This window comes from Arachis hypogaea, chromosome 13 (genome assembly GCF_003086295.3).
Source record: "Arachis hypogaea cultivar Tifrunner chromosome 13, arahy.Tifrunner.gnm2.J5K5, whole genome shotgun sequence".
Classification (NCBI taxonomy): domain Eukaryota; kingdom Viridiplantae; phylum Streptophyta; class Magnoliopsida; order Fabales; family Fabaceae; genus Arachis; species Arachis hypogaea.
Genome location: NC_092048.1, coordinates 131,240,775 through 131,298,977, shown reverse-complemented (window position 1 = coordinate 131,298,977; position 58,203 = coordinate 131,240,775). Strand labels below are relative to the sequence as shown.

At 34.6% G+C, this 58,203-nt stretch overlaps 7 protein-coding genes across 16 annotated transcripts; 5 read left to right on the top strand and 2 right to left on the bottom strand.

Moving 5' to 3' along the window:
- Nucleotides 1-2,430: 2,430 nt before the first annotated feature.
- LOC112733560 (WUSCHEL-related homeobox 9) lies at nucleotides 2,431-5,244 on the top strand. Of its 2 annotated transcripts, none has more exons than XM_025782564.3 (6): nucleotides 2,431-2,703; nucleotides 3,214-3,256; nucleotides 3,411-3,555; nucleotides 3,620-4,435; nucleotides 4,572-4,785; nucleotides 5,027-5,244. In XM_025782564.3, coding segments are annotated over exons 3-6 (1,158 nt in total). In that variant the 5' UTR covers nucleotides 2,431-2,703; nucleotides 3,214-3,256; nucleotides 3,411-3,428; the 3' UTR covers nucleotides 5,028-5,244. The 2 variants fall into 2 exon arrangements, with proteins under 2 accessions (XP_025638349.1, XP_025638348.1); XM_025782563.3 differs by having other exon boundaries at nucleotides 4,566-4,785.
- A 2,840-nt stretch (nucleotides 5,245-8,084) lies between these two features.
- Nucleotides 8,085-10,370, top strand: LOC112733562 (ras-related protein RABA1f). The gene is made up of 2 exons (XM_025782565.2): nucleotides 8,085-8,629; nucleotides 9,687-10,370. The coding sequence occupies exons 1-2, from the start codon at nucleotides 8,409-8,411 to the stop codon at nucleotides 10,117-10,119; spliced, it is 654 nt and encodes a 217-aa protein (XP_025638350.1). The 5' UTR covers nucleotides 8,085-8,408; the 3' UTR covers nucleotides 10,120-10,370.
- Nucleotides 10,371-12,277: 1,907 nt separating this feature from the next.
- On the bottom strand, nucleotides 12,278-14,780 carry LOC112733559 (uncharacterized). The gene is made up of 8 exons (XM_025782562.2): nucleotides 14,340-14,780; nucleotides 13,641-13,678; nucleotides 13,328-13,417; nucleotides 13,124-13,207; nucleotides 12,994-13,028; nucleotides 12,768-12,853; nucleotides 12,610-12,675; nucleotides 12,278-12,522 (listed from the first exon to the last, which is right to left on the bottom strand). The coding sequence occupies exons 1-8, from the start codon at nucleotides 14,404-14,406 to the stop codon at nucleotides 12,488-12,490; spliced, it is 501 nt and encodes a 166-aa protein (XP_025638347.1). The 5' UTR covers nucleotides 14,407-14,780; the 3' UTR covers nucleotides 12,278-12,487.
- Nucleotides 14,781-17,207: 2,427 nt separating this feature from the next.
- Nucleotides 17,208-19,222, top strand: LOC112733558 (transcription elongation factor 1 homolog). 6 transcript variants are annotated; one of them, XM_025782559.3, is made up of 5 exons: nucleotides 17,208-17,377; nucleotides 18,001-18,123; nucleotides 18,278-18,348; nucleotides 18,744-18,765; nucleotides 18,877-19,222. In XM_025782559.3, the coding sequence occupies exons 2-5, from the start codon at nucleotides 18,011-18,013 to the stop codon at nucleotides 18,935-18,937; spliced, it is 267 nt and encodes an 88-aa protein (XP_025638344.1). In that variant the 5' UTR covers nucleotides 17,208-17,377; nucleotides 18,001-18,010; the 3' UTR covers nucleotides 18,938-19,222. The 6 variants fall into 6 exon arrangements, with proteins under 6 accessions (XP_025638344.1, XP_025638341.1, XP_025638345.1 ...); XM_025782556.3 differs by having other exon boundaries at nucleotides 18,700-18,765; XM_025782560.3 differs by having other exon boundaries at nucleotides 17,212-17,377; nucleotides 17,996-18,123.
- A 3,806-nt stretch (nucleotides 19,223-23,028) lies between these two features.
- On the top strand, nucleotides 23,029-24,450 carry LOC112733557 (transcription elongation factor 1 homolog). Its single transcript, XM_025782552.3, has 5 exons — nucleotides 23,029-23,302; nucleotides 23,699-23,821; nucleotides 23,906-23,976; nucleotides 24,095-24,116; nucleotides 24,227-24,450. The coding sequence occupies exons 2-5, from the start codon at nucleotides 23,709-23,711 to the stop codon at nucleotides 24,285-24,287; spliced, it is 267 nt and encodes an 88-aa protein (XP_025638337.1). The 5' UTR covers nucleotides 23,029-23,302; nucleotides 23,699-23,708; the 3' UTR covers nucleotides 24,288-24,450.
- Nucleotides 24,451-25,225: 775 nt separating this feature from the next.
- On the bottom strand, nucleotides 25,226-28,950 carry LOC112733556 (transcription factor VOZ1). 4 transcript variants are annotated; one of them, XM_025782550.3, is made up of 5 exons: nucleotides 28,465-28,950; nucleotides 27,647-27,894; nucleotides 27,347-27,496; nucleotides 26,270-26,771; nucleotides 25,226-26,166 (listed from the first exon to the last, which is right to left on the bottom strand). In XM_025782550.3, the coding sequence occupies exons 2-5, from the start codon at nucleotides 27,872-27,874 to the stop codon at nucleotides 25,613-25,615; spliced, it is 1,434 nt and encodes a 477-aa protein (XP_025638335.1). In that variant the 5' UTR covers nucleotides 27,875-27,894; nucleotides 28,465-28,950; the 3' UTR covers nucleotides 25,226-25,612. The 4 variants fall into 4 exon arrangements, with proteins under 4 accessions (XP_025638335.1, XP_025638334.1, XP_025638336.1 ...); XM_025782549.3 differs by having other exon boundaries at nucleotides 26,270-26,774; nucleotides 27,647-27,890; nucleotides 28,465-28,801; XM_025782551.3 differs by having other exon boundaries at nucleotides 27,647-27,890; nucleotides 28,465-28,772.
- Nucleotides 28,951-53,873: 24,923 nt separating this feature from the next.
- On the top strand, nucleotides 53,874-55,249 carry LOC112733555 (histone H3.2). Its single transcript, XM_025782547.3, has one exon. The coding sequence runs from the start codon at nucleotides 54,705-54,707 to the stop codon at nucleotides 55,113-55,115; it is 411 nt and encodes a 136-aa protein (XP_025638332.1). The 5' UTR covers nucleotides 53,874-54,704; the 3' UTR covers nucleotides 55,116-55,249.
- The last annotated feature ends 2,954 nt before the right edge of the window (nucleotides 55,250-58,203 follow it).

The following is a 58,203-nucleotide window of genomic DNA, read 5'->3' as shown; positions in this document are numbered from 1 at the left end:
GAATCTAAACATTTTAGTTGACCGGTTAAAAATCAATACATAAATACAGTTCACACACGGTAAAAAAAATTTAACTCATCTATTAGATTTTATAATTTTATATGATTATAATGAGTTTGAAAATTAATTATTTTATTAAAGTGACCATACACAATTTAATACTTATATAATATGAATTTTCAGTGTAAATATATGAAAATTAAATTCTATGTATTTATGATATAAATTTAACATAATTACATATATAAATATATAATCTAAAACATGTAAAATAAACCTCAAATGATTTTATTAATATATAAAAATAATAATTAACTCAATATGACGAAAAAGTGAAATTAATTATCTTTTATTATTTCTATATTATAAAAATATTAAATAATCATTTTAATACTACTTATACAAAACCAACAAGAATATATTATTTGGAGCCACTTAAATAAAGATGTCAAAAATGTATTTTTTAAAGATATTTTTTAAAAATTAAAGTTTAACACATATAATTAATTAAACTGTGTTATTTTTATTAAAATTAGACCGGATAAATCAGTTTAACAAAAAAATAATAAATTAAATTTTGAATCAGTATAAATTAATATTTTTTTTTATAAAAAATGACTACAATATTCTTATTATAAAAAATAATTAAAATACCCCAATTATATATATATATATATATATATATATATATATATATATTAATTTTAAAAATTCTAAATCCTAACTTTACGACGACGAAGAAGAAAAGGGCTGGAATTTAGAATTCTCAAAATTAATATATATAATAAGAGTATTTTAGTCATTTTCTATAATAGGGGTATTGTAGTAATTTTTTTATAAAAAATAATATTAATTTAGACCGATTCAAAATTTAATTTACCATTTTTTGGTCAAATTAATTTGTCTGGCCTAATTTTGACAAAAATAACATAATTAAATCGATTATATATGTTAAATTTTAATTATTAAAAAACATCTTAAAAAATGTTTTAAGCATCTTTATAGGAGTGGCTTCCATATTATTTATTTCCTTTTATGTAATATTTAAAATAATTTTTTGCTGTTAAATCCATAACTTAGGTTAGTTAGGTCTCTTAGTATTTTATTTGAATTTAGGATAGTGAGCTCCTATTCTTTTAACCTTTAATTAAAAAAAATAAAAAGATCAAATATAAAATCATTTATTTTTTATTAAAACTAAATAGTTAAAAGACAAAATAAACCACTTAAAGAAACTTACCTAGGAAATTGCAAAATTTAATATGGGAGTACCTATTCCATATTAACATTAGGTTCAAATAATTAAAATAATAGAAGAATCTATGTATACCCTTATTTATACAAAAGTAAAACATCTCTATTATGCATGTAAATTTAAATTAGCGCAAAACATATATTTGTATTCTTCACTTATGGTACTCCAAACTACTTTAAAAAAATTAGTATATCAAAGATCATGTTAGTATTGATTGTTATATTATGAAATGGTTTAATTATTCTTTGGTCTCTATAATTTCGCAAAATTTTCAATTAGGTCCCTATACTTTTTTTTAATTGAGTCACTACACCAAATTTTTTTTTTTAATTAAGTCCCTCTTAGTAGTAATTGACTTAATTGTCTAGGGACTCAACTAAAAAAAAAACTTGTACAGGTACTCAAATAAAAAGAAAAAAAAGTATAAGGACTCAATTGAAAAAAAAAATTGGTGCAGGGACCTAATTAAAAGGAAAAAAAGTATAGAGACCTAATTAAAAATTTCACAAAACTATAGTAACCAACATAGTAATTAAACCTTATGAAATAATTATTAAATGATAATATATTGGCTTACTAATAGAACTAGAAGTTCTTCTCTACTTATTCCTTCTAATACAAATGAAATTTCTCTTCAACCTAAGTTAGAAAGGGTACTTAAAAAAGAAAATATTAACTTTTCCACTAAATTTAAACTTAGTCTCTTAAACAGTTAAACTAGAATTTTAGTTCACCATGTACTATATATTCTAACTTTTTCATCCTAAAATTTAAGAGAATTTTTAAGTGAAATTTTTATAAGTAATAACCATATCTACATCCTTATCTGATTAACGTAACAATTGATGACTAATAATACTGATATTAATGGGCAGTAAAATAAACTTATGTGGACATAATTCATATTAATAGTCCACTATCTCCAAATAAAAGGCAGTTCATTTTTCAAAAAACCATATAAGTTCCAACTTTTCTTCTTCCATTAAAAGTGTGGCTGGATATATGGATGCATGAATTTGAGTCAAAAAGAGTAGTAATATTAGTCCATAATATTAGTGGCTTATGTAATGGGGATAATAAATAAGGTTCCCTCGAGTCAATCCAAAAAGTTTTGGCCTTCTCTCTATACTTGTTGCCCAAAATAAATCTACAGGAAAAGTTGCAATTACTAACCCACCACCGCTTTTCCAATCAAACGCTTCTCCTTGACCCTTTTTCTTCCTTTGAAACCCCCTCCCTATTTATTCTTGCAACAACCCTTTCCCATTAGAATAATCCCATCCCATCACATAAATTATTAGTAGTGTTATTCTTAGTGTTACTTTTCCTTTCCTCCTTTCATTCCATAAATACCACCACCACATACACTTGTAAAAGAAAGAGATTTTAGAGACATGATGATCAGAACTCATCCATCACTCTGCTGCTCCCTCTGCTGAAAGCCCTAGGTAACATTAAGACCCTTTTCTGTCATCTTTATTTTGCAGCTCTCAGATTCTGAATTAACTACTCCCTACTCTTTCACTTCAGTTCCCCTGTACCTTTCATTCTAGAGTACCTCCACTCCAAACAATATTACTATTAATGCAAAAAAGTAGATATATAACCGCCCAGGGTTTATTTCTTTTGTTTTTTATTTAATTTCGTTAGTAATTAATTATCAATATTTAAAAATATAAATTAAAAACATAATAAATTCTTATGAACCTCTTGCATTTCTTTTTAATTTATTGATAGTTCATTTTCCATTCTTTCTCGTACTAAAATCTAATATATGGGTACTGCCTATGATGAATCATCGTTAATTATTCTACTTTCTACATGCATGATCATGCTATACTAATTTATAAGATGTTTTCGTATATATATGTGTGTGTGTGTGTCGTTTTATGTGCCTGACTGAAAAATACATATAATAATATAAATATAAGACTAATATATTTTATTATAATTGGCAGACTCATCACAAACATCAGAGACTATATAGAAAAGAAGCGAAAGGTATGTATGTTAATTCTATTATATTGGCCCAGCCATCTACCTAGTATTGATCTGATTCAGTTGAGTATATATATGTAGTCCAATTACCAAAAGCATGATGAAGAAAAGAGTGAATTTAATTAATTTGTAAGGTATATATATGTGTATATTGCAGGGCCTTGAAATTTTGGTGATGGCATCCTCGAACAGACATTGGCCAAGCATGTTTAAATCGAAGCCTTGCAACCAGTTTCAGCATGACATGGTCTCAACTACTAATGCATCTTGCCACAGATCAGCCCCTTATAATCCTATTTCAGGTAATAATTTAAAAACCAATTAAGTAGTTAAAATGAATTACTAGTTAATAATATTTGTATATAGGATTAGGATGTGATGAGAAGAGTCCAGAACCGAAGCCAAGATGGAACCCAAAACCAGAACAAATCCGGATTCTGGAGGCGATATTCAATTCTGGAATGGTGAATCCTCCAAGGGATGAGATAAGGAAGATAAGGATGCAGTTACAGGAGTACGGTCAAGTGGGTGACGCCAACGTCTTCTACTGGTTCCAGAACCGCAAATCAAGGAGCAAGCACAAGCTTCGCCACCTCACTAATAATAATAATAGGAATAACAACACTCCATCACCGTCACCGCCGCCGCAGCCACAATTCATCTCAGCCACTACCAACTCATCCTCCTCCTCTTCCTCTGACAAATCATCTCCAAAGTTCGTTCCCGCTTTCACCGATGTGGTGATGCTGCTGCCTAATTCTCCAACAGCCTCTGTGAACCAGAACTACTTTCATCACAACGAAACCAATAATAACAACACTATCAATCATCTTTTGGTTCCTCCACCACTACCGATCGAACCATTCTTCCCTGTGTTCCATAATAGTAGTGGCGTGGTTGCAACTACTGAGATCTCTAATAGTGTGATGAATAATCATCAACCTCCTCATCTTGTTTATCAAGAAAACGTTGATCCTTGCACTGATCTGCTCCTTAGCGAAATCATGAGCCATGGAGGAGTAGAACCGTCCTCTAAGAGATACCATGAACAAGACAAGGCAGCGGCCACCGTCAAGATTAGGCAGCCACAACAATACATCAGCTTCTGTCCGGTTTCAACTCCTCCTCCTTCCTTCACTAACACAACCGCTACACCTATTACTGTTCCATCCCCATTTCAAGGTAACAAATAAATTTATCAAAGAATGAATTGGTGTAGATGGACGTGTGCATGGCTTAGGGTAGCTAGCTAGGTTTAATTTGTATGCGTTTTATGTGCACATGAGACTTGATTCGGTGTGGTGTGTGTCAGGTGCAGGTGGTGGTTGTGGTAGTGGTGATGCGTCAGCGGCGAAATGTACGGTGTACATAAATGACATGGCATGCGAAGTCGATGTGGGTCCCTTTAACGTGCGTCACGCTTTTGGTGATGAGGCGGTGCTTATCGATTCCTCCGGCCACACCGTTCTCACCGATGACTGGGGCGTCACCCTCCACCCTCTCCAGCATGGCTTCTCTTACTATCTCATCTGGTTTCTTTCCTTCTTTCTCTCGCCACCATAAATTATTTTCATTTCAATAAAATAAAAATTCAATTACAGTTAATTTTATGTGAAGATAATAATCTAAATCGTTGAATAATAATTTAACTAAAAATTTTAAATAAAATTTACTTTACCTGAATTTTTACCTTTCAATTATATTATTTTTCTTAATAATATTTATCCCTTTCTTATTACTTGTACTTATTGTGTTATTAAATTAATTTTGCAGATTTAGGGAAAGATGGAAACGGGATTTGGATATATGCTGTTGTGTGTCATGAATTGTGTTTACCGTTCTTTTCGTTTATTCTGAATGTCTCCCTATATCTAAGCTAATTATTGCTGTTAGGGTTAGGAATAGGGTTCGTTCCTGAAACTGACAATGAAAGTCTCTACTTAAGTTCAAAATCATGAATATTATTATATTATATTATATACTATTATGTATTTTCCGTCTATTTTCTTTTGACTCAGTTTAATGTCAAGTTATATATATTGGCATCATCATCATATTGCTCTTATTGGAATCACCTGCAAGAAATAAATAATAATGATCCAAAAACTAAGTTAAGTACATGTGTGCATTAAATACTAAAATAAATGTGGATGGAGTTATTGAGGATTTGAAGTGCCAGTTTAGGTGAGATCATAACGCTCTCATTTTATGCCAGCTTTTGGGATTCATTTGTTTATATTTGAAGTTAACATTAATTGCCGAAAATAAAAAAAGTTTTCCATTCATAATTCATCATGTTTCTTTTGCTGCCACGATAGTTCTACTGCATACTGATGTTACCTTTCTGAGATAGATAAGGAGAGTTTATAAAGGGTAATGATGATATAGGAAGATTTTAATTTTTAAGTGTACCAGATATTCGATATTCTAATAATTTTAATTATAAAAAATATATATAAAATATATTAATTAAAATCACCGGATAAGATTAATGAAATATTAATATTTTGGATATATTTAAAATCTTTTCAATAATATATCTGTGGTTTTGGCTTAGAAGGTAATGATATTTAATTTTAAAAAAGTTTAAATTTTGGTTAAAATAAATAAATTTTTTATTCATATATTTCTCCTTTTTTACATTTTAAAAATTTGTTTAGATATCATTGAAAGAACATTAATTTAAACTTTTAACATATATGTGATGAGAAAAAGTATGTGAAAAGAAATAATAGAGAAATATGTGATAGATGAGAAATGTTTATTCCTTTCACAAAAACAAAATATTTGATAACTTAATTTTGTTAGGGAGCTATATATTTGGAAGATTTTCTACTGATAACTTTTTACTCTAGAATCTTTGTTTATATATATAATTGAAGCTATTTATTTTAAAGATAATAGATTAATAGATGGCATATAGATCGCTCTTTTGCTATTTAAAATGGCATCTGGTTTGTAGGGAGCAGAAAAGTCTGGCCTGAAAGGGTATGGTACTAATATTATTAATTTTTACAAAAATTGGAACTTTTTGTCTTCAATTTGGAGTGTGCTACATATATACTTACATACATGAGAAAGATTATTAGAGAGAACAACACCCAGCACAGTTGCGAATTTGGATTGCGTTATGTTACTTGTGGTTTCATAAGAACAGTGCTTATGATATCATCATCTATGCATATATTTCAAAGTTTCAATTGATGCATAAATACATATGATATGATATGATTTGACTAGGCGATGAGATGGACTTGTTAATGCCATGTCACACTCATCATCATCACTTATACCAAAACATATCGATTTTCATGTATATGCATGAACCATCACGTATGCTATAATGATGCCCACAAACTTGAATCATCATAACCAGTTAACCACCCACCACTTCTTTTATTCTCTTCCAACTAGCTATCTAGAACCTATAGCTTGATTTACGCACTTTTGATAAGCTAATTTTATATATCCATAGAGAAATGTTTAGGGTATTAATATATTTTTTAGTGAAAAATAAAAAAAAATAGTTAGTATTTATTTCATGTATATAAATATATATGATGCCAATGTTTTGTGAAGAGGATCGGAAGATATGTAATTATATGGTTTGCTCACCACTCATCAAATTAAAAATGAAGAAAGTTTAAGCTTAGTATTTTTATTAAAATTTGGTCAGTATTTAATTAATAAAAAAATGAATAATCTCATATTATTGGATAAAATCTCATAACATTAAAAATAATAATGATAACTAATTAATAATTATAAATCACAAAATTTAGCGTGTCTAACACTTCTCTTAAAAATGGGCGTCATACACTCATACTTAGTTTCCAACGTAAGGGAGTAGCAGTACTGTGGTGCTCGTAAGAAAATGTTAGAATTAGATAGGATGCTTTTTGGCTATTGAAGGTTGTAATAAGGAGATGGGAATTATAGAATATATTACTTCAAATTCTAATGAGGGAAAATGATATTATCATTCATAGTTTTTGATAACTTTACTTCATATATGATTGTACATGATTTTTTTTTATATTACATATTTGCATGAATTTATAAAAAGAAAAAAAAAAGTGATATTATCAAAATAAAAATATTAATATTCATTTCTTTAGAAAGTGTAGAGAGTCAACTATAATATAAACCAACTTTTTTTTATCTTTGATTTTGAAATTCAAAAAATTATAGTAGTGAGAGTTGGATTTTTTTTTTGTAATAAATATATTTTTCAATTAATTGGCTAGAGTTGGTTTCGTTCCTAGTTGGGCTTTTAGTGAAACCGATTTTATAGAAACATTATATGGTGTGCTATTTAAATTTTCTTTTTCCAAAAATTACATATATAATAGTATATATTTAAATATTGATAAAGACTCACATATAGCTATCTTCATAAAAAATTAATAGTTGAGAATGGTGAGATAATAGACTAAATGTATTTAACAATTTTCAACTATCAACTTTTTATAAAGACATGTAAATTTTCTCTTTAAATATTAGATTACATAAATATTTTTTAACAAAAAATAATTAAAACTAGTCAAAATTTATATTATTTAATATTTATTAATTATTGTTAAAATTAATATATACTAAATAAAATAAATTTAATTTTTTTTCTCTCTAATATAACCGATTAAATTAAAACTTTCTTTTATATTGACAACATAAAAAAAAAGATCTTAACAAAAACTGTTAGTTCATTGCATACTGTACATGATCATACTTTGTCTTTCAGTTTAATTTGTAAATTTGATGTTAGAAATGAAGCATTATAGTAAGCAAAAAAAATGACGTTAATGAAGGGTTAAAGTAGTTAATTGTTTTTGGTGGAAGTGTTATTTTTGGTGAAAGCCCAGTTAAGATTTGAGCGGCGTGACTGATTCCCACATTGTGCCAACGAAGAATCCCACATTTCCAGCGCCTACCTCTTTCTCTTTCTCTTTCTCTTTCACTTTGCTTCTCAATTCCAATTCACTCTTTAACAAACTAACAAAGTTTCGTTTTTTTAAACCTCCCTTCCAATTTCCAAATCTCGTTCCATCTTCAACTATGACCCTTATCTTCCACTTCCATTTTCAACTACCCATTTGAGCCTCCTTAAAATTCACCCAATCAAAATCCTTTCTTTCTTTTGTTTTCTTTCTGGGAAATGGGGGCCTACAGAGCGGATGACGATTACGATTACCTCTTCAAGGTGGTGCTGATCGGTGACTCTGGCGTCGGAAAATCGAACCTTCTCTCTCGCTTCACAAGGAATGAGTTCAGCCTTGAATCCAAGTCCACCATTGGTGTTGAGTTCGCCACCAGAAGCATTAAGGTTGATGATAAGGTTGTCAAGGCTCAGATTTGGGACACTGCTGGTCAAGAGAGGTTCTACATTCATTCCTCCCTTCTCTCTGGTTCCATTCATGCTTCATTTCAATTTTATTTATTTTTAAACATATGAGTGGCTTTGATTTTATTTTTGATGTGGTGGTGGTTTAAAGTGCTGTTGTTTGTTTGTGTTTTTTTCATGCGCCATGTTGCTTGTAGTAGCTAGATAGGAAGTACATTGGAGCTTTCTGTTTCCTTGCAAGGAACATTGTTAGCAAGCAAAATGTTGCTTCTTGCTAAAGCTATTGTATTCTTATGCTTTATTACCGGTCCTGCCATTTATGGTATTGAATAGCCGTTTGAATAATCTGAGCTGTTTCCTTAGCCTTCATCTGGGGCAATAAGTAGGCATTTCAATGTTGGTTCCAAGCTCCTGGCCTGTCCGTAGCATCTTGAAAAGAATTTAAAAATGTGAAGATCTCAGATGGTTAAGGAAAATATCATTGTGGCAATTTTTCTTACAATTTAGGTATAGATACTAGTGTTATATGTGGGAAATGCTTAAGTTGGTTCTGAATTCATGTAAAAGGATTTTTGAGGAACAGCATTACTTTTATGTTTGGACATTTTCAATTTTCTTCAAGATTTAATGTCTGTACAACTTTTAACTAAATAATGCAATGAAATTTTCTCTTTGAAATCTCCTAGAGAAACCTCTTCTCCCCTGTTGTTGGGAAGTGGGAACTAATAACATTGATCGAAGCCCCGGATCTTCCTTTTTTAGATCTCAAGAATTTTGGATTGCAATGTCAACATGCTAAGTTGCATGACATTAATATTCCTTTTTAAGGTGAATTACATTGGTTATTCATTATCATTTAGCTTCTCAATCATGCTTCTTGATAAATGGTAATAAAAGCCAGAATAAAGTGGACATCCTTTGATGAAACTATCTTCGTGACCATGTATCATATTGGTCTGTGGTTTCTTGAATCCTAACAAGAATCTTAGAAGTAACGCTGGGTAGATTCCGTGTGATTGATGATCTTCCATGCTGTATATATTTAAATTTTCATGTAAGATATCTATCTTAGCTTGTTTTTCTTCACTGAAGGTACCGGGCAATTACAAGTGCTTATTATCGAGGAGCTGTTGGTGCTCTACTAGTTTATGATGTTACTCGCCATGTTACGTTTGAAAATGTGGCGAGATGGCTAAAGGAGCTGAGAGATCACACAGATGCCAACATTGTGGTAATGCTTGTAGGAAACAAGGCAGATCTGCGCCATCTGCGAGCAGTTTCCGTCGAAGACGCCACTGCCTTTGCTGAAAGAGAGAGCACATTTTTCATGGAAACATCTGCCCTTGAGTCGATGAACGTTGAGAATGCCTTCACAGAAGTCCTGACCCAGATCCACAGCGTCGTAAGCAAGAAGGCCCTTGAAGTTGGTAATGATCCAGCAGCATTGCCGAAAGGGCAGACTATCAATGTTGGTTCCCGGGACGACGTCTCAGCCGTGAAAAAAGGTGGATGTTGTTCTAATTGAGTATGTAGTACAAGTGTCTGTAATTTTAAATTCAGAATCTGCCTTGTTTATAACCAACCATGTAGAGATTGCCCAGACAACAGCATCAGAATGATATTCTAGAAAGCAGCATCAAACCATAATTTATGTTTATGTTTTGGTCGGAAGAGGGAATCTGTTGGATATTAGCTAGAGCCTAGGTGTTTTTCACTTTCATTTAACCTTTTAAGATATTCATAATTATCCAATTTATCTAATTTCATATTTTCTTATGTGCTGTTTCCTTTTGGTTTTGATGCGCTTCTGTTTCTTATCATCTACTTCCAAGGAAATATGTGAAATGACAGTATTTATATTTTATATACAAATATATAGATACTGATTTAGGAATTGATTTTTAATATACACAATTTTTTAAATTTCGATGTAACATTATTCATTAGTCATTAGTAATAGAAAATAGGTAGAAAATAATAGCTGGAATGTAACTCACAGGAAAAGATGGGTAAACATGAGGCACAAAAATAAAATATCGATATTCAATTGTTTATAAATCACAAGAATTAGGAGTAATTTAGGAAGGCTTTGATGAAATGAAAAGGTGATCTTATTATTAAGAAAATGATATGATTTACAGATTTACTTCCCCCACTAAAAATAATTATTAAAATAATATAAACTTATAAAAAATAAAATAATACATGATTCCATAAAATACATTAAACAATAAGTTACGTTAACTTATTAATAACTTACAAGTATCACGTTATTTATCTAAATGGTGATCAATTATTAAATTCTAATACGTACAAAAATAAATATTTACTAATTGATTTTAGAGTTAACATTATTAAATTTTTGAAGTCAAACTTTTAGCTAAATGCTAATCTAGTTGAAATTATTAACCTTTTTAGCAAATACTGTGAAGTTGTTAAAATCTTTTGTTCCTTTGCTATTTTGTGGACTGTTTGGAATTGCAGGAATAGTAAAATCTTTGAGAATAAAGTTGTTTTATGGAAAAGTGAGTGGGAAAAAGTAAAAACATTAGTTAACCAATGGTATGAGGTGAAAAAAGTGAGAAGTTGTGTACATAGGAGAGAAGTGCAATTTGAAGAAGACAGGAAATGGATATGGTGGAACTGTATTGGGTATAAATCAGATAGAAATATATTTTGTGTGGGTGGATATTTGCAGGAACCAAATGAAGAAATACACTGTTATATGGGCGAATTTGTGAGTCATGAGTCAATGGGAGATGCATTACTGGTTGGACAACAAATGTCCTTACAATTTGTTCTCGAAGAAGTAGGAGTAAAAGAAGAAGATGTAAAAATGATGGTTGATAATAAAAACATTGTAAAGTGGTTACATGAAAATATGGATACAAATTGGGAGTTGAGATTTTTAAGAAACAAGACAAGCAACATAAAACATATATTCCAGAATACAACTGTGGAATTTAAAGGAGAAAGTGAATACAAGGCAAAAAAAGAATGGGAATCAAAGTCAATAATTGAGGAGCATAGATGGATAAAGTGGGGAAAGTGAGTACATTGACTTCTTATGCAGCACAGGTGGTGGAAGTACATAACAAAAAATTCATTTCAACGTATTGCATTTGAGTAATGTTTTGATTATGTATGTTTGTTTACTTGACTATTAGTTTATGTTTATTGGCTTATCTGTTTCTTGTGGTTGATTTGGTCCTTGATGGCAATGCCAAAGGGGATTAAATTTAATCACTTGACATTAGTACTCTGTACTCCCTAAAAAGGTCGAGTTATTTATTACTGATCTAAAAAAAATGTTGTGTTTCGAGCTAAATATAAAGTCACCACCTTTTATTCTTTGATCTAATATGTGTGTGTAAGTTTGGATTTTAGAAAAAAGTAAAGAGGAACAAAAGGAAAATTTTGGAGTATAAAATAAACTAAACATTACACCTAGAACCCTTTTCCCTTTCAAAATCAAAATTCCAAACTCGTAAACACTGTAAAAGAATTATTATGTTAGAGCTTGTTTAACATGAACCTTGAAGGAGCAACAAGCCAACAAACACTTGATCCAATGTGCTTATCGCAAAACTATCGATCTTAACCAAGTAGATGACCCAACACTTGTTTAAAAATGAGGTTGATTATAAAACAAGAAACGAAAATCATCTTGACAGAAAAAGAAGTGGAGGAATATAATGATATATATAAAATTAGTCTGATTTCAAGATACGTGAATGAGGAAATATTTGCATTAAAATGTTACCAAAGCGGATTGGTAAATCTAAAACCCAATATAACATTAAATTAACAAAAGTTTAAAATGCGTTGAGAACACATACTGCACCTACAGAATTTGACTAAAACTAAGGACATATGAAATCTCCCATAGAATTTTACTTGCGAGCTTCAGCCTTCTTCTGTTCTTTGGCTGAAACAAATTGATTAATTATCAGTTTCAATTCGGGGGGTACAAGAAAATGAGGGTTAGACAAACCAAACAGTTTTAAAATCTTACCAGCTTTCTCTTCTTCACGCTTCTTCGCAGCTTCTGCCCTCTGCTGACGTATAAGAGCTAAACGTTCTGCGCACAAGAGAAATAGAAAGTTAGTCATTTAGAGAATATATATTTCTGTTGACAAACAAGTAGATGCATTATTCAGGAGCTACTGGTACCTAAATCCTTCCTTGCTTGTTCTGTTTTTCCTTGCTCTTGCAACCTCATGTAGCGCTCATGAGCTCTCTGTTTCTCTAGCTCTTCTCTGTAAACAAGTGGTAAATTGTAAGTACATTAGAAAAATCTGTTAATACAGAAGTTGCAGTCCCAATATTTTGCCAATTTATAACTGAAAGAAAAAGTTGTGTGATTATCTTTTCAAAAAACAAGTATAACAATGTATACCTTTCCCGCCTTGAAAGCTCGGTTGTTTTCCCAATCTGCATTTGGAAGAAAACGTGCTTATTATTCCCATATAACGTAATTACTACAAATATGTCAATGGAAGATCCAAAAAGCAGAAAGATGAACTCACATCAATGTCTCTAGCCTTCACGTTCTTTTGCTTCACCAAGTTAGGGTTTTCAATCTCAATAATCCCTTGAGTACCTTTTGTTTTCTGCAGGCATTATATGGCAACAATGAAGTCAATTTCGTATTTGGCAATAATACAGGCAGAAATAGAGACACAAAAAGTCAAAAACACTCAACAATCAAGAATTGGAAGTAGAATACTGACTTTAGTTTCTCCTTCAGATTCTTCTCCAGATTCATTCTCGGATACTTCCTCTGATTCCTGTTCTGACTCCTCTTCATGCTCAGCTTCTTTCTATTAAATTCACAAATACAAAGGCCATACTTAAAGAAGAGAAAATTCTATGAAGGAATGGAAAACTTAATAGTGTAAGGATTAAAACATGAATCATCCCCATAGAAACTCCATGCATACAACAAAGAATATCCTGTGTTTAAGTGATCATAAGTATGTGTAAGTGTGCACACATGAATAACACAGAATATAAAGAGCTGCGGAATAAGAGGCAGAAGAAAACCTGTCTGAAAGTCTTGGGACGAGAAGACGTACCGGCAGCTGCACCAATCAGTGGAAATATCAGGTTTTTAACGATAATTCAGCAACGCTTGACTTCCAATAGGAAGAAGCTCGAAAATTACATGACCCTTAGAACAAAGGCAAAAATGCCTGCAACAAAAACAACAGAGACACCCAAATAGACGCAAAGGACTAAAACACTAAAATAAAACTACAACATAACTTAAAATCCTTAGCTTCTCATATCTCATTCAAGTATAGAATCTAGAACCGATCAAACAGAAGCACATAACTCTATTTCACATCGCATGAAGGTAGACACAGTAAATTTGAATTCAAATAAACAACATATTCGAGAATCTCCCAATCTCGTTGTTAATCTGGATCAACCAAAAAGACAGTAACCACAGAATTTTCCGAAATTCGAATAATAAGCATAAACCTCCATACGAAAAGTTTGGAACATACTCACAAGCCAAAAATCAATAGTAAATGTTCTTTCAAGCTTAAAAATCAGAATTTGCTAAAGAAATATGGAATTAGAAGTTAAGTAGGGTTAGAAATCAAAGCATACCCAATACAAGTTAAACCTCCCAAATCTTAAAGCTAATTTAGAACAAGCTACACTGAAAAACAGAATTTTCTCGGGGATCAAGGAGATAAAAAAAATTGAAAAGGGGATTAATTGAATTGTGCTTACCCATGTCCTCCGGGGTGGAAAACTGGCGGCGACCGGTGGGCTTGCTCTTGAATTTTCCCCTTCCCATGGCAGAAAATAGTAACACGCGAAAGTAGCAGTGAAGCCGAGTGGGACTTTATGTGGATAACAGCAATGATGCCGTGTGGAGATTTTTTTCTTCTTCTTTTTGCTGGGACTGATCTTCACAATCGAGAGGAAAATTGGATGCACCCTCTGTCACAATCGATTCGTTTGTCAAAAACCCTAGTTGTCAATTTTACGATTATTCAACTACTGATTTAGTTTTTAAAGTATCGTCGTAAGCTAGATTTTAAACAAATTGCTTATCTTATCTTTTTTTTTTTTTTTTTTTTTAAGATTATCTTATTTAAATAGCGTCAGATTTAGGCTTGGATCGCTTGCTTTTTTTTTTTTGTGACAGATCGCTTGCTTTAATATCACACTTCATATATTTGCTTTTTTGTTTAAATAAAAAAATTATTAATTTTTAATTTGTATAAAAATAAAAAAATTGCATGTGATGATGATGATTCTCTTTAATTTTGATCTTTTTATATTTTCACTTTCATATTTTTATCTTTATCATCTAAATTTAACATTAGATTATGATATTTAATAAATTTTTATTTAAAATATTCGAATATAAAATAATTATTTGATAATATTTTATTGAGATAAATAACAAATTGGTATCTAAACAGTTTTGGTACTAATAAAATAGTATTTAATTTTTGTTATTGACAAAATAATTTTTAAAAAATTTTAAACTTCGACAAAATCACTCAATCATAAAAAGGATGACATCATAGTGAACGAAAACGCTGATGCGACCGTTAAAAAAGAGTTCCAATGATGACAGAGAGCTCCGACGACATTTCTGACAACCTCCTTCTTTTTCGTGTTCGCTTCTTCTTCTTCTTCAACATGTCGTTGCGTCTCCTTTTACCATGGCAATTGAAGAAGAAGACCGCTATGGTACGACACTGCGTTCTTCATGTTCGCCGCTTCTTGTTCTTTAACACGCAGCTGCGTCCCCTTTCATGTTCCCTTCCGCCACACGTTACTGTGTCTCCTTCCGCCATGGCAGTACCTTGCCGTGTTCTTGTATTTGCTGCTTCTTCTTCTTCAACACGTCGTTGCGTTCTTTCTGCGTCTCCTCCGCCATGACCGGCATTCGTCGTTGCATCCCCTTCCGCTATGGCAAATATTTATTTGAATAATTTTTAATTGTATAATTGTCAGCGCTAGAATTTTTCAAGTACCGATTTAGTATTTACCTCTATATTATTTTAAAAAATGATTCAAATAATTATAATTTTTAAATATTTCAGACACACTTTAATAAAGTAGGTTTAGGTTCACTAAACAATAATGTGGTGTTTGATTATCAGAATGGATAAGACAAGACACTCACAACAAGACATAAAGGACATAAACATAAAATTTAATATTTTGTATTTTATTTAGTGATAAATTAGAACAAATTATAAAAATTTAATTTATTTTCATTTTTTTTATTCAAAAAATTTGCGAAGAAAAATAGAATAATAAAAAATATATTTATAAAAAATTAATAAAAATAATGAAAGAAAAATAAAAAATAAATTGTATTTCTTGTTAGTGTCTCCTATCATTCTTGTTAGGATTAAATCAGTATCTCTAAATATAATGTACTTGTTTGAGCGTCATTAAATCGATAAACAAAAAAATTTTTTTTTTAGTGTGTTTGGCAAATTTCTAATAGTAAAAGTAAAAGTATTAGAAAAAAAAAATCTTTTTTGAGAAGCTACAATTTACATCTTTTTTTAAAAGATTTTTTCTTAAAAAATATATTTTTTACATAATAAATAAACAAAAAAATATTTTTATCTTATTTAACTCAAACATAATTAATAAATAAAAAAAATTTTTAATATAAAATATTCAAAAATAAAATCACTTTTATTTTTGTAAAAAATTTATTTTAAAAATATAATTAAAAAAACATTTTTGAGAATGGCGCTCAAACAAACCTACTATATCTTTATCTATATCTTATCTAGTCGATTTTGTATCTTTATATCCTTGTATCTTATCTGCAAAAGGGGTGTGCATGGCCCGACCCGGTCCGGTCCGACCCGACCCTAAACATTTTAGGGGCTATTTTGGTGTGATTTTATCGAGTCCAGGACCGGATAAGGGTCTAAAAATAAACCTGGTCATTATTTTGGGTCGGGTCCGCGTCATGGCTCGGGTCACCTGAAGTCGGCCTGGTGGCCCGGTCATCATACACAATTAATATTTTGTGTTATTAGTGATGAATGATGGCTATTCTTATGTGGAATTTAAGTATTGTAAACCTTAATATTTTGTGTTATTAGTTATTATAAGACTTTAAGTTAATGTTTATGTTTAAAATGTATAAGATTTTAGACTAATGCATAATATTGTGTTATTTATATTGATTTAAATATTTGGTGTTATTAGACAATATTAGTATTGATTATGGTTATGCTTTAATTTTAGAGAAGAGTTGGTTCTTGTTATATTTTTCTAAGTGAATTTTACCATATCAAATAATAGTTGGAGTCTTAGAAATTTGGATATTTTCACATGTTAACTTATAAGAAGGTATCAAGGTAATATAATGTTAACGGCCTGGTTTTCACTCGATATAATCGTGGCCCGAAAGTGTATAGGTTTCATCGAATCTAGGATCGGATTCGGGTCTAATAAATAAGTCCAATGTATATTTTGAATCGGATCTGGATCACGTCAAACCTGGTTTCACCCGGCCCATACACACTCGTAGCTAAACAAACGCGAACTAACGGTACGTTTGGTTGGTGTAAAATTAACTCTACTAATATCCATAAACCAAAGTACCAAACATACCCTAATAATTAAAGGATATTTAATCATTGGTGAAAAGGAAAAGGAAAAGGAAAAGGAAAAAGTTAAAATAAAGTAAGCGCTTTGGTTAACTTCTCTTTCCAGTCCTCAGTCCTCACTCCCAATTGCTGCATTCTCTTTTTGTGCTGTTTCTTGTTCCGATCTGTGTACGTTATCTCTTTCCTTAATCCCTTATTTGCTTTGGGTTTCTTTTCATCGTATGTATTCCAGAATTCATCTGTAATTTTCATTTTCTTTCTTTCTTTTTCTTTTTTTTTTGTTTGTTTTTCCTGCTTGAAAATTTGTGTAAACAAGAAGTCAAATGAAGTAGTTTCAACCTTTCCTGTATTAATCTTGTTATGTACCTTTTTTCTGGTGTTCCGGGGAAGGGGATTCGGAGAGAGGACTATGATGGGGCTTGTGTTGTTTAGGGTTTGTGAATGTTAGCTATTAAAAATCTGGTAATTAGATACAGCCTGCAGGGGGAAATCGGAATTTTCTTTCAATTTTTTTTATAATCAACCGAAAATTACAGTACTCTGGTAGGATTCTTTGTTTTGGGAGCAATTTCTAATTAGTGTTAATCATAGAAAGGGAGCCAAAAGAAATTGCCTATTTGATTGAATTGCTGGAAAATTGTAATGGCTTGCAGATTGTTACTCCATGTGAAACTCAGAACTTAGAAAGAAATTCTGAAGTCTTAGCCTTTTAGGAAATGCATAGGAATTTTTTTGACTGTTTTCTTTTACTGATTCTTTTGCTTGCTTGAAAACACTTGTATGAAGATCAGGATTTGTGGGATGGGAAAGAGGAAGGCAAAGTCGAAGCCACCTCCAAAGAAGCGAATGGATAAGCTGGACACTGTCTTCAGCTGCCCTTTCTGCAATCATGGCACCAGTGTCGAATGTCGCATGTAAGCAAATTTTTATGTATTTTTGTAAAGTATGCCGTTTGCATAAAGACCTCAAGGCTTATGTATCACTGAAATCAATCAGGAAGCCGCCATTTGATATGTTAGAATATTGATACTACTCGGTTCAAAGTTCATTCTTGTGATTCTTTTACAGTGATATGAAGAACTTGATAGGGGAAGCTTCTTGCAGAATATGCCAAGAGAGCTTTAGCACTACTGTCACAGGTTGGTTTTAATGTACTGTGGTTTACATTTATCATATTTATTTAAAGTAGTTGGTGACTGATAAATAGGCTTTTGTTTCCATACCACTAACTGATGATATTATCTTGGTGATCTTATCATACTTTTGATGAAGTTGGGGATGGTGTGTGTTTTGAAGCGTTTTAGACTTGTCTCATTGTTATATTGTCAAGCCATTCTGAAAATAGGAGGAAATTTCGAAAGAAAACAAGATCTATTGTCAAAGCTAATAAATAATAATTTCTGGTTGGTTGGTTAAGCGTTGTTGATCTGGAAAATGCAAAGTCATACATTACTGGGTTTATTAATCTTTATATTTATTTGCACAATTAGATGTGGCTGAGGCTAGTGGTCTTATATGTTTGTTTTCTTTGCAGCTTTATCGGAGCCAATTGACATGTAAGTTCAACAATTATATCTGCAAACTATGCTCCGCCTCTACCTCCCTTGTTTGGTTTTTATTTATTATTATTTTTTCCTGACTCAAGAATCCTAATTTGAACAATGCAGATACAGTGAGTGGATCGATGAATGTGAACGGGTGAACAACCCGGAAGATGATGGTGCTTAGTAGTGTAATTATAAGAATCCAGTTGGAAGATGATGGTGATTAGTAGCGTTTTAAATAATCCAGTTTTAGCAAATATGAATGGAATTACTGTCCATTGTAATTATGCCTGTCTCTATTATGGTGATTAGTGTTTACAATGCACACGAAAGTAATATGCCTACTTTGATGATGCCACCTTGATTAACAATACTGATGCTAGTCATGTTACTTATGTAAAATTTGTAAGTCCTAATAGTAGTAATAGTTTGAATGGTAATAAAGAATGAGATTGTCTTATATGATAAATTTAGGGCAAGTTATTAAAATAAATTGTTTGCCTTTCAATATTATCAGAATATAACATCTATACATTGAAGACGCAAATGCCTCTTATTTTTTATGGAAATTATGGGTACGATGGATTATGATTTGGATGTAAATTGCGGTAGTGATGTAGCAATTTCCGTTGGGTTGTGTGTAGCGATTTTTGATGGAATGCTTAAAAGATATTAACCGCGGTACCTCTGTAGCGATTTATATTTATCTATATATTTTCTAAAAAATAATATGTCATGTCAAGGGCAAATTATTATATTAAGTCAAGGGAGAAAAAAATTATGGAAATTCGTCAAATTAAAAATTGGTTTATGAATCAATTAAGAGTCATTTATATAACTTTAATTTTATGTAATTCGAATTAGTGTAATTCAAACTATTCAAATCAGGGTGATTCGAATTATATTTACACACGTTGCACGTATTAATTCGAATTGGCCAGATTCGAATTACTCATGATTTAATTCTTTCCATTTTTTATTAAAAAATTAATAATTAATTAAAAAAATTAATAATTTAAAAATTAAAAAAATATATATTTTATTTCATGCATTAAAAAAAACTAACAAAATATTTAATTACAAGACTTCTTTAAAATATTAATGAGCTATCAATTCGAATTTCATACAATACTCTTTTGTCCATTTTTAATAGCTCATGTATATTTTTTAATAAATTTTTTAAATAAATTTATTTAAATTATACCACAAAAAATATTTTATTCTATACAAAATAATTTTAAAAAATAGCTTAAAAGATGTTAGGAGTACTATAAAAATTTATAATGTCCTAATGACTTAGGACATTAAAGAAATACTCTACATAATCAATAATAATTTAAAAATTAAAAAAAATATAGTTATAACCAGTATTTACCTAAATTACTAGAATATTACAAACTTTTATAATACTCCAAACATTTTTTAAGCCTTTTTTTTTTAAATTGTTTTGCACATAATAAAGGGCATTTTAAACCATTTTAAGCCATTTTCATATTATGATTCAATAAGTGATTCGACAAATCGATTTTTTAATTATTGAGTTCTATCACATAAATTAAATAATAATAAAAATTATAATTTAAAAAATTTAAAAGATTTAAATTTTAAAATAACTACTATATTATTCAGTGAGATTTAAAATATTAAATTTTTAAATATATACTCAACAATAATTTGATAAATTCGTTTAAATAAAAAAATTTCACTATAAAAAAATTACAATTTGAAAAGGTAACATTTTAAAATACAAATGATAAAATAACTTTATAATAATTTAATTATTTTTATTATTTTATGTAAAGAAAATTTTGTTTATTAAGGTCTAAAAATAATATTAAAATTAGTATTATGAAAAAATATTTTTAATTTAATATTACGAAGAAAAAATAAAAAAATTATATAAGGACTAATTTGATTAATTTTTAAAATTTTAGGGATAAAAATGACTTATGTTTGAACTTTCAGAGACTATTTTGATTATAAATAACTTTTTTACATGTCAAGTGACACGTGACGTGCTAGGTGTCACTGAGACGTCAACTAATCATCTGGTGATACGTGACACTTAACGTGACACGTCATCGTCTAACTAACGGAATGACCAATTTGACTTAAGTTTATATTTTAAGGACTAATATGACTGAAAAAATCATTTGAGAACTAATTTGAAGAATAGATGATTTTTCAAAGACAAATTTAACTATTAACCTGATGTTAATGAGTGATGAGCAAATAATATTATAAAGAGGAAAAAAAACCAATTTGCTATTTTCTAATTTAAATTACATGTCCTTTTTTGAAGGGGAAAAAAGAAAAAAATTAGGAAAAACTTAAAGGCCTATCTTGCTAAGATTTGAGCCAAAGCATTTCTCCAAAATCAAAAGTAGAAATAGAATTAGGAACAACAGTAGAAACTATTTGAGCACATAACGGATCATGTTACTGTGATGAAGGGAAATTTTTTTCTCATGTGCTGAAGAAGCATGGTGGCACTAGAGGAAAGGTGACGCGTACTAGCGTTGCTACCCCACTCGTAGACAGGCTCTATGTCTAAGCAGTGTGTGTATAATTGTGTCCAATTGTCAATATCATGAATATTAATTACGTTGGATTAACTTGTTTTTAATGATGATAATTTATTTGTTGGATTTTATTGGTGTGCTTAGGCCACTTTTTAAAAAGTGTTGACTGTTGACAGCTTTGAGGTTTTTGTGAATATTATCCAACAAATAGGAATTGGTCTATGAAGTAATAAACTATAACAATTATAATAATAACAATAAAAAACTTTGGTTTTGTTAAATATAGTTTTTTAATTAATTTTTGAATAATTTATCAATTAAATATTGTAATAAATTCTTTACCTAATAAGTTAAATTGATTTTAAAACTCTTTTTTATTTCTTTTAGATTAAATTTTTTAAACAAAAATCTAATTTTTTAAATAATAAATTTTTCAAGAACATAATTATCTTATGGATAGTTGTTTTAATTAATAAAACATTACATTACAGTATAATAAAAAAACACCTCAAGCAAGAAAAATAGATTATTTTTACACTAATAAAAATTATATTTATGGAATTTCTACCGCATTATTGTTTATAAAATTATTAAACTATCTAACATAAACTTCATGTGTATATACGACTATAAGTATATCGTCTATGTAATGTTTATGTCTTTTATCAACTTATCATACATGATGCATATCATCAACAATAATTCACTCTTCATTGCACAATATTTTTCTTAATTTTATCCCACGGAAAATCTCCACATGGGATTAGCACGAGGAGCTACAAAGCACGGACATTTCACTGAATTATCGTATTTGTGTGGGATATATTTTAGACACGACACTCATCGATATTCGTCTGACACACGTGTTTGTTGTGTTCAACCGTGTCTTAATAAAAAAATAAAAAATTCTTTTTCGAACACTCTGGACACACCTAAATACAATTACGTGTTTGCGTATTCAGTCTTATTCTTAACATATATTTTTAAAATAAATTTAAATATAGTATATATTATTATTTATTAAAACAAAAAATATTTTAAATACTTGATATAATTAAAATAAGACATTAAAAATAATTAAAATTTTTAATTTATATTTTAATATCAATAAAATATCAAAATATCATTATAATTTATCTAAAAAATACTTTATATTTTACATGTGTCTCCGTGTCATGTAAATTTTAAAATTTGCGTGTCGATGTGTCCCGTATACGTGTCAGTGTCTGCATCATAGATGAGGAGAGTTCTTTATCTGATAATTGCTTATTTGAGCCTCATTAAACTGATAAAAAAGATTTTTTTAATATTTTTTTATTTTTAATATATTTGACAAATTTTTAATAGTAAAAATAAAATCACTAAAAAAATCTTTTTTAAAAAATTACAATTTACATTTTTTTTAAAAAATCTTTTTTCTTAAAAAAAATATTTTTCACATATCACATAATAAATAAACAAAAAAATATTTTTATCTTATTTTATCCAAACATAATTAATAAAAATAAAAAAATCTTTTATATGAGATATTAAAAAATAAAATTATTTTTATTTTTGTAAAAAAAAATTTTAAAAAAATTATTAAAAACATATCTGTTTTAAAAATAAGGTCCAAACAAGCTTTAAATTAACATTTTTTTATTTTTTTTATTTTTATTTTTATTACTAAAAACTTATTAAATATACTAAAAAATATATATATTTTTATTAGAAATTTTTTTCTATGAATTGAGTGATACCCAAATAAGTACGTAATTTAAAAAGATTATTTAAAAAAAAATGATGAATTGACCTGGACCATGACCAGGTGAAGCGAATCATGGATCTGATGATGGATGATATGAATGATACAATGAGCGCATTACGCGTCGGATTGACAACCCAATATAAAACACAATCTTTTGCTGTCTCCACTCTCTACCCATTCCTCTTCTCCCTTCTCCTTCCTTCCATTCATTCATTCATTCAATTTCTCAAATCACATCCTCTCTCTCTCATCGCCTGCGCTTGTTTCATCTTCCACTTCTGTATGCTTTCTATTCCCTTATCGCTTACGTTTTCCCTTTCATCTTGTTTACATTGCCGCTGTTTTGATCCACATAATTCGCCAAAACGAATGGGGAAAAGGCTGGGATTTGGATTCATCTTTAGTTCTTGCTTCTCTATTCGCCTTTCCATTGCTTGTACTTGTAGATTCGGATCATTGATTCATTATGTGCATTCTAGGGTTCATTGAATTAACAAGTTTCAATTTCAATCTTTTTGGTTTAATAATGTGTTTTTTTGGAGGGGAAATAAAAAATATCTTGAATTTTGGTGGTTAGATAGTTTGAATAATGTTGTAAAAAAATTCAAGTTTTTGAGAGATTGATTGAAGTTTCTAGCTTTGATTTTGTGTGCTCAAACATTTATGTAAAAATCAGGATTTGAGCAATGGGAAAGAGGAAATCATCAGCAAAGCCACCTCCAAAGAAGCGAATGGATAAGCTTGACACTGTTTTCAGCTGCCCTTTCTGCAATCACGGCACCAGTGTCGAATGCCGAATGTAAGCAATTTCGTTTAGCGTTTGTAGAGGATTCCATGCTTTGTATTTCCTTAGAGGATTAATTGTTGGGATTCTTTTGAACAGTGATATGAAGAACTTGATAGGGGAAGCTTCTTGCAGGATTTGCCAAGAGAGCTTTAGCACTACTGTCACAGGTTTGTTTCTGAAAACATTAAAGTTTTAGCCCCCCAATTTAACCGATCATCTGAACTCATATTCAAGTTTGTTTTTTAATTCTGCTGATGATCCTGGAATGTTTGTTGTCTTTTGCAGCTTTATCTGAACCAATAGACATGTAAGTCAAATATTTCTATAGAAAACCTCTTCCTTTCCCCTTCTTTCTTCGCTTTGTCTTACAAACACAACCACTTGATTGACTCAAGAAGCTTCATTTGAACAATGCAGATACAGTGAATGGATTGATGAATGTGAACGGGTGAACAACCCGGAAGATGATGGTGCTTAGTAGTGTGATTATAAGAATCCATTTCGAGCAGTAGTGGATGGAAATTTCTGTATTTGTGTCGGCTCCTACTGGTGCAACTACATGTTTTGTTCCTATGTTACTCTTTAATAGAGTTTGTAAAACTACACGTACGCTAAAACAATGAGAATAATTGCTATTGCAATGGGTGTTTGTCTCGTGTCAATGCGCAAATAGCTAATTATGTTTCCCATTAAGGAAAGACGAGGTCTTACGTGTTACGTTTGTTTAATAAAACGTAGTTCTGAAAGTGTATCATTACAACGAGGTTTTCAGTGTTATCCTTGTCTTTTGAATGAGATTGGCTATATAAATTAAACGATATTATTGTGTCCTATAATGTTCATGTCCAAAATAAGCACACTTATACTTAATTATCTTCTGATCATCTCATACAAAATCTTCTTAGGTTTCTTTTTGCCCATGACTACTAACCTATCATCATAACCAAATGATCTACAATCTCTTGCGGTTCACATCACATGTCTAAATTACCTAACACGAAATTCCACCATCATTTTGATAATAAATTCCGTTACACAATAAATATTATCGTCTCGAATGTTCATTCTTAACCATTCGATCTTCTGTTCCATTCAACATAACTAATTTAACTATAATGAGAGAACATTTAATGATAACCAGGTACCCCTCTAAAACCAACCAAATCTCCCTTTATTTGAATTATACATCGATGGCAAATCCTTAATTTTTGCTAATAAATTGCTCAAATTTGAACTAGCATTACCCATTTTGTGCAACAGAAACACAAGGTAGATCTATCAATGGTGACTTTAAAATTGCAATTCCTTTTTGAGTTTGAAAAATTACTCAAAAAAGGAACCGAAACATGTTTTTAGTTATTACACATCCAACATCATGTAACTCGAAAAGTTTGTCCTGTAACTGATAACATAAAATAATGTAAATGACTTATATTAGCATGGTTTGGAAAATAGAGTCAGCGCTGAATACATCAATTTTGTACCTAAATAGGTCAATTCTGATGGTGACAATATAATGCTAACATTCACCAAGTTGCTAATCATAAATGATATACAGCAATTTTTTGCTGCAAGTGATCATCTCCCGAAGTTAGAATTCAGCAACCAGCAGCCTCTGCAGCCGCATTCCAGTGAGAATGAGCTATTCACAATATCTTCAACAAGGCAAAAAAATGACCTTGTATTCTTGTTACTAAGAATCAAAGTATAAAAGGACCAAGATAAAAGAGGACAAAGAAAACCCAGCACAGAATAACGTATAACCAAGCTGAATGCATCATCAAACGCATCCCTTTAAGAAGATCATGTTCCATAGTAGTCGCCCATGTTATCAACAAGATAGTCATATGGTGCAGCTAAACCATAATCATATGTTCCATTTAGTGGAGCCACTCTGCCTGAAGAGGAATAGACACCACCTAAGCCAACCTTGGCATTAAGTTTAGCTCTGCCTTTTGCAGGCCTTTTGTTATCAGACATGAACTCAGCAGAAAGCCGTCCCATCTGCTTCTGCAAATCAGCAACTGAATCATTGGTAACCTTTGCCTTAGAGTTCTTCTTCCCATCAACAAGCTTTAGTTCCAACCGATATAAAGCACATGCATCACACTTGCTAATCTCATATTCATAGAGGTGCCATTCAAAATGGTTCAGTGGTTGCGGGTCCATATAATAGGATCTCTTCAGACCTCCAAATTCATTCATCACTTGCTTTCGAGATTCATGCCAACCACGTCCGCTATAATCTGGCAATGACCTCTGCTTTCTGTTTCCACTCTCAAACGCCCTTCGAGGTTTGTCGAAGAAGAGCCACTCCCTGATAGTCTCACCCTCGAGAACAGAAAGATCAAAGAGCTCTGCATCAAACAAGAAGTGAAGTAATCACAAAGGACAACTTTGTCAACCTCTGTGCCTGGTACATTTCCAAAATGATAGCCAAAGAAAAAAAGATGATATTACCTGGTGCGTTCCATGGAGACTTCGCAGTTGCTGCTCCCTCGCATTCTGGGATGCCAACATCTTTTCCTTGTGCCCTTGCACTAAGAGCGGCAAAAAGTAAATTATCTTTCAAACCGATGCCCCCTGGTCGTAGAACTGGGGACATACCTGGTGGCCCTTCATTCAAGGCTAGAGCAGCATGAAAGCTACTGCAGTAGTCTTGACACCAGTCCAACCCTTGTGCAGGCCTTGGACAGTCCCAAAGTGCACATTTTGGGCCCAAGAAAGCAGAAGGCGGAGGGCAGATACTTGGCAGGTAGCTAGATATTTGAGGAATAGCATCCTCCTCACAATAACCTATGCCATTAAAACCAGTATAGAAACTGTGATCAAAGTCCTGATGCAAATCAAACTGGTGATATTCTAAAGCAGGTCCTTCCAGGTTGTTAGCTGCCACATTTTGAACTCCTGAGATGGAGTGTTTGCGCTCATCAACCAATGGGAAATCATGTTGCTGCTGACCCTGCTTTACATTTAAACCAATGATACGTATTACAATTACAGATGGGATACAATATTTGATATAATGGATGAAAATACACGTAGAATTCCACTTTTTTTTTTTTTTGGGGGGGGGGGGGGTATCTATAAAATTGAAAAAAGGCACAACTCCAAAAAACAAGGAACAAATTAAAAGCCCCTCCTTAAAACAAAATGAAGCACAAATCTTTGGTTTGATCACTTTCAAGAACTTACTCATTACTTAGTTGGTCCAAAATAGTCAGAATCAACAATTCCAATTTTCTCCTAACCATATTTCAAGGGCCAGGTTCATCAAGTAAAATTTACTAAGGATAACCCAAAAGAATTGCATGTGATAAGAAAACATATTGCATGACAATGTTGACATGATGTTAGACACCTGTATTGCCAGAGTCACCCCTGATTTATAATACAAGAAGTTACACTAATGCACTGAATAAAAACAGATAAACTTAAAAAAGTTAACAATTAAACAGTGCATGCCACAAAGACCAGATAGTTATTATGGCCGATTATATCATATGATTAACCCCAATTAGGGAAAAAGATTCTCACCTCTTGGAATACAACCTTACCCCCAATCTGCTGCGTCTGATCATTAGGTTCAGGCTTAGGGGCAGCTAATGGACTAGATGCATCATCTTCCTCCTCACAAAGCTGCAACAATCGACAGATATCTGTGGAGAATGACCCAAGACTGCCACCCTATATTTAAATATCACAATTCACAATCACAGCTTTACCACTAACATTGTCATTCAATTTTATACATGCCAATCACAATTGGCAAATATTGGTTAGAAAGGAAAGCACCCATGATTGATATATCAAATGAAGTCCACTATATTAGCTTACTTGCTGCAAAGAAGAAGCAGGCGAGGGCTCGTTGAGCTCAGCCTTCCACTCACGAAGCATCTGATGAACTTGCTCCTCAAGGACAGCCGCATCGACTGTACGGCTCTCCTTCCTTGCGAACTGCAGATCTAAGAACATCAACTGCAGGTCATCAACACGGTTCTTTGCCTTGTCCTTAAAGAGCCTGTGTGATACAGACTTGCAGCTGGTCTTGGAAACCTTCTTCATTGCTCTGCCTCAAGCTCTTCCTAACAAAATGAGCTTCAGTTCGTCACAAATAAAACACATACAGAAAAAGTCCAAAAGATTCTGCAACGTGTAGGTAGGGTTATCATGATCAGAAGCATATTCCAATCCACTCTACAATCCCAAAAACTCCATAAATTTTAAAACTAAGAATCCAACATAAAAATTCGCCTCCATTTTTCACTGATCAACTAAACACATAGTAAGACCTCAAACCCCTTTACCGATGTAAAAATGAAATCTAAATATGTAGATCGAAGCAATCAAATTACTCAGAATCCGCATCATCACAAATCGGTACCCAAAACTGAAAATAAAAAGTTCACTACAAACAAAGCAAAAGGATGAGCAAAGCACCAAAATGAACTCCAATTTTGAATAAACTCATAATCATAGCTTGAAGGATCATCCACTAGGTAGAAAGTAAAACCGACCCAAGTCAATATTAAGTAAGAAATCGAAAAATCCAAAACCTAAATTGGATGAACCATAATAAAAGCGCAACAAAACATAGGAGATCGATTGAAAAGGTGTGATTATGCATAAGGCTGAAACACAGGAAATATTATTACCTGAGATTCTGTGAAGACCACTTTTTTTCCAGAGAGATAAAAATAAGAATAAAAATGGCTGGTGTGAGTTTTGAGCTGAAAAGAAAGAAAGAAAGAGTTCGGTTCTCTCTCTCTATCTCTTACCAAAAAAGATTGATAAGGCAAGGAAAATATAAAGGGTTTGGAACTTGAGAGAGAGAGAGAGAGAGAGAGAGAGAGAGAGAGAGAGCTTTTTTGTGTTAGTGACTTTCTCTCATTCTCTTCCTCACTGTGCTGAGCCAATAAAGCAATGGTGACTCCACTGTGAACGATGAATACATCTTCGTAAAAGAGTTATAATAATAATAATAATAATAATAATAATAAAGCGAAACAAAAATATCATAATAAATAAAAACCTTCCTTTTCTTTTCTTCTAAAATAATATTTTTTTCTCAAATTAAAATCAAATATTTTTTTTTTAAAACGAAAGAATTCTTTTTTTTTTCTCTTTCTTTTGTCTGTCTCTCTTATTTTTCTGTCTACTCTATTATTTTAATATATCATTATCAATAACTAATTATAAATTTAACAATTAAAATTTATGATACATTGACATAGGACACGACACATACGGAATATACGAACACACAAATTTTAAAATTTTATAAGACACGGGACACAATATATATAAAAAATAAAGTATTTTTTAAAAAATTACAACAATTTTTTTATATTTTATTAGTATTAAAATATAAAATAATTTTTTAACTATTTTTAATATTTTTTTAACTATATAAAAGTATTTAAAATATTTTTTATTTTAATAAAAATAATATATATTATTTATAAACTCATTTTAAGAATACTTGTTAAGAATAAGGTTGGACACATTGACACGTAATTGTATCTAGGTGTGTCCAAATGTGTCTGGAGAATAATTTTTTTACTTTTTATTAAGACACGGTTTGACACGACAGACACGTGTATTGGACAAGTGTTGATGAGTGTCGAAATGTGTTCGACACACGGACACGCCAATTCAACGAAGTGTCCGTGTTTCATAGATTTAAAACATATAATATATTATCTAATTACAATTAAAATTAAATAAAAGTTAAAATTAAAATTAAAAATATAGGTATATTGTATTATTAATTTAACAACTAAAATATGTCACATAATATTTTCTCATTAAACTTGAGATAAATTTTTTTTTTTAAATTAATAAATTCCTTTCTTTCATTTTTCTCTTCTTTATTTCTTTCACTCTTTTTCATTCTATATATAACTTATAATTTATATTTAATATTACTAATTTGACATATTAAAATGTACTACTAGATATTTTTTTATTACAATTGAAATAAAATATTTTTCTCTAAAATTAGCAATTTCTCTCTCACTCTTTTTTCTTCTTTATCTTTCTATATCTCTTTCTGTATTTATATTTTACAAAAAAATAAAATTAATAAAATAATATATATATAGATCCGGGTCTTTTAAGTTGATGGAGATTTTTGTCTTTTATGACATTTTTGTAAAAATAATTTAATTTTATAAATTTTTTCTGTCATAATTTATAATGTAAAGACAAAATGGATATAATTTTAAAAGTTTTATATTCTCGTAATATTATTATAGGTGAAAATACCAGTGTAGATTAATTATTCTTGCAATTTAATTTAAAAACAAATTTTGTCGCATGTCACAATTACAGTAATCTATGAAATATGTACACTTTACTAAGTTATTATGTCTGTATATTAAATAAATCTTAGATACCATATATTATCGATATTTCATTCAATACGCATGTCTTCTATCTCTAATTGTATTTTAATAAAAAATAAAAAAAAAATTTATAGATATATTTTAATATACTTAAATATTATTATATGTTAATGTATTGAGTCTTATTTTTAATATATATTATTAAAATAAATTTAAAATAATATATTAGTAATTATTAAAATAAAAAATTTAAATTTTTTATATAATTAAAAATATTAAAAATAATTAAAAAATAATTTATATTTTAATATTAATAAAATATTAAAATATTATTATAATTTATTTTAAAAATATTTTATATTTTATATATATGTGTCATGTTCATTCTAAATATGAATATTACCATGGAAAGGACATGGAGAAGATGGGGAAAAACATTGGGACGAGAAAATAATGATGGAAACTTTTGGAAAGTTTAATAAATATAAAATTGAATTTGTTCTTTATTTAAGTTATTGTAATTGTATAGTATTTTCTTACTTGACTTGTGTCAATAAATTAAATTGAAGCCTTGTTTGACAACTTGCCCAAATTCCAATATTCCATAATGCATGGTTCGCACTTTTCAAACAAAGGCCACGTACTTCGCCAAGTGCGGCCATTCAGATGGCTCTTCCGAAGTGTTAGACACCAAAGAATAAACAGACACAAAAATATAACAATATATATATATATATATATTGTGTTTAGTAATAATATACACAATAATATACTAAATTTTTATTTATATCGAAATATTAAATTTATTTTTATAAAAAAATACTACTATCACCACTATTATCTACGACTATTATCAATACTACTATCATTATTATTATTATCATTATCATCTATAATTGACAAATTCTTAAAATAAATTTCTTAACAATAACTATTTGTCTCTCTCAAAAAAAAAAAATTGACAGAAAAGCAGCTAGTAATCACAATAACAATCAATTAAAATTAAAAAAAAATCGAGAGAATGTGAGAGATGGGATTACTCAATAAAAAGGAAGAAGAAGGCAATAGCGGCTATAAATTAATGGCAATGGCAATTGTGAAATGGAAAAAAAAATGAGCAGATACGGCACACGAATGTTCTTGTGTCACAAGAGCTGGGCGTTGCAAAATGCTAGGCCACAAGGGGTGGATGACAACGGTGTTGTGAGTTGCTGGGTCGCGAGGGGTGGACGATGATGGCTCTGCGACGGCACAATGACTTTCTATTCATGAGGGCTGAACGTCGACAACTTTGCAACTATTTCAATTGTGGGCGACAGATCTTGAAGAGTAGCTAAGAGTAGCGGTGGCAGAGGGAGGAGTGACTGAAGGAAAATAATAGAGGCAGAAGAAGATGAAGGAAGGAAGAGGGAAGGAGAGAGAATAAGAAACATTACTAGCGTTTAGGGTTAACATTGAAATTTAAAGGGAAGAAAATAAGTCTTGTGTCTATGTCTTAGTGTTTCAACTTATAGATTTTTGATTGCCCACGGTATCCCCCAACCCGACAGGTCAATGACTAATCTGTCACAGATATGAGCTCCATTTAAGGGTCTGCCGCTGGCTAATGGATTGCTACATACATAAGGCGGGATTCGAACTCCCGACACTTGCTTAAGCGGATGAGTGAGCTGACCACTCGACCAACCCAAATTGGTTGTTTAAAACTTATAGATGGTACACAAATTTTGTATTTATATCCATCTATGTCTTTCCATGTCCATCAAGTTTTTGTGTCTCGCCAAACAAAACGGATGTCGTATGTTACCGTGTCCATGTCAGGGACATGGACAGTAACCAAATGCTACCTAGTCACCACTCACTAATAGAAACTGGAAAAAAAAAATCCGAATCTGCGGGTATTTATGGGAATTATCCGTGACGGAAAAGAAAATATAGACTCGCTAAATCTTTACGGGGACAAAAATCCATCTTCACAAATAAACGAGAATGGAGGCGGGGACTAAAGTACTTGCTTCATAGAGATCCGCTAAATCCCTATTAGAGTGAAATTATTCAAATATCTTTTGGAAAAGTATATGGAACTAACTTTTAATCAGCCAAGAATTGAACAACTCATTTAATTATAATGATCTTAATTAGTTTTATTCATTTTTAATTTATAATATTTGGAATTAATTGCTTTTCACCCCAAATTATGTTTTTGAATGATACGTTCAAAAATTAGCTACGGGGATCACGGAAGTTTGCTTCAACGAATCCCGATTCTTCACCCTCTCTTCCAAGCAGCGGCATCCCGATTCAAGCTCTCTATCCCAAGCGACGCCCAACTCCTCCATCCAACCATCCAAGCAGCGCTCTTTTCTCGGTATCCATCGGTCCGTGCCGCCACATGTTGGGTTGCGGTTGACAATCGTTCTTGTTGTTCCCGATTGCCGCCACTAGTCCGTGCCACCACTCTCTCCTTCAAGGCATTCACTTCGAAAGTCCAGAAGTCGCCATTGAAGGTGACATTCTTGATCGCGGCTCAAGTGTTTTTCCCGACTCGGTAACGGGAACACTCGCAAGGACGATCACGCCAAGTGTTTTCGTCACAAAGAAGCGGCTGTTGCGGTGAAAGAATTCCGGAACCACACAACATCGTCCATGGAGTTTTCAACCCCGGTGGGTGGATCGAACAACACATTGACCAATTCAACCCAAGGCGATGAAGAATTGAGTGCGGGTGAAGTTGTTATTCAAGAGCAAGAGGGGTCTAAGGTATGTTGCATGGGCTGTTCTTGTATTGCAGGTAATTTGATCACAACGTAATATGTGAATGTTGTTTCTTCATGTTAATTAGATATTTTTTAACTTTATCTATTTGAAAAATTCTGGTACGGTGTTATATTTAGTTGAGAAATTATTAAAGTAAGCTAGATTGCTATCAAATGCTTACCCAGCATGTTCTAATCCAAAGAATTGATATTATTAAATTATGCCTGACTCCCATATGCCATTGCACTATTTTGTTGATGTTTTTTATTTGAATGATTCATTATATATTAAGGTTCTTTAGGTTGTAAAAGTTTTTTCCCGTATATTTAATTGAAGGGCGACAAGGTTACTAACGTCATTGTGATGAGCAAGGATGAGTTGGAATTGAGACACGAGGTATGAATTATGACTTATTATTTGTTACCGCGTTATAGTTACTACGTTAATACTAGCCTTAATTTGTATTTGGTTCTGTTAATTGGTTTTACAGTTACCGGATCATAGTGGGATTAGTGAAGAGGAAATTCCAGTCATAAGAATGAGTTTTGATTCGTTGCATTTGGCACAGGAGTTTTATGCAAATTATGCAAAAAAAGTGGGGTTCGTAACTAAAGTCAGGAACACGAACTTCAACACGACGCGGAAGGAATCAAAGATACCCGTTAATCAATCACTTCACTGCACTCGAGAGGGAATCTCGGGTTAAGGCAGCAACTCAGACAAACAAAATAACAGCCACGAGATGCAGAGCAAGGATGTATGTCATGCTGGACAGGGAGAATGAATGTTGGGTTGTGTCTAGGTTAGAATTGAGGCATTCTCACCCCTGTTCGGCTAAGAAAGGTATCCACTATCATGAGTATATGTAGTTGACCATGCATGCTAAGTGCGTCATTACGGATAACGACGAGGCTGGCATAAGACCCAACAAGACGTATCTAGCACTGGCAAATGAGGTTGGTGGGTTTTCAAACCTGAGTTTTCAAAAAAGGATGTCAGAAATTACATCACAAGTAATCTCCGATGCTTTGATGACAATGCGAACTTCAAGGGGATGATGAATTATTTCGTTCGAATGAAGGAGATCAATCACAACTTCTTTTATGCCATAGATGTTGACGATGCTAATAAATTTAGGAGCGCACTCTAAGTAGATGCAAGGTGCAGGGTTTCGTATGAATATTACGAAGATGTGATGTCGTTCGACACCAATTATAGAAGAAACAGGTCTGTATACTTATTGGTGAATTGCAAGAGCAATTATTTGTTAAATTTGTTTTTCTGCCTCACATTTGTTTTTGGTGTTTTCTTAGGCATGGTCTACCGTTTGCATCTTTTGTCGGTGTAAACCACCATGAGAAGTCTACTCTTCTTGGCTGTACTTTACTTAGGAGCGAGAAGATCCCTAGTTTTGAGTGGGTGTTCACGCAGTGGGTGAAATGCGTCGGGACTGCGCCAAGGGGATCATCACTGACCAGTGCAAGGCGATGACTAGTGCTATTAGGAAGGTCCTACCTGATACTGTCCACCGATGGTGCATCTGGCACATAATGAAGAAATCACAATTCAAGCTCGGTAGCTACGCTAGGTACGGAGAATTGAATGCAATGATGAATTACACTGTGTGGAATTCTCCTTCGCCTGACTCGTTTGAAGCTGATTGGGCTGATTTCATCAAAGAATTTGACTTAGGCCAGAACAGATGGTTAGCAGGTCCGTGATCGTTAAATTAAATCCCATCTGTTGGTTTCATGTTGCCTATTTATTCACTTCATATTATTTCTGCTAGCTTGATTCCATTCTTGTGTTTTTTCTAAGAAATGTAGCTGAGTTTTCTACCTTACTAGTCAGTGGATGTTCTTTTTAATACACAAATAGATGTTTTTACTCATAGTTTGTCTGGATATTTTTTTATTTGTTTTATCAGTGCTTTGGAAGCTGTTATCATGTTGTGTATAAGCGACACTCTTATGCTTTTTTTATGGGCAGACATTTATGCGAATCGGCGGAAGTGGGTTCCAATATTCTTCAAGAGTGAATTTTGGGCCAGCATGAGGATTACACAACGCAGTGAAAGTATGCACGCATTTTATAGGGGATTTCTGCATTGCAAGAGTGGGTTGGTTCAGTTCGTCCATGAATATGACAATGTGCTTGGAAACAAGGAGCAGAAGGAGCTGGAAGATGATGCTACGGACTCGAAAGGAGTCATCCCATGTATAGGGAGCACAGGCATTGAGAGACAGTTTCAGCAGGAATACACCAGTAATATGTTCAGGGTCCTTCAGCTGGAGGTAAGAAAAAAATCAATTGCGTGGTTCGATCAACTGAACAAAAGGGAGATACAATTTCTATTAAAGTGGACGAGCAGAAGGTATTTTGGGTGAAGCCTGTCTACCATACTTTCACAGTAGAGTTTGACCTTTTGAGTCAAAAGGGTCGGTGCGAGTGTAACAAGTTTGAATCCGCTGGTATATTGTGTTGCCACACCCTTGCGGTGTGGTCATACTACAGAGTTGACACAGTACCGAGCTGCTATGTTCTTCCTTGATGGAGTAAGAATGTCATCCGCAAGCACACTTACATTAAGAGTAGCCATGACGTGGCTCGGACCGATGAAAGCCATAACCTGTTCAGGCGTCTGTGTTCAGAGTTTTATAACGTTGTTTAGGAGTTTGTTGCTTGTGATGAAGAAGCAGCCATCTTGCGAGCTGCCCTTTGGGACGCAAAGTCCAAGCTGACTGGTTACCGTGCCAGCATGCGTTTCGCTACTCTTGCTGCGACTCAGAATACCATGCCCACACAGAGTACAGGTGGTGTTAATGCCCTCAAGAGTTAAAACCAAAGGATGGCCGAAGAGTAAGAGACTTGGTGCAGAGTTTGACAAGTCAATTAAGAAGTCAATGCAAAAAAGGAAGAGGAAATCGCATCCGGTATGTGCTAGAAGTGAGGTATATTTTAAATTTTATTTTATGGAATGATGTTCTTGATTCATATGTGCTTTTCTCTTCTTTGTATTGTGCATCTTGTAGGATATTGTTGACCTTCAGACAGATAATGATCATGATGGTTCTATAAATAAAAGATTTGAGCATTCTACTACTTGGAATTCATCGGATGGTGGCGGATCCATGCACCTATTGAACTCTTTTAGGCATATATAGTTATCCTTTGGTTGTGGTTGTACATTTTTTGGTGTGGGTGGTTTGTCATAATTAATTAGGTTTCTTGGTTCTTTAGACACAACTGAATAAATTCTGCCCTTTTCTGTTTTGTCACTTGAATTGATACTGTTATGAAGTATTCATTGAAAGAAACAAAAGCATGACTGTTGTTATCTTTTACCCAATTATTGATTATTATAGGTTTTGAGACTTTTATGGTTTTAAGGAAATGAAGTGTCACTTATTTGTTCGCAAAAAACAAATGGATTACATCCGCCTTGAAAAGTGTTGAAGAGTATAAAAAAAAGCACAAAAGGCATTCACATCTCAATGAAGTGCACACATTCGTGAATGCTTAACACATGAAAAAAGAAACCATATACCAAACCATCCAATTCACAATGAAAAGAAACATCCCAATGCATATCAGAAGCACTATCCACTTAAAATCTTGGTTAAAGTCAGCAGTGCCTGAACGAAAATGAATCGGCCATGTAGACTGATTACAACAAAAGGTCGTGCAATGCTTAAAGTTCCAGCAACTTCATAATTTCAGCAATAGAAAACAATGATAAAAACATAAATAACGCCTCCATTTAGTTAACACCACGCTAGTAAATGGAAAGAAGTGCCACTTACATATAGTCATAAATAAATGGGGTATATACACCGATCAGAGTTGACTAAATAGTATAAAAAGGAAATGCATTGCTTATTGAACTACAAACATTCACAATTTGAGAACAAATTGCTTGACAATCCTGAATTACTTAACACATGAAACCTGGTGAGGAGTATCTAACAAAACACGAGCCATTCACTTCTCAATGAAGTACACACATGTTCAAATGCCTAACACGTGATAACTTGGAAAACAGATCCAGAAGCATCCAGTTTACAAAGAAAAGAAACATCCTAATGCCTATTAGAAGCATCATCCACTTAAAGTTTTTGGATAAAGTCACCAGCAACTTAACAACATCATCAATATGAAATCATAAACCTAGGCATCTGTCTTTTTTCGTTGTCTTCCCCCTTTTCTTGGCTTTCTAGTGGGTAACCATGCACGCTGCAGCATGCTCTTCGTGCTCGGTGTTGTGAAGGGTGATCTTACAACCTTAGTCTTTTTTCTTGACTGGTTGCGCCGCACAGGATCGCTGTCTAATGCATGCAGTGCCTTTCCAATTTGTGAATTATGGGGACCCATCACTATGCCTAGTATAATTTCCTTCCGAAACTCCTGTAAAACGTCCTGCATGGCAATTCCGTGTGGGTGGATAATTTTGAAATTGAGAAAGAAATATATCAGAAAGAGGTACAACTTAATTGTGACAGAGTATTTAACTTCACATTGTCCCAAAGCTGCAAGGATTTCTCTAAACTTCAAAACTGCATGAACTTGATCACGTATACACTACAATCATAGCTACATGTACAAACAGAAATATTATTTTCAACCATGATACTAAGTATCATTATCAAGTGAAGTGCTAGTAAGATTATTGATAGGTGTCATTTTAACTGACCTGTTATGTTGTTTTAGGACGCTGGGATAGAAACGAGGTAGGCCGTTCTCCGTGGGCTCATATGCGGGCATTGACACTTTAGCTATGTCTTCAATGATTCTCCCCTAAAAAGCAGCTACACTTTAGCAATAACACATTTACAACTACTGAGGATGTCCGTGCACTAATTGGTGGACATATACTTTCCCCCATAAGCATGTATTTTTGATCTATCATCATTATGCTCTCCTGAATACATACTATCCAGCACCCACAGCCTTTTTTGAGCAATCTCAAAGGCATACATCCACCAATGACGATCGATACAGACTGGGACAAACCACTGCGATGGAAACAGAGATATCAAAACAGTTACATGATCAAGTTAGTCACCAAATACAGATAGTCGCGAAATTCTTAACACATGTAACGTGTTTCCGAACATCTAATGAAACGAAATCCAATCACATCTCAAAAATATATACAGAACCAACCAAGTGGCAATGAACAGAAATATCTTAGTGCCTATCATAAGCAACATCCAACCAAAAAATACGGTGTCATAAGCACATAAACCAAAACATCAACATGCAAGCATTAGTTCGTGCAATGGCATCAAACAGCAAGAACCATACAGTTTTTGTTCAACTAGTGCATTGACTTACCCATTTTCGCATGAAAGCTGCTATCTTGTCAAAATATCTAGAATCATCACCGAAGTGAGGACCCATCCCCACATAACTAACGGTAGGAACCTCCCTGAAGGAATCTAGGTTCCTTTTTTGCAACACAGTTTCCTGTTAAAAAAAGTACTATTTAGTTTCAGACCTCAAATCATAAACGATGAGAATCCACAAATTCATGCATACCAAAATTCCTGGAGGAATACAATAGAAGTCATCCCTAAACTGCAATGATTTTGAGTCATTAAAGGTTGAACACATCCACTAAATAATCTGCACGATAAATTTTTAATTGAGTTAGGGTCATCTTTATGAGCCATGATATATATTAAGAACCATATTCATTCTATTAAAGTGTTAGTATGTTCTACTTACGTTGCTGTTGACCCAGTGCCGTAGCAGTGTGCAGATGTCCTCTCGGACCAATACTAGATGTTGCCTTCCTTCATACGACGCCACGACCTGCCTTTTCTCCATCAAACCATTGGCAACCCATCGTCGCAATCGCTCATCATCCTCGTCCAGCTTTCGCCCCTTTAGCAATGGATGCACCTTTATAGGAGTATATTGGGTAGACTTATTTTCCATCCGAGTCATGCCCGGTGAAATCTTCTGGTTCGGTGGACTAGAAGTCATGCAAGACGGAGTGGTTGGCATCACGATCTGCAGTGGCTTCGTATTCTACAGTTACTCAAAGTATTGCCATATTCTTTCACTCTCGGGGTCTCGCATTGACAGGAAATTGGGATTACTGTAAGAAACTCAACCAATGTTAGAGAAAAGTTAGTTTTATATGGATAAAGTTCCTAATTCACTAACAAGCAAAATAGACCACAAAATGAAATAGTTTTGCTTAGGAAACTTGCCCGTCGAACTCATATTCTTCATGTTGCACTAGTGCTACGGAGAGTGTTCCTGCATCGGGAACTCTAGAGATAGGTGTTTCATGGGGAGCGTTATCCCGATTGAGGTTGCCGTTGGTAGGCTCGGTTACTTGGTTAAACAGTCGACACATTGGTTAAACAGTCGCAACTCCCTGGTTAAACAGTCGACACATCCTCTTAGCAAGAGGCTCATTCTCCTCATCATCATCTATGCTCATTGGGAGATATTTTTCTTTTGATTGTTTTGGGATGGACATACGTGATCGGTCCCTTTTAGCCCACTCATTTTTTTTTTGTAGCTCCCCTGTTGGGCTGTTTTACGCATATTGAATATGTTAGGTAAAGAAACATCCAATTACATTGAAATGAACCTTCTAAACTTATTTAAGCTAGTTCAGGATTTAAACCATACACAACCATAAACGTATACTCACCCTCGGGCTAGTTTTTTATCCTTCCGTGCCGTGAACTTCTTCTAGTTGGAAGTGGATTTGTTGTGCGTCCACTTGGTCGTCTTTTCGTTGCTACCTGCTCGCTCTCTCCACCGATGGAGCTCCCCTGTTTTTAGTAATAGCATGAATCAAATTAACAACAGCGAAGTAAACTTGTTAAAATGCTAAGCCGTTAAAACGTGCTTACCCTTGGCGGCGTCGAATCCTTTCGTCCACGCCTTTGTGGTGCTTTTTTTCCCCGATTTTTTCCTTTCAGATTGTAGTGACCGACCTTTTATGTCTTCACCTTTCTGCTGTCTAGTCAAGAGGCGGTCCTTATTTAAGAAATGAAGAGAGTCATTGACAGAAACAGAAAAAAAAACCATTCACATCTTAAACACACGGGGTCAACCACAACTACCCAGCACATCTGAAATTGGAAAACATATTTAGAAACAACCAAATAGCAAACATAAGAAACATCTTGAGTCCTTTCGGAAGCAACATCCACTTACATACTGGCATAAAGTAACTGATTACCAGATAGAAATGAGTACCTCGGGTATAATGTATTGGGCCTTCTTTTCTAGCCTCTCCGAGGTCCACGCAGCTAGCCATGGCTCAGGCTCATGACAATTGTCGAGCTGACCGTATTGCAACTGCTGAAAATAGAGGACCTGCACAGAGGATGGTTACCAATTATGTTCTACATGAAGGAAAAACAGCGTGAATATATTCTTAAGTTGAACAGTTAGCACCAGATATTGTTCAAGATGGTAAAAGGTTGGAAAGCAATGGGGGAAAGTTTTTGGCATTCAGAAAAAATAACTTAACAAGTAGTAAGGTAAAAGAAGAAAAGGAAAATCGGTTTCGGCCATTCATTGCAGGACCAATAATATAAACTTTTTGAGTGGGAAAGACATATTGTATAAAAGACAAAAACCATATAATAAGTTCAAAAAAAAAAAAAACACACGGATGTCCACTTAGATAATTGTTCATACCCTGGGTCGAGCTACCCGACCCGGGATGATTGGCGACAAAGCGACCGACCTCTTCAGGTCAGACTACCCGATCTCTTCTAAAGAGCTCGGCCAAATCGACAGGAAAGCCCAATAAAGGGCCCAAATAGAGGAACACGACCCAAATCCAAAGGCAATCCCAGCCTATAGAGATAAAGGCGGTTCCCTTGAAGATAAGCTGACTTCATCCAAAACAGGATAAGATAAGATAAGATAACTAACCTATCTTATCAGAAAGGTCAGCCCACACTACTATAAATATACTGGAGCACCCAGGTATAATTCATACTCTGATTCTACATAAAACCTGCTTAATACCCGTGCTAACTTAAGCATCGGAGTCTCTTGCAGGTACCCACCACCCTTCGGTGACCAAGGATCAGCAGTGCTGTAAATCCAACAAGTCGGATACAACAGCTTCGGCTGCCATCAGCCAGCCGGACACGTTATCTCCGACCAGTAAAGAAGATCTCGTCCGAGATTGACCTCCAGTTTCAGGTAACCCTCAGAACATTGGCGCCGTTGCCGGGGAACCTAGAAGTCATCCCACCACCATGGCGGACGGCCATGACAACGACCACGATTCAGATCTAGAAAACAGAACGCCGCACAAAAATGCAGACACCACACTGAAAGACACCTCGGAATCCAACAGAGATAAAAATTCATCAAATCCGGGAGCAATAGAGGCGCTTCAAGATCGCTTGAAACAACTTGAGAAAGAAACCCAACAACAACGAGAAATTGGAAAGGATCTACAAAGAGAGGTACGGCGACGTCGAGAATTGGAAGAAAAACTACAGCAATTAGAAGCCGATCTCAAATTGAAAACTCCTCGGACTACTCCTGAGGAAAATTCACGCAAAGAACAAGATCCATTCACCAGGGAAATCATGAAAACCAAAATTCCAAAAGACTTCAAACTCCCGGATATGATTTTGTACGACGGCACCACAGATCCCAACCATCATCTCAGCAATTTCAGAAGCAGAATGTACCTTACCGACGCCTCAGATGCCATTTGCTGCAAAGCTTTTCCAACAACCCTCACGAAGACAGGGATCAGATGGTTCGACAACTTACCTCCAAAGTCTATCTCAAACTTTGACGACCTGGCCAAAAAGTTCCTGGCCAGATTCTCCATCCAGAAGGATAAGGCCAAGCACACACCCAGTTTACTAGGGATCAAGCAAAGAGATCGGGAGAATCTCCGCAACTACATGGAAAGATTCAACAAAACATGCATGGACATACAAAGTTTACCAACAGAGGCCGCCATCATGGGACTCATCAATGGCCTACGAGAAGGACCTTTTAGCCAATCTATATCAAAGAAGTACCCCACCTCCTTAGACGAAGTACAGGAGCGAGCAGAAAAATACATCAACATGGAAAAGAATGCTCGGCTGGGAGAAACCTCAAAATCCAGGGCCTCCTACCGAGACAAAGACAAGGAATCCAAAAGGAAAGAAGATCGACAAGGGGAGAAAATAAAAAAATACCATAATTACACTCCTCTCAGAGTATCCCTGGTCGATGTATACAAAGAGGTCTGCCATACGGAGAAAATTCCCCCAGCACGGCCACTCAAAGGCAAAAGAGGAGGAGAAAACCGGAAGGAATATTGTGAATACCACCGAGTTCGAGGGCACTCCACCAACAGGTGCTTCGACTTAAAGAATATCATAGAAAAATTGGTGAGAGAAGGAAGATTAGATCACTTTCTGGCTACCCGAGATGATGACCAAAGAAAGAGACGAAGGGACGAAGATGACGGACGAGCTGAGCGATCACCTCGGACACCAGAAAGACACGTCCACATGATACACGGGGGATTCGCAGGAGGCGGGATCTCCAAATCATCCCGAAAAAGATATCTCAAAGAAGTATATCATGTCGAGGGAAAAGAGGAAGCACCCGACATCCCTGCGATAACATTCACTAAAGAGGATGCATCCGGCATCATCTCGGGACACGACGACCCCATGGTCATCACTATCATACTGGCAAACGCCAATCTACACCGCACATTAGTAGACCAAGGAAGTTCTGCCGACATCTTATTCAAAACAGCCTTCGACAAACTCGGCTTAGACGAAAAGGAGCTTAGAGCATACCCGAATAGTCTGTTCGGACTAGGAGATACCCCGGTACAACCACTGGGATACGTATCGCTACACACAACCTTCAGAAAAGGGAACCAATCCAGGACCCTCAAGATAGACTACATCATGGTCGACGTAAGTTCAGCCTACAATGCCCTAATAGGTCGGACAACACTCAATCAACTAGGCGCAATAGTCTCAACTCCACATCTATGCATGAAATTCCCAACTATAGAGGGGATAGCCACGGTAAAAGCAGATCAAAAGATGGCACGCCGCTATTATAACGAAAGTCTAAACCTCAGAGGCAGAGGAGAAGAGTTTCATACAATTGAACTTGGCGGAGTTCAGCGACGAGAAGAACTCCGTCCACAGCCGGAAGGCGAGATAGAAAAGGTTCAGATCAGAGATACCTCGGACAAAACAACTAATATCAGAACGATCTTAAGAGGAGACTCAAAAGAATTACTGATACAATTCTTACGCGATAATGTCGATCTCTTTGCATGGAAAGCCGCAGATATGCCAGGTATAGACCCCAAGCTAATGTGCCACAAGTTGGCGGTCTATCCGGGATCTCGGCCGGTGCAGCAGAAACGAAGAAAACTTGGGCCAGAGCGATCCCAAGTGGTGGAAGAGCAAGTACAGGCACTACTGGAGGTAGGATTCATAAGAGAAGTCAAGTATCCATTATGGCTAGCCAACGTCGTCTTGGTGAAAAAATCAAATGGGAAGTGGCGAATGTGTACCGATTACACCGATCTCAACAAAGCCTGCCCAAAAGATCCTTACCCACTCCCAAGTATCGACACTCTGGTAGATGCTTCCTCCGGATATAGATACCTATCGTTTATGGACGCATACTCGGGATACAACCAAATCCCCATGTATCCACCAGATCAAGAAAAGACCTCGTTTTTAACGCCAAAAGCAAATTACTGCTACATCGTAATGCCCTTCGGTCTCAAGAACGCAGGAGCTACTTATCAAAGGCTGATGAATAAAGTCTTCTCAGACCACATTGGAAAGATCATGGAAGTCTATGTGGACGACATGTTGATAAAGACACAAAGCGAAGATACATTATTGTCCGACCTGGCTCAAGTGTTCGACACCATAAGGAAGCACGATATGCGACTTAATCTGGCAAAGTGCACCTTTGCGGTAAAAGCAGGCAAATTCCTAGGTTTCATGCTCACACAAAGAAGAATTGAAGCAAACCCGGATAAATGCCAAGCCATACTCAACATGAAGAGCCCGGCCTGTGTCAAAGAAGTGCAGCAACTCAACGGGAGATTGGCCGCCCTATCCAGATTTATAACAGGGGCAGCGATAAGATCTCTCCCCTTCTAAGCTACTTTAAGGAAGGGAAAACAGTTCGAATGGACGACAGAATGCGAACAAGCCTTCCAAGACTTCAAGGAGTTCTTAGGACGACCGCCTATCTTATCTCGACCACGAGAAGGAGAACCACTCGTACTATATCTCGCAGTAGGAAGCCAGGCAATAGCCTCAGCACTAGTCAGAGAAGATGAAAGTGGGCAACAACCTGTCTACTTCATTAGGAAAGCACTACAAGGATCCGATCTAAACTACCAGAAAATAGAAAAGTTTACCTATACTCTCGTTCTAACATCTCGACGACTTCGCCCGTACTTCCAGGCTCACACTATTAAGGTTCGAACCAACCAGCCCATAAAAGGAATATTGCATAAAACAGATTTAGCAGGCAGAATTTTACAATGGGCAGTCGAGTTATCAGAATTTGACCTCCAATATGAAGCTCAGACGGCCATTAAATCACAATACCTAGCCAATTTTATCGCAGAATTCACAGATGCCTCGGAGACCCCCACAGAATAGAATCTCTACGTGGACGGTTCTTCAAATAAGACTGGAAGCGGCGCAAGCGTGATAATAGAAAGCAACCAAGGAGCCCAAGTTGAGCTCTCCCTCAAGTTCGGGTTCCCGGCCTCAAACAACCAGGCGGAATACGAAGCGTTATTAGCCGGTTTGAAGCTGACTACAGAGGTTGGAGCTAAAAAACTCAACATTTACAGTGATTCACAAGTAGTCACCTCGCAAATAACAGGGAGCTATCAAGCTAAAGATCCCACCATGAAAAAGTATTTGGATAAAACCAAGGAACAGCTCGGACAACTCGGGGAATATAAAATCTACCACATACCCCGCGAGCAAAATGCCCGAGCTGACGCACTCTCAAAACTAGCCAGCACCAAACCAGGGGGCAACAATAGAAGCCTCATCCAGGAAATGCTACAGAACCCGTCAATATCGGAAGCAGAAAAAATCCTAGCCATCACAAGTCAGGACCAAGGATGGATGACCCCCATAATTAACTACCTCAAAGCAGAGACGCTCCCCACGGAGGAAAAAGAGGCGAAAAGATTAAAAAGGGAGGCACAGTACTACACTATTATAAACAACATCCTGTACAAAAGAGGGATCTCAATACCACTACTTAAATGCGTGCCGACCAACAGCACAAAGGAAGTGTTAGAAGAAGTACACGGCGGTATGTGCGGCAATCATCTCGGAGCACGAGCTCTTGCCAAAAAAGTACTTCGAACGGGATTTTATTGGCCAACCCTACAGAAGGAAGCTACAGAATTTGAAAAGACATGTCCACCATGTCAAAAACATGCCAACTTTCACATCGCCCCGCCAGGAGAACTCATCAGTGTAACCTCGCCCTGGCCATTTGCAAAATGGGGACTTGATCTTCTCGGACCCTTCCCCAGGGATCCGGACAAGTAAAATTTCTCATAGTCGGAGTAGACTATTTTACAAAATGGATTGAGGCAGAGCCCCTAGCCAGCGCCACCGCTCAAAGAAGTCGAAAATTCCTATACAGGAACATTGTCACGAGGTTCGGGGTTCCATACTCCATAACCACAGACAATGGCACTCAATTCACAGACGCAGGCTTCAGGAGACTAGTAGCCGACTTGAATATAAAGCACCAGTTCACCTCCGTCGAACACCCTCAAGCCAATGGACAGGCCGAAGCTGCCAACAAAGTCATATTGGCAGGGTTAAAATGGAGACTACAAGATGCAAAGGGAGCTTGGGCCGAAGAACTTTCGCAAGTCCTATGGGCATATCGAACAACGCCACACTCCACGACAAATGAATCACCCTTTCGACTAGCATACGGAGTGGAGGCAATGATCCCAATAGAGATCGAGGAAGGGTCACCCAGAGTATTCCACTACAATGAAAAGGCCAACTCTCAACTTCAGAAGGAAGAACTCGACCTACTACCTGAAATTCAGGAAAGATCTCGGATCAGGGAAGAAGCACTAAAACGTCGAATGGCTTCCAGATATAATCAAAAGGTAGTGCCAAGAAGTTTCACGGCGAACGACCTCATCCTAATCCGAAATGATATTGGAACAACTCGACCAGGAGAAGGAAAGTTGGCAGCAAACTGGAAAGGACCCTACCGAGTTGTAAAAGTACTCGGAAAGGGCTACTACAGACTGTCCGAACTCGATGGACGCGAGCTCCCCAGATCATGGCACGCCTGCAACCTAAGAAGGTATTACAGCTAGAAAAGTAAAAGATCTCACCATTGGATGCACTCTTTTTCCTGAAAATGTTTTTTAATGAGGCACCAAGTTGAGACTCAAACACTATTCGACATAAAGGGATGAAAAATTCCCAAATGTACATATTTGCACTTTCCTTTAAATAAATATATATTTTAGATATTCTACAAGATTTCAAGACGCATTAATCTGAAGTATTCATTGTCCGATTATAAAGCAACAGATCGGCAGAAAGTGAAAAAAATAATTTCACTATACGATCACGATAAAGATAACCGTCTGATAAAGGTGAAAACGCGATTCACCCAAAGGACGATCTAGAGATGACAACCACTTTCTACAAATCGGCAAAGATGAACATAGAATAATGTAAGAAGTTATCGAAAGTGATCTAAAAAAGAACCTGACGAGGTCTTACAGATTGCTAAAATAATAACTTAAAGACTGGCCGACATTAAGAAGTCGGACCAAGTCAACCCAAGTTATAAGTAAACCCTGGAAAGAGGTCTGGCCAACCCTATTAAAGAGGATTACTTTAACTTAGAAGGGCCCGACATAACAAAGTCAACCCAAAACAAAAAAGTTATACAAGTAGTCCCTGAAAGAGACCTGACACAAATCCAAAAAAGAGGACTACAAAAATAACTTAAAGGGGACCGACATAACGAAGTCGGACTCCTACTACTAAAAAGTTATTTGTAAAAATAACTTAAAGGAGACCGATATAACGAAGTCGGACTCCTACTACTAAAAAGTTATTTGCAAAAATAACTTAAAGGAGACCGATATAACGAAGTCGGACTCCTACTACTAAAAAGTTATTTGCAAAAATAACTTAAAGGAGATCGATATAACGAAGTCGGACTCCTACTACTAAAAAGTTATCTGCAAAAATAACTCAAAAGAGACCGACATAACGAAGTCGGACTCCTACTACTAAAAAGTTATAAAAGCAATCCCTGAAAGAGATCTGACAAAGATCCAAGAAAGAAGATTACAAAAATAACTTAGAAAAGAACGACGTAAAGAAGTCGCCCTACTACAAAGCAAGTTACAAAGGTAACCCCTAAGAAAACCGGAACAGGACTACCAAAACAACTGGGAAGACTAACTTGAAGAAATCGGTTATAGATCGACAGAAATACAAGCAAGAGCGAAAAAACCGAAAAACAAGTTAGACCCACATAACCACAACCACAAAGGATTCAAGCTACAAAAGTACAAAGCAAATCCAAAAAGGTCGAGCTGCAAGGTTCCAACATTCTCAGAAAACAGAAGAGATACCAAATCAAGCACAAAAAGCATGATATAGTCTACAAAAAGTTATAAAAGCCTTGGAGGCCACCAAAACCTACCTTAAAAAGCTAAGCGAGCTACCTTTTGTTTTTCAAAAATAAAAGTTGCTAGGCAAGCAACAAGAAAGTGTCAGCAGTTAACAAAACATAAAGAGTTTAAAAAGCCCACAAGCCAGGCCAACTATATAAATATCCAGAATGAATGAAGCTAAGGGTCAGAAGACTTTTTAGCAGGAGGCGGAGGGCGAGTCTGGAGAGGAACAACATCCACAGTACCGTCATCTCGGTTTAAGATCTGGCAGTCAGGATCAGAGGCGGAAGGGTCGACCTCGGTAGGAACAGCAGAAGTCGACACCTTAGCAGAGGACACAGGGGGAAGTTCGACATTATCATCATCCTCGTCATCAGGGAAAATCTTGCCATCCTTGATAACATTATCCAGGCTGAAGAGGGTCAGGTCGGCCTCGGGAGCAATAACCCGAACTTGCTCCTTCAGGTTCTCATAAGCAGCAGTCACGCTGCCAACAAGATGACCTTGAAGTTCAGAATAATCTTCCCGGGCACTCTCCAGCTCCCCCCTCAGGGGCATCACCTCCCGATAGGACGTAACATAACTATCCTTATGCATCATTGCCGTGTCCTCGGCCAACCGCACAGAAGCTGCTAGAGAAAGGGAACTCGCCTTCTCGTTCTCTAGATCTTTTTCCAACTTGGCCACCTTCACCTTGAGCTCCTCCTTCAGCCCCTTCATCCGGTCGAACTCTTGATTTGCCTCCTCCATAAATGCTTTGGTGGCATGGAGAGGTAGGTTCTGACCAGTTCGGTGCAGAGCAGCCTCCATATACCCCATCTTTATGCTGTTTCGGGTCATAAATTCCAAATGATGAAGAATGGACATATCGTCTATAGAAAGGGCGCCATAGGGGCCGATTTGCTGATCTACAAATTCAATAGTATTAAAGTCGGGAGCATCGAGGTCGAAGGGCTCAACTGTTTTTTGTTTCTTATTGGGAGGAGCGACAGAAGGAGCAGCAGAAGTTGGAAGAGGGTCAGCCAAACGAACTCGGGGAGTAGGGATCACCTTCCTCATCCCGGGAGAACTCGGCATGGACGGCTTCATACGCACTTGGGAAGATCCCTCCCCGGCCGCCTTAGCCGAGATGTTTTTGGCAGCAGTCGCCTTCTGTGCCCTCTTAAAAGCCTTCATGGATTCATTATTCTTCATCGCCTCTGCAAATAAGACACAACAGTAAGAAATTAAGCTACAAGTCAGAAAGGCATTCACAAGCAATATAAACAGATAACAAAGGAAACGCAAAAAACCCAGCTCAGTTTGAAGAAGAGAGGGATTGGTTAAAAATTTCTTTGTATCAAGATAGGGGGATTGACCCCAGTGTTCTTCCAAGACAGTCACAAAAGCTCGCTCAGCCTCATCTAACATTTTCCACGTATATCTGGACACTCTCACATCTTTTTGCCATTCCAAGGAAAAGGCGGGCTCATCATTCTCATCCAGAAAAAAGGGCCGAGCTCCTTCAACAGCTCGGACCTTGAAAAAATAGTTCTTAAAATCACGAAATGATTCATCAAACATGGAAAAGACCTTCTTTCCCTGGGAAGATCGGAAGGAGACCCACGCTGTCTTCTTTTTTACTACTCCAGGCTTTGTCAAGACAAATAGGTAGAAAAAGAGAGATTGCGAGGCAGGGATACCAAAACCATTACACAACAATTGAAAAATTTTAATGAAACCCCAGGAATTAGGGTGAAGTTGAGAGGGAGCAACATTACAGGACCATAACAGGTCGGTCTCAAACTCAGTAAAAGGAAGGGTGATACCCAGCTGACCAAAGAAGAAGTCATAAGCATAGAAAAAAGGGCGATCATTAACAACCCGAGTAGAGAAACAAACTCTCTCCTCAGAAGAGGGAGGGACAAATTCATAATTCTTCTCATCACCAGGATTACTACAGACCCTATGAAACTGCCTAAGCTGCGCGCAAAACTCGGAATCAACCAAAGAGACACACATAAGAACCATCGAGTCCACCCAATCGGCCATGCCCTCGGGAACCTAGGAAGACATCTCTACAACGTTATTGCGAGAAGACATGAGGCCAACTAAATCTTACAATAAGAAAAAAAGAGTGGATTACTAACAAAACATCTCGGATGAGGGGCAAAACAACTCGACAGACGAACAAACAGGAAAGGAAAACCCCAAGACTCAATTTCACTAAAGATCGAAGTCAAAGGACTCGACCTCAAAAAAGAAGACGAGCTCAAGCAGAGGCACTGTTCATACCCTGGGTCGAGCTACCCGACTCGGGATGATTGGCGACAAAGCGACCGACCTCTTCAGGTCAGACTACCCGACCTCTTCTAAAGAACTCGACCAAATCGACAGGAAAGCCCAATAAAGGGCCCAAATAGAGGAACACGACCCAAATCCAAAGGCAATCCCAGCCTATAGAGATAAAGGCGGTTCCCTTGAAGATAAGCTGACTTCATCCAAAACAGGATAAGATAAGATAAGATAACTAACTTATCTTATCAGAAAGGTCAGCCCACACTACTATAAATACACTGGAGCACCCAGGTGTAACTCATACTCTGATTCTACATAAAACCTGCTTAATACACATGCTAACTTAAGCATCGGAGTCTCTTGCAGGTACCCCTCACCCTTCGGTGACCAAGGATCAGCAATGCTGTAAATCCAACAAGTCGGATACAACAGCTCCGGCCGCCATCAGCCAGCCGGACACGTTATCTCCGACCAATACAGAAGATCTCGTCCGAGATCAACCTCCATTTTCAGGTAACCCTCAGAACAATAATCATCCACATCGCTACCAATAGATTGAGTTAAAACTCCAACAAACCTGTCCAAAAAATCTCTTTTTGATGCTGCAATTTTAAATAACCACATTCAGACAAAAGTTCGATTTAAAACAAAAAATAAACTTAATTATAACTAACTTTTTTCTTACAAAACACCCATTACACAAGGAAGAACATCGGCTAGCGTATACAAGAGATATATAGCAAGGCACACAGAACTAGTGACATGAAACATTCAACTGAAATCATACGCTGAAACATCTAAAATTAGTCAACAAAAATGCAAGTAATTCAGCAACATATTAGTATATCTCATACGAATAACAGTACTAGTGCCTGAACTCTCGAAACTAATGCATAGGAAATTAATTTTCTACAAGTTATGTTCTACATAAAAAAATGGCATACTAAATTTACTAATAGTCAGTGCGTCCTACCAATATGACGAATATGCAGCCTTCACAAGTTTTGTTCCCTTTCAGCTTATACTTCTCGACTGCTGTGTTGAACCACTTTAGAGTTTGCAATGGCAAGTTGAATCTTCGTGGATCAGAAACATCTAAGACGGGATAGATGTGCCATGACGAAATTACATGTTGAGTGGTGGGGCACAGAAACATTTTCATTACCACCAGTAGAAAAGAAAATATCTCCTGAACTCTATCCTATCTGATTTTGTTGCCATTGGACAGGTGTAAACTAAATCTCGAAGTTCAATTGTTGTCTGTCTATGAAACCTCTTTTTTATGGCCACGTGGCAGGAATTACTGTCATTTAGGGATGGGAACGGATCGCCTACAACGTGTTCATGTGTTAGTGCATGGTGATATATCTATACGCAAAGATATTTATGTCAATACTCCTACGCCACATTAGGTAATTAAGATAACAAAATTATTTAAATTTGTATTAATGATATGCATAATATTTAAATTTGTACCAACTAATTATTTAAATTTGTATTATTACAAAAAAAAAGTACCATCAAAAAGTTATAATTGTCGACCAAATTTTGTTATGTTGCAAAATTGTCTATTTCGTTTTATTTTAGTTTGTACGTTAGAAATTTAGTTAAATAATATTGAATAGGTTTAATAATCTAGGGATATTCATGGTTATTTTTTTTTTTAAGTTTAATATTTATAGGTATCCGCCCTCTTCTGCGGAAAAAAAAATAAAGACAAAATAGACATAAATGGGAGATAATTTTTTGAATGGAAACGAAAAACAGGAGAAGGATCCCTGCCCCATAGATATTCATTACCATTCCTCCTATTCATTAATTCATAATCTTTCTCAAACAATAAAAAATTTATTTGTTATTTCTTTTTCTATTTTTTACATTTCTTTAAAAAAAATAAATTAATTAAACTGACAACTGTTATTAAAAATGGTTTATAACCAATGAACATAACTGTGTTTCGGACAATTTTCAGGAACTTTTATTATAATAATATTTAAAAAATAATAAAAAATTAGTCTAAATAATTTAAAGAGTATTTATTTAAATAGGTATTTAAAAAAATTTGCATCAGATATTTTTGTCTTCAAAAATTTTTTATTACGTTAAGATTCTTAAACTTTACAAAAATATGACATATAAGTTTTTCTGTTATATTTTTTAAAACTTATTTATCCAAATAAAAATAACATATCTAATAACTATAGTAGAGATTTATATGTCTTATTTTTATAAAATTCAATAATTTTAATGTAATAAAAATTTTTTAAGAACAAAAATATCTAATATAAAATTTTTTAAAGATTTATTTAAATATATATTTTAATTTAAAATTATCATATTTAATATTAATTAATTATCGCTAGAATTATTATTTTTCAGATTAAGCCAATCCACGGTAAATAGATGTTATTGAAAGTTGAAACGGACCTTGGCATTTTGCATCTGATGAATGAAATCATGCATGCATTGTCCGACAGTGCATGTTATTTGTTGTTATGTGAACATTATTGTTGCTCTTAAAATTAAAGTTATAAACAAAGAGACACGATTTACAAAGAAATGAATGGACAAATTTCATCCATGATTGATATCATTTCTATTGATTCAATCTAAATGTCGGACTAAAATATCAGCAATTAATCATATTTTTCTTTGTGCAGCTGCATTCTCTTCCACATTTAGGCAAATCGAATCATAGAATAGATATATTAATAATAATAAAGACAGAATTTTGCTAATGTATATAAATAATCAAAAATATTATTTATACATTAAAATTAGTTACTAAAATCAATCACTAATGTATTTATATATAAATATATTTAAGATTTAATTTATTTTAAATATATATTTATATTTTAATGTATATTTTATACGTGATTAACTTTGATGTAAACGTAGGATAATCTATAAATAATAATAATAACTTATATTATTTTAGAGTATTGACAATGACGTGCGTGGCTATCCACTGAGATATTTATTTAGTGGGAGAATCAAAATGTTTATTCTTCCTCGCCAATAGCGTCAATGAATTTCCATCTCCGAAGGGTAAACTTCGAATTAAGCCACATTTTAACAAATGGATGGACATGCATAAACTGCCATTCCTCCTCTTCTTAATTCAATAATTCTACATTGTGTAATTTATGTTGCAATAAACTATAAGGAACCGAAGGAGATGTATGTATGCTGTGGTATATGTATGAAAAAGAGAGAACAGAAACCAAGACAGAAATAGGCATATAGGCCATAGAACCCCCCACGTAGAATCAAACAAAAAGGGAGCTAAGTGAGAGAGAGAGAGAGAGAGAGATTAAAAAAAAAAGTGATTCCTTTTTACATGCTATATACGTGAGAAATATGAATAATGAAAATTGGTGTATTTGGTGAAAGCATGAGAGATTGATGAGGAGGGTAAGGAAGGAATAAAGCACACTTCCCACTACCATCCAACAGATTCGCCTCCTCCTTATTTTGATGTCTCTAATCTTTCTTTCTATCTGTTGGATTAACAGATATTATATGCAATAATATCATCATTTTTGTTTATCAATAATCAATAACAGCATCTCATCTCATCCATATAGAACCAGCCACATGCATGGGGTTCCATGCATCGAGGGCGGTGATGAATACCTGAAATCATCACATAATTTGTTCATTTTAATTTGCATGCATGCATTTTGGTCTATTTATTAAATTGGTCAGTGACCAATTACCATCTCTTAAAAAAAAAAAGTCTTTAAGAGATTCTGTAACGAATAAAGGATAAAAGGTCATTGTTATTCTGCAGTAGTGCTGATAACTCCTACCGATCATCTTCAGAATGAGAAAAAGAAAATTTATAAAAAACAAATGTTTGTTCTAATTTTTTTTCTCCTAAAAAAAATGACAAGGAAAATGGCTTCCTCTCTCCTCTTGATGCCTCAGAACAAAGAAGAAAAGAAAAACAATGCAAGTAGCACGTTTATTATTTTTTCAGAGCAGGGTTATATGAATACCCAAAACGAACAACATTTAAAAAAGAAAATTCAGGTTCACCATGTTAAGATAATCTAGCAATTTTTTTTTTTTTGGCTATACTGTACTGATAATCTACCATTTAAAACATAACTTGAAAATATAATTCTTGTTTGCTTTTCCCCTAAACTTAATTTTGAGCAACCAAAATTAAATTGCACAGAAATGTTGGTCTCTTCTAGTTCAAATTTGATGTGGTTATTAAAATTAGTTTTGGGGGATGTACTAATATTTCTGTTTTTTTTTTTTTTTGTCATGGGGAATGTACTAATTCATGTCTTCAACGTTGGACTAATATAATGGGCTTTATGGATCAAAGCGTTAATATGAATAACCATTTAATGACTTCAAAATGGGCTCAAAGTTCACTTGTATTTGGTCTTGAACCCGCCCAAAATGTGAAAACCGAAAAGTTCCCACTCTCTTTGACTTCCCCGTATTTTACGCCTTTCCCAACAAACATCGATCCGCGTCACTCCATCCAATCCATCTCAGCAGTACATAATAATAAAATCAACGGTCTCCATCTAGCAATCCCCCAGTCGATCAACGCGCCACGTCACCGATCCGCATGCAGACACAGCTCCAAATAAACAACACCCGTCCATTCTAGACCCCGCGATGCACAGAAATCAACGGCTACGATCATTCCTCTCTCACACCCTTCGCGGCACGAGCCCCAAAATTCGAAAAACCAGAGCACTATATAAACAAACTTCTTCATTTCCACCACTTCATCACTCACAAAAATCCCCATTTCCCAAATTTCAGCCATACACTAAAATCTGGTGATCGGAAAATGGCTCGTACCAAGCAAACAGCTCGCAAGTCCACCGGCGGTAAGGCCCCTAGGAAGCAACTGGCGACAAAGGCAGCAAGGAAGTCTGCTCCGGCAACCGGAGGCGTGAAGAAGCCTCACCGTTTCAGGCCCGGAACGGTGGCTCTCCGTGAGATCAGGAAGTATCAGAAGAGTACGGAGCTCCTGATCAGGAAGTTGCCTTTCCAGCGTCTGGTCCGTGAGATTGCGCAGGACTTCAAGACTGACCTCAGGTTCCAGAGCTCGGCCGTAGCGGCGCTTCAGGAGGCGGCGGAGGCTTACCTCGTTGGGCTTTTCGAGGACACTAACCTCTGCGCCATCCACGCCAAGAGAGTCACTATCATGCCCAAGGACATTCAGCTCGCAAGGCGCATTAGAGGCGAGCGCGCTTAAGATCTGAATAGTTTAGGGTTTGTGTAGATAGTGGCAGTGTTTTAATGTGGTTCGTCTTGGAATTGTTATTTTGTAAGATCTTAACGGTGTAAAATCTGTTTATCAATGGCAATGCTGCTTTCTTTGTTGTTCGATTTTGAATTACTCATAGATATAATGTTGACCAAATGTTCTTATTATAATCATTATGTCCTAAATTCAGAGGAATATGGTTTACTAGTGAGGTGGAGTAACATACTTAAAAATTGTTGTGGGAATCTTGATTGCTCCGATTCATAGGCAAAGTCAAGGATTACCCCCGCCACGAAGTTTATATCCTAAATAAAACATTTAATTTTAGATCTAAAGACTTAAGGGTGATATATTTCTGGTCATAAGAGTGAAGCGTGTATATAAATACAATTTGTGTCGCTGGGTTCTATGCGTGTTTACGGATAATGAGGCAAAATCTTTTATCGAGAAAATTCCCATAGTCCAGCCTGTAATTCTGCTGGCTACTTAACGTGGTCTGAGGTTCTAATTTTATTATATTGTAGTTTTCCGATCGAGTTTCGGATAGATGAAGTGTGTCAAAATATTACCCGTTTTTGAATTTTATTATGTTGTAGTTTTCTCGATCGAGTTTCGGATAGATGAAGTGTGTCAAAATGTTACCCGTTTTTGCAAAAAAGACGGTGTTTCAAACTAATGTTGCATGCAAACCGGTTTCTAATCAAACATAAATACTTCGTCGGTTTCACTTCCACCTTTTTTTTTCTTCCTAAATGCCACTGCTATATGGTTTCCTTTGTGTAGTTAAAAATTTTGTGCAGCAACACTTCTGTTTCAGGACTCATTTAGACAATTGCCTCTATTGCACGTAAGTGGTTGTGCCGTTTGCAACTTTGGATTCTTTTTACAATCCTTTTAGTTTATCGACAAAGGGTCCAGCTAAGAAGTCCACAAGTATTTTTAAATTTGTACTCTATTTTTTAAATTGTCAATAATTAGTAATTATTTAAATTTTATTTTTTTAAAAATATAAAATTATCAATTATTAATTATAGTTGTTTAAAGTTGATTAGTTAAATTTTATTTTTTTAAAATATAAAATTATCAATTATTAATTATAATTGTTTAAAGTTGATTAGTTAAGGGTTATTTATCTATATTTTTTTTTTCTTTTTCTTTTTCTTTTTTTTCATTGTAGTAATGGTTCTTCACTATATTCATGTTGAGTGTGGTTGGGTATCCCAAATGTTCTTAGTTAATGTAGTTTATAGGTTTCATTGTGTTTAAGTTAGGTTGGGATTTTGTAGTTATGTTCAATTTTAACCGAATGAAACAGGGATAGGATAACCTGTTAATGAGTACTAACATAATAAATTGAGAATTTGGATTCTCTAAAGTTTGAATTTCACTTTAGAGAGTAAATTGTGATATCTCACCATTGATTTTATAGGTGAGACCAATAATAAATATGAAAGAGAAACTATTCAAAGGTAGAAAATCACACTTTACTCTCTAAAGTGAAATTCAAACTTTAGAGGATCCAAATCCATAAATTGACAGGGATAGTGTTGAAATAAAAGGTGTTTATGAGTATTGATTTAGTGTTTTTTGTTTTTTGTTTTTTTTTTTTATAATTTGACAAGAAAAATTAATGTGTTTTGGACATTTGGGAAGTAATGATTTTTTAATTTTTTTTAGATGAAAGAAATACAACATTATATTTCATCAACGGAAAGTTTTTGCAAAGTTATCCTCCTGATCTCTTTTGCATTGTAGTAAGGAAGAAGTTTTCTATTATCTCGTAAGCTCAGTAGCTTAATGTGATTTTCAAAAGCAAACTCCTCATCAAGGGGAGCAACACAGGTAAGTGTATGAATCATCAAAGTAAATCCTTAAACATGACTTTAACGATTCACATAGAATTGGAAGGGGTTGGATTGGGAAACGATAATGTTAGAATGATGCAAGACGTGTCACCGAATCCAACACTTGGAATAACAATTTGATGCTAAGAAAAGAACGCATATTTCTCATTTCAAGAGTCTGAAATAAAGTCGAATTCCAACGAAGACCTGAGAAACTATATTTGAGGGGTGGACAGGCTCATGGAGATGAAAGAAGGCATCCATCTCCTCAACAAGATGATATAACGAAGACCTGATAACTATAGATGATCTCATTCTGAGCCAAAGAGATCGATAGAACTAAGAGCCCAACAGGACATAGGGGTGGTCAGACTCCTGTAATAAACAAAACTCCTTTCTCTTGTAAGATTTTGCAAGTTTGTCTTTTCAAGAACTTTGACAAACCTACATATATGAAATTGGAAGGGGTGGGAGATATTGGATGATATCAACTTTTTTTTTAAGCTTGGATGATATTGGAAGGGGTGAGAGACACAATATGATGCAAGGTGTATTTAGTAACCCTAACAGGCCTGCGATATGGTCTAATTCCTTGCCTTTTGACTTTTATATCTTTATCAAATTTCTTACCCATTTCACTACAAGTCTGACTCAAGCAGAGCATCTAAATTATCTATTTGGAGTTGAATAGTTTTAACAATGCTCTTTCAGATATTAATACCCGTACTTCCAAGACATTTTATACCTAGGGATCCTTAATAGAAGAAATCCTATAGGTTATCCTTGAATACATGTGATGAAGATGTCAGTACGATTATAAGCACTAATTAAAAAATCCTTACAAGTAATTTGCTAAGACAGATAAGTTTCTTAATATTTCAATTGCTAAGTCACACTCACAAAGTGAACGAGTATTGTGACTTTTTTTTGTTAATTTTTTACTATATATTGTTTTAATTCATTAGTGTTAGTTTTCTATGATCTCTTTAAATTTCTACTGAACCATCTTAAGTCTAGTTTGTTTATACTTTATTACTTCTAATATGTAGAATCTTTTACATTTTAATAAAGAAATTTTACTTCCCACTTTCTTGAGCATCATTATTATTTACTTTATACGGCATCTACTAAACAAATTTTGTAAACAATCTTTTGGGAGGAGTTATATTTTCTAAATAATTATTATTATTGTTGGTGAAACTAAAGTCGTTTGAGTAGGTTGATTTCCCCTT

Coding starts and splice junctions, on each gene's coding strand:
- LOC112733558 (XM_025782556.3), top strand. CDS start 18,011: ATGGGAAAGAGGAAGGCAAAGTCGAAGCCACCTCCAAAGAAGCGAATG. Junction 18,124..18,277: donor ACCAGTGTCGAATGTCGCAT/GTAAGCAAATTT, acceptor ATTCTTTTACAG/TGATATGAAGAACTTGATAG. Junction 18,766..18,876: donor TTATCGGAGCCAATTGACAT/GTAAGTTCAACA, acceptor TGAACAATGCAG/ATACAGTGAGTGGATCGATG.
- LOC112733560 (XM_025782563.3), top strand. CDS start 3,429: ATGGCATCCTCGAACAGACATTGGCCAAGCATGTTTAAATCGAAGCCT. Junction 3,556..3,619: donor CCCTTATAATCCTATTTCAG/GTAATAATTTAA, acceptor ATTTGTATATAG/GATTAGGATGTGATGAGAAG. Junction 4,436..4,565: donor TGTTCCATCCCCATTTCAAG/GTAACAAATAAA, acceptor GGTGTGTGTCAG/GTGCAGGTGGTGGTTGTGGT.
- LOC112733556 (XM_025782549.3), bottom strand. CDS start 27,874: ATGAAGAAGGTTTCCAAGACCAGCTGCAAGTCTGTATCACACAGGCTC. Junction 26,775..27,346: donor GTAAGGTTGTATTCCAAGAG/GTGAGAATCTTT, acceptor TTAAATGTAAAG/CAGGGTCAGCAGCAACATGA. Junction 26,167..26,269: donor GTCTCCATGGAACGCACCAG/GTAATATCATCT, acceptor TGTTTGATGCAG/AGCTCTTTGATCTTTCTGTT.
- LOC112733555 (XM_025782547.3), top strand. CDS start 54,705: ATGGCTCGTACCAAGCAAACAGCTCGCAAGTCCACCGGCGGTAAGGCC.
- LOC112733557 (XM_025782552.3), top strand. CDS start 23,709: ATGGGAAAGAGGAAATCATCAGCAAAGCCACCTCCAAAGAAGCGAATG. Junction 23,977..24,094: donor CTTTAGCACTACTGTCACAG/GTTTGTTTCTGA, acceptor TGTCTTTTGCAG/CTTTATCTGAACCAATAGAC. Junction 24,117..24,226: donor TTATCTGAACCAATAGACAT/GTAAGTCAAATA, acceptor TGAACAATGCAG/ATACAGTGAATGGATTGATG.
- LOC112733559 (XM_025782562.2), bottom strand. CDS start 14,406: ATGGGAAGGGGAAAATTCAAGAGCAAGCCCACCGGTCGCCGCCAGTTT. Junction 13,679..14,339: donor TTCCACCCCGGAGGACATGG/GTAAGCACAATT, acceptor TGATTGGTGCAG/CTGCCGGTACGTCTTCTCGT. Junction 12,854..12,993: donor GAGCTTTCAAGGCGGGAAAG/GTATACATTGTT, acceptor ACTTGTTTACAG/AGAAGAGCTAGAGAAACAGA.
- LOC112733562 (XM_025782565.2), top strand. CDS start 8,409: ATGGGGGCCTACAGAGCGGATGACGATTACGATTACCTCTTCAAGGTG. Junction 8,630..9,686: donor GACACTGCTGGTCAAGAGAG/GTTCTACATTCA, acceptor TCTTCACTGAAG/GTACCGGGCAATTACAAGTG.